Genomic DNA, 72,089 nt, shown 5'->3' on the forward strand with positions numbered 1-72,089 from the left:
ATCCTTCCTGATGAATCTAACTTAATAAGTAGGTAACATTGTCTTGGATAATAATCATTTGACATTCTTAACAATTTACACCAGTACTTTACATATATTTGGTAGTAATCTATATAAAGTCCATGTCTACCGCAGTCGGCTAAAGCTGCAGTACTCGATACATGTTTACCAACACCCAATACATATTTACAAAAATTATCATGAAATCTATCAATAACAGCTCTGTCTTGGAAGCCCCACACCTACGTCCAATATAACAAAAAAATGTTTTATTTTAAGATCAAACAACTTAAATAAGATATTTACAGGAATATTTGGGTATTTATGCTGTTATTGCTTAATAACAAACAAAGCTTCATTGGCTTTTGTAACACGAGTATGTGTACACACTGTTCATGACAACCTAGTAGAAAACATAATACCTAAATAATTATAATAAGTTGATGTCTTTAGCAGCTCTCCATCAAAATACCACTTCTCATAATGTCGTAAAAACTAATAATTTTGTCTTATCCATATTTATCTGTCCGCCCCAAGATTTACAACAGTTTCATAAATATTAATCTTTCTTTGCAAACCAATAACACTGTAATAAAAAGTACATAAATAGTCAGCATACAATAATAGCAATAGTTCCAAATATTCTTCATCTATAAATATACCTCTTACATCTGCATCTTCCATCATAAATTGAAATTATGAAATAAACATTGCAGATAAAAACGGGTTGATAGCACAACCTTGTCTGACTCCATCAAAATAATCAGCAATGGCAGTGTTGGATACGCTTACAGCTTCTTTTATATTTGAATACAGATTTCTCAGTACAGAGAATAATTTACCATGAACATCTTTATTCATTATTAAATACAACCACAGTAATTTCCTATCAACAGAATCAAATGCTTTCTTAAAGTCTACAAAAATACAGTAAAACGTCCGCCACTTTTAGATAAATACGTTTCTACAAGACATTGCAAAGTGAAAATATTATCAGTTGTGCAATCATGTTTCCTAAATCCCCCCTGGGCCTCAGGTATAATGTTAAAGTGATCAGAACAACGTTTAAGACGCATATTTAGAATAGAGGAGAATAATTTCCAAAAACATCCATCAAAGATTTGCCTCTATATTTATTAACATAGTCAAAGCTTCTTTTTCAATGGAGTGGTACAATAAGACTCTTAGCCCATTCGGGTGGAAAATTATCCGTTGACAAAATGTTATTTTACATAACTAACAAATATGGAATTAAAACTGTACTGCAACATCTAAAACAGTACTGGACCATCGCAGCCTTAATACCATCTGGCCCTGCAGCTTTACCCTCCAGCTTTACCCTGCTTCAGATCTCTTATGGATAATTCGATCTCCTCCTGTGTAATGTCACCATTAAGAATATTATTTACATCATCATCAGTACAGAAATCACACAATTGTTCATTATGGTTTTTAATAACATCATCTACCTGCTCAATAATATCCGAGTCCACAAGTTAATCAGTATGGTTTAAAATATTCTTAAAATAATCAAACCATTCTTCTTGGCAAATCTTGCTGGAAACAGGACTACAACTTGTCTTCTTTGTCAATGCACTTATCTTTTTCCAGAATGTTTTCTATCTCCACTATTGTCTACAAGTTCAAGAACACAAGTCTCTTAGTATTCTTATCTTTTCTTCCTGCATAAAGACCTGTAACTATTCCTTAATGTAGAATATTAAGAATGAATCTCTTCAGCACAAGTAACTCTTGTCTAATATATTAAACGTTTTATCCTTCATATCCTCACAGTCTTTATCGTACCAATTTTCGCCAGATGTACGTTTTGATTTTCTAGCTCTAGGAAGTAATCCACACACAATAGAACCATTGTGTACAGCATTGGTCAAAGCTTCAACAGCTAAATCAACATTCAAAGACGACCAATGAATAAATCATCAATCATAATCAACCAAACTAGCGCCACCCTCCTTAAAACAAGTAAATGATCCGTCCTTATCCCCAGCAAATCGACCAGATCCCTCCCGGATTCTTTACACACATCATCTCTGGTACTGCGGGACACGTCAAATGCGTCCGATACGTCTTCTACAGATGTAATGAATCTGTTGTTGTCGTCGATAATAACATCCATCAAATTACCACACCATTCATTGTCGTCGCCAGGAAGAAAAAAATCGCAGTCTGGATGTTCATATAACACAGCAGACAAACTTTTATCTAAGTACTCTATACTCTTATGGATGTTTTGGTCTGTCATTACTGAAGTATTTACAGGATGGATATATACAAAACCAATATGTAAATTATCATAATCATGATCCACTAGATGATATCCTGTACACACAAATCCAAGTCCCAGAAATCAGATCACATATACACAACCTTAAAAGAAACAAATCTCCAGGACATGATGGTATCACAAATGAACACCTGATATTTGGAGGAGAGATGCTTGTAGTAACCCTCAAACACCTATTCAATCAAATACTTGCATCAGAAAAGGCATGATAATACCTATTTATAAAGGCAAAAACGACAAACATGATCCACGTAACTACAGGGGCATAACTCTTACATCGTGTCTATCTAAACTCCTAGAGAAAATCATTGTAAGTAGAATAGAAAAATATACACCCAGTAATCTCCAATCATTCCCCGATGCTTTACAATTTGGTTTCAGAAAGGACAATCATGTCTGTATTCACCGTTTTAGAATGTGTTTATTTTAACCTAGAAAGAGAATCACAAGAGTTTGCTGCATTTTTAGAAAATGAAAAAGTTTTCGATCGTATTTGGCACGACGGTCTTTTTGTTAAATTACATGACCTTGGTGTGAAAGGTAAATTATGGAACTTACTTTCCATAGCTATACAGACAGCTGTGCTTTTATATCCTACAACGGAGAAAGATCTGATGTGTTTCCCATTAAACAAGGTGTTGGGCAAGGTCGAGTTATGTCAGCATGGTTCTTTCTCGTTTTCATAAATGACCTTATATGTGAACTAAGGAAAGCAAACGATGGCCTCTCTGTTTATGGCATCTATATACCCTGTGTGTTATTGGCCGATGACACAACGCTCTTGTCTACAACCCCACGGGGCTTACAGTCTTCCCTTGATTCAGTTCGTTTATATGCCAACAAAATGGAGACTCACCTAACATGCCTCCAAGAGTAAATCGCTTGTATTCTGCAAAACACGCCAGCGTCATAATAAAGTAACCTACAAATTTGGCGATGCAATAATTGACACTTCCGACTCCGTCAAATATGGCGGAATAATCATAAACAGTAATTTATCCTGTAAAAAAAGAATCATGACATGTTGCTCAAAAGCAAGAAAAAGTGTTAATTCACTACGATCACTCGGCCTCAACGACTCAGACCTCCACCCAGTTGCATGTGTCCATGTATGGAAAAGAATGATTTTATCTACAAGCTTTTATGGATGTGAATTGTTACCAGCCTTTTACGGTAACGAACTTGAAATGATTGAATGTACACAACGTTACTTTGCTCGTCATATACAAGGATTTGGTAAAAGACATCCAACCGATTCGTCGATTTCTAACTTGGGAATGTGGTCAATGAATGGCTACATTGATAAATGTAGACTACAATTATTAGGAAGGCTCTGCAATAACGATTGTAACTCAATAACAAAAGACCTATTTTGTGCTCACATTGCTACCAACGCTTTTGTCAATATTAGCCGTCCAGTAAGCTTATGCAACATCCTTCTACATACTGCTAAACATTACCATTTGGATAACTATATAAAGGGATATACTGATAGCGGTTCGTTCCCAACAAAATCGGCTTGGCGAGCTCTTGTAATCAGACGTCTATCAGAGAATGAACAGTACATCTGGAGAGAGAGACTAGCACAGAGACCGGATCTTTCACGATACCATAAAATTCATAAACGGTTACAAATGCATGTTCTTTATAATGTAATGTATCTCTATCCACATCTTAGACAACCCCTGCAACTTTGTATTAAAATCGGATCAAGAGCAAAAGTGTCGAAAGAATGTAACCATTGCAATAGACATTGCTATGACTATGATTGCCATATTATTTTGCACTGTGAAATGTTTATGCCTGACAGAAATAATTTCTTCTCATGCCTAATTGATAAACTTGATGTAGATGTATACGTGAAAATAGATATGCTTGACGATGATGATATGCTTTCTTTCTTTCTCGGTGCAGATGTCCATGACTTGACAAACGAACTTGATTACGATACTTGGCAAAGCATCATACTGTCTTTCTGCCACTTCATATGGAATTTAAAGAAATACCTAATGTATATCTACTAGATACATTACTGCTCTCAAAATGTACATTGTAAATTGTTTATTCATAGCAGTGGTTAATATGATTTCTTTGTATATGGTCAAGTAATTTATTGATGTATTGTAAATAATGTACTTGCCCATGTAAAACCTTCGGAGTCAACTCTTGAGGAAATAAATAAATTCATTCATTCATAGCAATTGGACCCCCCATCCCAAAGTACTATGGCTCTTCCGTGGCTATTGGACCCCCTGACCTAAAATAATTGAACTCCTATAGTGATTATATCCCCATAGCATTTGGGCCCCGTAGTAATTTGACCCCACTGTATTTGGACCCCAGCGCCATTTATACCAGCATAGTGGTTAAAACGCTCGGCAGTGATCAAAGTTAATCCCAAGTTTGCATTCTGCCAAGGCGATGGAACTCTGTGAGTGGTAGGTATTCGTATTATATTATGCAATGGTAGGGTGCAATGTTACACTGTGATTTACAGCAGTGTCCTTCTTCGTTCTCCTGATATAAGGACTTGATTGCACATGTTATATTATCGTATCCGCGCCAACCCTCATCCGCGTGTCTGGGCGGATACGATTATCACGATTGTCGATGATGGTTTGATGGCTCTGTTTGTAAAAGGTACTGCCTAAATTCATTAATCGTGGGTTCGGATCTCCTATTGTAGATGCTTAATACCATTTGTTCCCTAACATCACAGCGATTTCGTTAAAATAAAGACTGTCCATTTTATGTAAAAGAGTGCTAGATAAAATAACACTTTGACCTTGTTAGAACACGAAAATGAGATCAGCTCTGTGCTTAAAAGGACAAATGTACAACCCTATGCGACCCAATTTGCACAAATAGTGTTTTAATTAAAGACAGGGAAATTTAAATATTGTTCCTGGGATATCGATTAAAATAACTAAAACTCCGTTTGCATTCTTTTTATTGAATGCATACTTTTATTAACATTCGAGAACAATACATGTAACTCACAAACCATCGCCATCTCGGTCAATTTTTAAGGCTGTATTTAGCTGTGCAAATCTCGGAAATAATGGACATCCATGTAACCACAACACCGTTTGCATTTTTGTGATTGAATGCATATTTATATGAAAGAAATATGTTACACACAAACCATCTATGCTCGGTCAATTTGAAATCTGTAGTTAGTTGTCCACACCTTCGACACATTTCTTATAATGAAGTCAGCTATTAAGCTAAAAGGTTCAGTAATTTAATTTGAAGTTTTCTTCAAATGAAACCTGATCACACTCCTCACTGTCTTGCAGCAGTCAGGTAGGGAGAACGCCCCAACCCATACCACCGCCTTACAGCAGTCAGGTAGAGAAAACACCCCCACCCACCCAACTGTCTTGCATCAGTCAGGTAGGGAGGACACCACCCACGATGTCTTGCAGCAATCAGGTAGGGAGAACACCCCAACCCGTACCTGCGTCTTACAGCAGTCAGGAAGAGAGAACACGCCTACCCACCCCACTGTCGTACAGCAGTCAGGTAGGGAGGACACCACCCCCACCGTCTTACAGCAGTCAGGTAGGGAGGACACCCCCACCCACCCCACTGTCTTACAGCAGTCAGGTAGGGAGGACACCACCACCCACCCCACTGTCTTGCAGCAGTCAGGTAGGGAGGACACCACCACCCATCCCACTGTCTTGCAGCAGTCAGGTAGGGAGAACACCCCCACCCACCCCACTGTCTTACAGCAGTCAGGTAGGGAGGACACCACCCACGCTGTCTTGCAGCAATCAGGTAGGGAGAACACCCCAACCCGTACCTGCGTCTTACAGCAGTCAGGAAGAGAGAACACACCTACCCACCCCACTATCTTATAGCAGTCATGTAGGGAGGACACCACCCCCACCGTCTTACAGCAGTCAGGTAGGGAGGACACCACCACCCACCTCACTGTCTTACAGCAGTCAGGTAGAGAGAACACCCAAACCCACCCCACTGTCTTACAGCAGTCAGGTAGGGAGGACACCCCCACCCACCCCACTGTCTTGCAGCAGTCAGGTAGGGAGGACACCTCAACCCACCCCACTGTCTTACAGCAGTCAGGTAGGGAGGACACCCCCACCCACCCCACTGTCTTGCAGCAGTCAGGTAGGGAGGACACCACCCCCACCGTCTTACAGCAGTCAGGTAGGGAGGACACCCTCACCCACCCCACTGTCTTGCAGCAGTCAGGTAGGGAACACACCCCAACCCAACCCACTGTCTTACACAAGTCAGGTAGGGAGAACACCCCACCCCAATGTCTTGCGAGGACACCACCACCCATCCCACTGTCTTACAGCAGTCAGGTAGGGAGAACACCCCACCCACCCCACTGTCTTGCAGCAGTCAGGTAGGGAGAACACCCCACCCACCCCACTGTCTTGCAGCAGTCGGGTAGGGAGAACACCACCACCCACCTCACTGTCTTGCAGCAGTCAGGAAGGGAGGACACCCCACCCAACTGTCTTGCGAGGACACCACCACCCATCCCACTGTCTTACAGCAGTCAGGTAGGGAGAACACCCCACCCACCCCACTGTCTTGCAGCAGTCAGGTAGGGAGAACACCACCACCCACCTCACTGTCTTACAGCAGTCAGGTAGGGAGGACACCACCCCCACCGTCTTACAGCAGTCAGGTAGGGAGGAGACCCCCACTCACCTCACTGTCTTACAGCAGTCAGGTAGGGAGAACACCCAAACCCACCCCACTGTCTTACAGCAGTCAGGTAGGGAGGACACCCCCACCCACCCCACTGTCTTGCAGCAGTCAGGTAGGGAGAACACCCTACCCACCCTACTGTCTTGCAGCAGTCAGGTAGGGAGGACACCCCCACCAACCCCACTGTCTTACAGCAGTCAGGTAGGGAGGACACGACCCCCACCGTCTTACAGCAGTCAGGTAGGGAGGGCACCCCCAGCCACCTCACTGTCTTATAGCAGTCAGGTAGAAAGAACACCCAAACCCACCCCACTGTCTTACAGCAGTCAGGTAGAGAGGACACCCCCACCCACCCCACTGTCTTGCAGCAGTCAGGTAGGGATAACACCCTACCAACACCACCGTCTTGCAGCAATCAGGTAGGGAGAACACCCCAACCCGTACCTGCGTCTTACAGCAGTCAGGAAGAGAGAACACCCCTACCCACCCCACTGTCTTACAGCAGTCAGGTAGGGAGGACACCATCCCCACCGTCTTACAGCAGTCAGGTAGGGAGGACACCCTCACCCACCCCACTGTCTTGCAGTAGTCAGGTAGGGAGAACACCCCTTCCCACCCCACTGTCTTACAGCAGTCAGGTAGGGAGGACACCACCCCCACCGTCTTACAGCAGTCAGGTAGGGAGGACACCCCCACCCACCTCACTGTCTTACAGCAGTCAGGAAGAGAGAACACCCAAACCCACCCCTACCTCTTACAGCAGTCAGGTAGGGAGGACACCCCCACCCACCCCACTGTCTTGCGAGGACACCCCCACCCATTCCACTGTCTTACAGCAGTCAGGAAGAGAGAACACCCAAACCCACCCCACTGTCTTACAGCAGTCAGGTAGGGAGAACACCCCACCCACCCCACCGTCTTGCAGCAGTCAGGTAGGGAACACACCCCAACCCACCCCACTGTCTTGCAGCAGTCAGGTAGGGAGAACACATCAACCCACCTCACTGTCTAACAGCAGTCAGGTAGGGAGGACACCCTCACCCACATCACTGTCTTGCAGCAGTCAGGAAGGGAGGACACCACCACCCACCTCACTGTCTTACAGCAGTCAGGTAGGGAGAACAGCTCAACCCACCCCATTGTCTTACAGCAGTCAGGTAGGGAGAACACCCCCACCCACCCCACTGTCTTGCGAGGACACCACCACCCACCCCACTGTCTTACAGCAGTCAGGTAGGGAGAACACCCCACCCACCCCACTGTCTTGCAGCAGTCAGGTAGGGAAAACACCCCAACCCACCCCACTGTCTTACACAAGTCAGGTAGGGAGAACACCCCACCCCACTGTCTTGCGAGGACACCATCACCCATCCCACTGTCTTACAGCAGTCAGGTAGGGAGAACACCCCACCCCACTGTCTTGCGAGGACACCCCCACCCACCCCACTGTCTTACAGCAGTCAGGTAGGGAGGACACCACCCCCACTGTCTTACAGCAGTCAGGTAGGGAGAACACCCCACCCCACTGTCTTGCGAGGACACCCCTACCCACCCCACTGCCTTGCAGCAGTCAGGTAGGGAGGACACCACCCCCACCGTCTTACAGCAGTCAGGTAGGGAGAACACCCCACCCACCCCACTGTCTTGCAGCAGTCAGGTAGGGAACACACCCCAACCCACCCCACTGTCTTACACAAGTCAGGTAGGGAGAACAACCCACCCCACTGTCTTGCGAGGACACCACCACCAACCCCACTGTCTTAAGGCAGTCAGGTAGGGAGAACACCCCACCCACCCCACTGTCTTGCAGCAGTCAGGTAGGGAGAACACCCCAACCGACCCCACTGTCTTACACAAGTCAGGTAGGGAGAACACCCCACCCCACTGTCTTGCGAGGACACCCTCACCCACCTCACTGTCTTGCAGCAGTCAGGTAGGGAGAACACCCCACCCCACTGTCTTTCGAGGACACCCTCACCCACCTCACTGTCTTGCAGCAGTCAGGTAGGGAGAACACCCCAACCCACCCCACTGTCTTACACAAGTCAGGTAGGGAGAACACCCCACCCCACTGTCTTGCGAGGACACCCTCACCCACCTCACTGTCTTGCAGCAGTCAGGTAGGGAGGACACCACCACCCACCTCACTGTCTTACAGCAGTCAGGTAGGGAGGACACCCTCACCCACCTCACTGTCTTGCAGCAGTCAGGTAGGGAGGACACCACCACCCACCTCACTGTCTTACAGCAGTCAGGTAGGGAGAACACCTCAACCCACATCACTGCCTTACAGCAGTCAGGTAGGGAGAACAGCCCTACCCACCCCACTGCCTTACAGCAGTCAGGAAGGGAGGACACCCCCACTGTCTTACAGCAGTCAGGTAGGGAGAACACCCCTACCCACCTCACTGTCTTACAGCAGTCAGGTAGGGAGAACACCCCCACCCACCTCACTGTCTTACAGCAGTCAGGTAGGGAGGACACCACCCCCCACCGTCTTACAGCAGTCAGGTAGGGAGGACACCACCCCCACCGTCTTACAGCAGTCAGGTAGGGAGAACACCCCCACCAACCTCACTGCCTTACAGCAGTCAGGTAGGGAGAACACCCTCACCCATCTCACTGTCTTACAGCAGTCAGGTAGAGAGAACACCCCCACTTGCTATAAACAGTGAGGTTCACTTGTCAGTAACAGAGAATGAATAGCGTTCAAAGTGGAGGAACCCGGTTCATTTTTTCTCAACATGAAAATGAGCATGTTAATCAGGCTCGCTTGTAAATAGTTTGTGAATCTTGTACACTCATCTTCCCGAGTGGAGGACCTCTGACTGGTCAATAGGAGGGCCATCGAAGGGACATAGCTGGTGGCGATATAATCAAGACCATCAATTCCAGCCTTGTTCGGCAATGGTAGAAACTGGACCTTTAACTCCCTTGTCTCATTAAGGTGGGTACACTCTGACAATTTCTGACATAACCGAGTTGGCATGCAAGTCATCTTGCATCTATGAGAGCATCTGTGAATGTGGTCCAGTATGATGACAAATCACCCATTTCAGGAGAAGGAATCCAGTACTTTTGTTTGTGTGTCTGTTGTTTAACGCCGCATTTAGCAATATTCCAGCTATACGATGGCAGTCTGTAAATAATCGAGTCTGGGCCAGACAATCCAGTGTTTGGCATCATGAGCATCGATCCACGCAATTGGGATCGATGACATGCATCAACCAAGTCAACGAGCCTGACCACCCGATCCAGTTAGTCGTCTCTTATGAAAAGCGTAGTCACCTTTTACGGCAAGCATGGGTTGCTGAAGATCTTTTCTACCCCGGATCTTCACGGGTCGAATCCAGTACAAAAAAAAACTGATTCTCACACTCAGCTGCCAGTCCTTCACACAGCAAGTGAAAGTTCCTTTAATCCTGCTATTCGGTGAATGGACTGACTACCCAAGGATGTCATCGAATATCGCAATATCAACGCATCAATAACATATTTATGTTGATACTGTGCAGATAAAAATGTGTGAATATTGATATTAAATAAAATATTAACTGTCACAGAAGCATTTACATTTATTTAGATTACCATGGTTAAGATGGACAGTGAGAAGGCAGAAACTCAAATTAAACATTTGGTCAACATAGCTTACATACAAAATATTTAATATTATCATGAATCAATATATTGTGATACCATCAAGCCAAAACAATCAATCCTAAAATGTTCAAGTTCAAAACTGGTTGCTTATCTTTGAGCATGTTGAGGCACGTGGCCTACAGCAGAGATCGTCCTCATGAGAAATTGTGGTACTGTATTCTAAAGGTGCTCCGAGAAAAGAGGCCTAATGGGTGTTTGGATACAACTGTGAAGTGACATGTATGCGGACTGTACAAAAATAGGTTATTTATCCCCGGTTAGTTTGAATTGTTATAAAAACATTATTTCGTACCTTTTCTGCATACATGTTTACATTCAATAAATCTGACTTTTTATCTAAATTCTGCAATTATTACATTAACAGTTATCGTCTGAAAATGGGGGAAATTGCAGAAAATGAGTCCTAGTGTTTGATGCCATGTATCTCTGTATTAAAAATGGATTGAAGCTCGTTTATTGCATTTTCGTGTTTGTTTTATACTGTAGTTTAAAATACGATAAGATGAAATGGTGATCCTTCACTCGTCATGCTCATAGGCTCCCTTATCTCATGGTTGATCACAAATATTGACTGAACTGAAGATTGTGAACTTTTGTGTTCCATAATGATAGGACAAATTGTGATTTTTCACCAATAAGGTCCCTTATCTCATGGTTGATCCCAAATATTGACTGAACTGAAGATTGTAAACTTTTGTGTTCCATAATGATAGGACAAATTGTGATTTTTCACCAATGAGGTCCCTTATCTCATGGTTGGTCACAAATGTTGACTGAACTGAAGATTGTGAACTTTTGTGCTCCATAATGATAGGACAAATTGTGATTTTTCACCAATGAGGTCCCTTATCTCATGGTTGGTCACAAATGTTGACTGAACTGAAGATTGTGAACTTTTGTGTTCCATAATGATAGGACAAATTGTGATTTTTCACCCATAAGGTCCCTATCTCATGGTTGGTCACAAATATTGACGGATTAATCATGTTAAAACTACAGGCTTAAAAAGTGATGGAGGTAGGGATGTATTTTGGGGATAATCACATTCATCAAGTTGACTAGAATTGTGAAGTACAGCAATGTAAGTCAAAATGTCTACCAGAGCAGTTGTAGCCCTCCAGCAGTCCATCAAGGATTCCTTTCGTCGTGTGCTCGTACACCTCCGCGTTGGTCGTACATGGACCAAACACAAAGTCAAAGGCAAACTTCAAATCTTTATTCGGGGGCACGGGTGGCCCAGTCGTCTAAGGCGCCGCGATTCGCTGTGCAGAGTTGCGTCCCTTGGACACGCCAGAAACCTATGATTGTGGGTTCGAATCCCGGTTCGCCCCAATTATGTTTCTATGTTTGTCAGCATCATACCCGTGCTCGTGGGTTTCACCGAAGTGGTAAACGTCTGAGACCTGCATCACTTCGGGCTTTCCTCCCACATTAAGCTGACACGCCGTGATATAACTGGAATACTGTTAAGCGGCGTTAAACCCAACTCACTCACTCACTCAAATCTTTATTCCGACGTTTCCGGATATCTCTCGGTTGTCTGCGGAATCCGCGGACAGGTGAGTTGCTCTCCTTCGGGTCAAAGGCCAACACATGTTCATTCATGTCCCTCACAACAATTCAAATGGACCGACCTTCTCTGCAGCATTTTATGGCCTAATTCTGACAACAACTTTGCCATTGCTGGACTTTGTAGCGTTACCATGGTTACTTTCTGATCCCGCCATACTTCGGTCACTCCAAGGCTGACCCACTGTCATCTTCTAATGTGTCCTCTATTGACCTTTTTCACACTTTCGCCATCTTGGATCGAAAACGAGGCTTGGAGAGCATAGCTCCATGCAGTGAGAGTCGCATCAGATCATTGGGAATAGACAGCATGTTGTGCATTTCACTGATGGACATTTCAAACAAACAAAAAATGGTATCCTCTGTATATAATACAGAAGATATTTCACATTAAATCATGAGGTCCAACTAAAATATGCCTGTTATACACTGGAATTAGCATTTTGCTGTCAGGATCCCGGAAGTGAATCGAAAGGTGCATTTCGAGATACGTATTTCAGAAATAGATTGTTTTATCATAACCTCGTCGGCATATAGGTACAATGTGACAGTACATTCAATGACAGAAGTTTTCTATTGTAAATAAACCACATAACATGAAACACGTCAGTGTACTTTTGCAAAATTGCTCAGTCAATGCGTGGCTTGGCGAACTCTAGATCAAGATTGAGATCATGTTTATTTCACGCTTCATAGTGGTGTTTGCTGCACAACGCACTATCGTTTTGCAATGAGTCCAGTTGACAAAAGACACTTTTTCTGCTATGATTTTCATTTTAACATATTACAATGTTAATTATGAAAATAATTCGTGTGTCAAAATAAATATTCAGAAGGGGCGATAACCCTATTCAGCGTGTACAATGACAGATGATACTTTACTTGTTCTTCAAACATCACTTACTTAACTGATTATTGCCGATTGAGATTGCACCGTGCACTACAAAAGTAATAATGTGTGAACTGTTTAAAATAAGTTAAAAGGAAACTAAAAATTGATAAATATAAATAATGCATGAAATTGAAGAAATATAAGAATTGATACAACTACAAACTTCTTGAACACCCTCACCTAATCCTGTATGATGAAAGGTAATTGTATATCAAAAGGAAGCTACTAATACATTTATCCTGAATAGTTTGAAAATGTCTTGATCAGATATGAGTACAGATAAAATAACAAAAATAAAAAGAATCAACTTCAATTGGTAATCAAGCCAAGATAAAATATATGTATCGGTACAAATTATGTTGATGGAACAATCTGGATTTCTCATATTTGAAAAAGAAAAAGAAACCAAAATTTTCATATCTTTAATTCTCACAATATAAGTTTTCAAAACTTAACATGGACTGGGTGTCTTTGTCAGACAAAAGCACCTAATTAAATTCCAGGAGAAAATAATTTTATTGCTTGTAAACAAATGGTACAATGTGCTTTTTCAGTGTCCGATAAATATTGGCCATGTTGATTTGTGAGTGAATAAGGCTTTTCAGTTCCTCGTCCTATTTAAGAGAAATGTGACAGGAACCACATTTGTTGATTGAATGAATATGGCTTTTCACTTCCTCGTCCTTTGACAGGATGCACATTGTAACCATTGTGTTACTGTCAGCAGAAAGCTCCTCCAGACATCCGTCACCGGATACTAGTACTTCATTGTGTTGACTCGCTGGCCTGAAATGAATAATTCTATTATATTGTAATAATATTCCTACTTCAATAACTTTTTTTATAAACCTTTTATATTAACTTTGTCAGATCACAAGATGAAATATTATTAAACATATTTTATTGTCCAAAAAGACAAAGGGCAGCACTTATTACCGCCTTCTCCCTATATACAGTTATACATAATATTGCATAATGAAAATGAACAATTTACAGTTGAAGCTTCACATTGTGGAAACATAGTGCGCAATATATATACACTGCTCATATGAAGGATATGTACCATGTGCTGGAAAGTGAAGACAGTGTGCATCTCATACATATCCTAATATTATACATTTTAGTGTTGAATATAGATTTAACAATATTAATGATTAACAGTTTGGAAACAATAATATGCTAGCTACTGAATCTGTTAGTCGTTTCTATAAATTTGTGTACAGACAAGAATATTTTTGTATTCAGGAAAACATCTAAGTTTGAATCACCAAAAAGAATACTATGTAGAGTATTTTGTCCTCCAAGATTGTCGATAGCTGTCAGTAATGTCTCCCTAAAATCATCTTATAAGGTACATTCGAAGAAGAAATGGAATGAATTTTCACAAGGAGCATTCTATACAAGGAGCATGAGATAAATTCATGCTATCATCGTTATTTGACAAGGAAAACAAATTTCTTCTATGAATTTATATTTTTTTATTTTTCTCGTTTTGATTGAATTATAAAAAAATATCAAAATGATAACACCACTTGACGTGATTGAAATAAACTAAAGTTCTAAAGATTGTTAACAATAGTTAAATATTACATCATAACAATATAATTATTGCAAAATGACACAGTAAGCACAACTATATTCTTATGTATAAATTGATATGATTAATAATCAATAATACATGGCAATTGCTTGCACCCAAAAATATCTTTTTGATTTAAAAGTTTCAAAACATGTTTGTGGACATAAAACCAGATGGGATTCACAATTAAACAAAGGGAATAAATTAGTTATGATTGCAATACGCATGGGAATTAAAAATAATTATTTTTATACTTTAAGTTTTTATTAATGTCAATATCAGTTTATGCATTTGAAATATTTGAATACGAACTGTAAAAGAGTTATCTGTTTCTGTAAATTATATAAAGATCACATGTAGATTGAACATTTACTGGACATTATTAGTTGGGTTTTTGTCCATTTCATGACATGATTAAATTGGTACAGTAAAGTAAATATCATTTTGGTAGAAATATTAATTTTTACCAAAATTGCAAATCAAACTGTACTTTACTTTAAATATTAACACACCCTTTCTGTAATAATTCAGTTGAAATATTACACCTCATGCTATCTAATCTGTCAACATTGACAATCAAAATAACAACTGTTCACAATCCCAACAGCACAAGTAGATCTAGAGGTCTAATATTTTATAGGAATGCATTTGAGTCCATTAAAATTTACATCAAATACACAACTGATGCAAACTTCTGATTTGTTACGATTGTAAATTCTCAGTAGGTTACAATTTGATACATTATATCAACATATCAATTTAGTTAGTTTCTGACATATCTAGATATGGTCAAAAGGTCAATATTTCGACTTCAAATACAACCCGCAAAGTTATTTAAACTCACAATAAATAGTTTGGCTTAATGGTGTGTAAGCAATGAATTATTTTTTTAAAGATTTCAGTAGAATTTGTTTTAAGTCTGTTCAGCTACCATAAACTGCACTGGGAGTTACCAGGTGGTCATGGATATTTTAAATTGAAATCACAACAGAACGACTCAAATTTATATCGGTAAGGAGACCAGATAACAGTAGAATAATTTGTCAATAAGAATAATGTTCAATACTTACGATAAATGTACCGGGATGGTTCAATTGTCACAGTTTGTCCCGATTGCATGCCTTGTTGACATCTCAATGTGTTTCATGTGCTATCCAGCCTTCACCTTCTGCTCTCCAAGCCTCGCTTTCAAACCGGAAGTAGCGAAGTGTGAAAAAGGTCAATGGCTGCAATCTAAAGTGGACACTGATGAATACACACATCTCCTATATCCCATTAACGACCATGGGTACACAGACTATACATCAGGGTGCTGTTGTTCAAAACAACCTTAGCACTACGACTGTTGTAAGTCTGTGTTAAGGTATTGGAGTTACGATCACCTTAGCACTACGACTGTCGTAAGTCTGTGTTAAGGTATGGGAGTTACGATCACCTTAGCACTACGACTGTCGTAAGTCTGTGTTAAGGTATGGGAGTTACGATCACCTTAGCACTACGACTGTTGTAAGTCAGTGTTAAGGTATTGGAGTTACGATCACCTTAGCACTACGACTGTTGTAGGTCTGTGTTAAGGTATTGGAGTTACGATCACCTTAGCGCTACGACTGTCGTAAGTCTGTGTTAAGGTATTGGAGTTACGATCACCTTAGCACTACGACTGTCGTAAGTCTGTGTTAAGGTATTGGAGTTACGATCACCTTAGCACTACGACTGTCGTAAGTCTGTGTTAAGGTATGGGAGTTACGATCACCTTAGCACTACGACTGTTGTAAGTCTGTGTTAAGGTATTGGAGTTACGATCACCTTAGCACTACGACTGTCGTAAGTCTGTGTTAAGGTATGGGAGTTACGATCACCTTAGCATTACGACTGTCGTAAGCCCTGTGTTAAGGTATTGGAGTTACGATCACCTTAGCGCTAAGATCACTTTGAACATTGGCACCCAGGGTTGTATCTAGGATTCTTAACTTAGTGCTCCTGACAGGTAAATAAGTGAATTAAGACCAGTTATGGGTGTCTGTCGTTTCATCCATCAATCAGGACCACTGTTCATATGATCATCGATTCATTCCAGGCTCCAACTCCAAGGTAATTATCAAAACGAACAGCACAGTACACCAACACAATACTTGACAGGACCCTCATATTGCCTGCAAGGACCCTTACAATTAATCATTGGGGGTCAAGGACCCCACTTTTGAAAGTTAAGTCTCTGAAAAGGATATATTTTACAGAAAAAAACAGTTGTTATATTCATGGTATCCTAGACTTGCCAAACATAATAGACTTGTACGGGCTGTATTGGATATATTTGTGTCAGGGTCTGGATGACAGACTATATCTATAAGTCAAGGAAAACCCTGTATAAATGTACATGTACTTTTATCAGTAAAGTGTACTGGGAAATTTTATAACAGACTTGGACTTCAGACTCAAGCCACAGTAAAGGATATTCTTTCTAGCTGTTAATAAACATAACACATAGAATGATAGATCTTAAAATTGGACTTAAAGTTAAATGCTTTGGATTGCACAAGGAGTTATAATTCAACTAAATACTATGTAGTTTTAGAATTATCTGCCTGACAATCAGGCAGGTTTAGGAAAATTTCCTGAAGCCTGACAGAAAAGTAACCAGCCACCGGCCTGCAGTTATTTCGGACACTGATTGTGTGGGTATATGAGTATTGGTGAAAATACCAGAACTTAGTTGCTCACACAATAGCTGCTATTCGCTTGGTCGAGTATGTTCAGTCACAGAGGTGGTCGTCAAGTTCTGCTTGATGGGTTCACATACAGAATAAATGATTAAACAGTAAAGGAAGTGTGTAGATGCGGTAATGGAAAGAGTACTACAGTGGGTGGCTGTCTACGAGATGTGTCTGCTGTATACAACCATCAACTTGAAAAGTTAGATAAAGATCGATGCATTTCTACTCCTGCTTTTTAAACCGAGTGGCACACCAAATATAAATGTTATCACCTTACACCTATCAGCTGTTGTTGGATATTTCATTATCATAACATAGGGGACCTAGCTGATGGTGAGACATTGCATAAATTATTGTAATCACATTTATAATCCTTCCCTAATCCTGATGGAATCAAGCCAACAGGGAGGAGCCTTGTCATGGGCACTCAATTCTGGCAAAAACAATGAAAGTTTTTTTAAAGCGTATTGACTTTTTGTAGGATAATTATTGTAAATGTGACATATATCATGACTAGGCTAGTAAGCATGGGTAAAACTTCCGCCCGTATCCCCCTTAAAATTATATATGATTCAAAGGATTGGGCGGCAATGCATACATATTTTGGAGGGTGATACGGGCGGAAGTACATCCGATGACCACAAATATCATGACCACAGTTCTTGTATCACAAAATGTACCATGTAGCCTATACACATACGGATGACTCCAGTCACTGATAGACCTGCATCGTGTCGACTGAATCACGATTTCGTGAAGTTGGCTTATCATTTTCATTGTTATGAACGATCACGATTGTTTTCACAATCACGTGATGGCAATATATACTTCATACAAAGTCGCTAACAACAGGTATACAACTTTAATAACTTACATCATGTATGGTAAACACGTCAACATTTCAGTTTGAAATCCCCACTTTCAATAAAAGAAGCCATTTCATTGGTGGAAAAAATCAGCGCCATCTGTTTGGCATTTTGGAAAAACCCAAGAGTTGCGTCCCTTCGATTTCTCTTTGATCCAATACTTTTCAAGTCTTCGCCATAAAGAGTTCTGTTGTGTGATTTTTCTGCATTTCAAAGGTGTTTGAGAATGCAAAACGTACTGGGAAATTCCCCTATACATTCATGTACACGGTACTGGGGGTTACCGTTATGTTCAATCATGCTATATCATCAAATGACTGTACAGTTGTGTTATGAGTGAGTGAGTAAGTATGATTGTACGCCGCTTTCCAGCAATATCACCAAACATAGGCACTTGTTTTCTGTGAAGACGGTCACCGACTTGCCCTTCAGATAAATGGCAAAGAAACTAGGTAAGAGCAGGTAAACAGGAGTCAGTTCTCTTAAATTTGAGGGTTTGGCAGCCATAGATAGGTCCCATAGGCCGTATATTTGGTGTTGTGCCATTGAGGCTCCCACCCAGTAGTTGATGCATCTGTTGTAATCTGCACGGATTCTGGCCTTGGCTTCACGACACGCCCATTCCATGTTTGTAATGCCGCAACCGACCAATGCAGTTTATCGATGGGAAGCCATCATCCTAACATTGTCGACAAGCCAATAGTCTGCGAGCATTCATCAGTAGTAAATTAGCAGGCAGAAAAACCTTGGACATGATCATTTCCTGGCTAATGGTGCGTGCAAGGCGTCTAGAAGTACATTGTGCTGCGAGCATTCCTCAGTGGTAACTTACTTGGTAGAATAACCTTGGACATGCTCACTGCTTGGCCGACTCGTGAAGATCCGGGTTAGAATAGGTACGCTTGCCGTAATATGCGACTATGCGTGTCGTAGATCGATGCTCATGATATCGACCACTGGATTGTCTGGTCCAGACTCGATTATTTACAGACCGTCGTCATAAAGCTGGAATATTGCTGAGTGTGGCGTTAAACAACAAACAAACAGATCACTGCTTGGCCAATGGTGCGCGCAAGACATCTAGCGATACACTGTTCTGTAAGCATACCTCATTTAAAATGTAGCGGGTACATTGGCTTCCTTCAAATCAACAGACAAATTTGTTAATAGCTTGAACGAGTTGTAATGGAGTGCCAATGCTTTCATATGTGAACTTTGGTGCATCACAATGTAAATTCACTTAATGTTGATACTTTCTTCGGTATCATACCTGGAGGTGACACACACCATGGTTTACAAAGGACAGGTTCGATAGCACCTTGTAGGTGTCAAAAAGCAACACCTCTGTTACGGCAAAACAACGCTTTGGAAAAAGGAAATGGCTCTGGTACACCATTAGCAACCCAATCCACGATCAAGTTATTGGGTCTACCTGTCAAGTTGATCCTTTCATAAACTTTCGTAGACAACGATTCGTGATTAATTTCTGGTTCCTGATTGGCAGTGAAAACAATAACCACGCACAGCCATATCGAAAGTCATTTTGTATTAGCTGTTACATCCCTTTCTTGTGCAGCGAACCAGCGGAGAGCATCAATGTTTTGATAGCGAAAACAATCTTCGTCCTCGACCTCAGCCACGTGGAGCATTAAACACGTCCAAGGTGTCCGCTCAACCGATGCTTTTGTACTGGAACAAAGCTGTTTGTCGATTGTCCAGCCATTAAAGATTTATACTGCTCAGAAAAGTTCAGCCTCATCGTGTAAGCGTCTCATCAAGGCTGTTTTGATCATTAGCAAAGCTTTGTTTGAAGGCGGACTATCCGCGCTGCTTGTCAAGCTTCCAAGAGTGTTTCAACACATCGAGAAGTTGATAGAAAAGAATTAACTGTTAACTTAGCGGTAGCTCGGGGGCGGGACAAATTCGGAACGGCCAGGAGTCCGAACTTGACCACAACGAAGGAAGCGAGCTACAAAAACATGTTTTATATCACTGGAAAGATCTCGAAGAGACGAATCCAAATAATGTGTGTCCCAGTGTTGTCACATGTTCAGAAGCGCACAAATTGGCTCAGAAAATGCATTGCTGCAGACATTTCTGGCAGAATTGGTTTTCTACAGACATTTCTGGCAGAATTTATTAATTCCTGCTGAAATAACTGGGAGATTTTTTTTCTGCAGCAATATCAAGCATCAATCTTTGGAGAGTTTAAATTGAATTCAGCATTTGAAGATATTTATCGTGTTAGTATTATGTTTACCAAATGTATCAAGAAAAGTTGACGTCACTCGAACGAAACAGTGGAACAATTTGTTGGCCTCATAACTTTGTATACTAGACAGATGCAAATCCTGGAACCTTGAGCTTAACCTATAATAATCTAAATTGCTTTAAGGAATTTCAGTGACCATCTTCAATGGCCTTTTTACGACTTTGAAGTGTACAACATTGAAGATGAATGTGATTCTCAAAAAATAAATTTCATAATTATTCCTTGGGGCCAACCAAATATATAATCCCCTGTTAGAATTCAAAGTAACAACCTGCATGAGATATATGGTTCCCTGAAAGTAGGGAAACTACAGACACGGAACAAAAATAAAACACAACCAAGATATTTATGATATAACTGCATTTATTGTTTCATAAATCTCATCAGCATAGAAAGTAACCTCATGAAGTTGGGACGTTTCTCTGCCAACATTACACATTACACATATTCTAAGTAACGCCGACTAACCATAATATTACACATCACATTGCCTATTTCAAAAGAAATGCATTTATTGAAATAACCTTTGATTGTTTTTGCAGTTTTTTATTGCTCTTCTCTTGCCTCTTCAACTTTAGTTGGGAGGGTTGTCGCTTCCCTTGGGGCAGGCATGAAGGGCTTGAAGTCTGATAGCTTGATGGTGGGTGTCCGGATGCCCCCCATCTTTCTAAGGTAGGACATCCACCACAAGTTATCCTCTGCAGACAACCAGGTAGACGACACCCATTGGGTCAAGTCTTTCTCCATGGCCTTACAGGTGTCGTCTACCTTTTGCCTGTCCAGACTGACTGGTGTCAATGCATATGGGTCAACATTGACATCTAATGTTAACATCCTATACTGTTCACTTTTCACTGGCCAATCTGTGTAAAACATGCAGACATCAGATCCATCTATCCGAAACACAAACACATGTGCCTCCTAGTGGCCTTTTGCTGAATCCGAGTCCACAAACAATTGCCTTGTGTCCCAAACCCCTTCTAGTACAGTCGTTGTTGGTCTTGGATTATTTGTACTGGCAAGGACTTGGAGGAGGGCATCACAGGTTGTTACAGGCTTCTGTCTAAGCTCCCTTGCAAATACACTAAACAGTTGACCCACAACTTCATACGTGTGCCCCACCATGAGAAGAAAGTTTCACCTGAAAATAGTATTTACATTAGTATTACCACTATGAAAACAAATCAAATTACAAAATGTACAAAACTTGTTTATTTACAGAATACTGATTTTAGTATTGAGTATATTGAGATAGAAATCAATCTTGTGCATTTTACAAGTTTCAACATGGTATGCAGATTCTTTTATACTTTGGATTAGCAATTGGGCATGAAATATATTTGCTTCAAAACAATTCTAATGTGGTTTAAACAATTTACATAAATTATAAAAATACTAACCACATTTACTTTGAATTGTATAGTATAACCTCAAGGAATAAATACACCCTTTTTTTAAAAGGCTTTTACATTTATATATTTTGAATGTCCAATAATTAAATTATCGTTGTGTTCATGGAAATCCCTGCATTCTGAATAGCTGAATTGGTCACGTGTTATTGCATTCATTTCCCAATGAATGTAAAAAAATAAGCCACGCCCACCTCAGCGCACTACTTTTATTACTGCGGAATGTCGGGGAATCCCAATATTACAGTCGAGGGAATTCCCTTTCTGCTCACGTGTATCGTCATGTACAGGACATTTAGCGACTTTCATGCATATTCATTGTCCAAACTACCCTTTGAAACTGAAGACCGAGAATGAATGAAACAGCAAACGTGCAGGCTCACTCGCCTGTTTTTTTCCCGCTCGCCTCGGTTCAACTTTCATGTCTTCGTGTTTCATTTCTAACTAGCATTTCTCCAACTGTGTTTTACAGTAATCAGGGAAGGAATGTTTGAATCACGCAGTAAATGACCATGTTATTTGAAACAGCCGCCTTCTCTCGGACATATTTCTTCCGGTTCGTTACAGTCTGACTGTTGCAGTTCTTTTCGCCTCCTGCCTTAATTGACAGGTCCAATGAACATTGTTTTAATCCCACTCTCCGTTGATTGGCTACTGTCTGTGTAGGCGTGTCAAGTTATGTGCATAAATTAAACGATCACCTGATTCATGTCACGCCACTGTATGTATTCCTACACCTGGAATGTTTATCAATGTCGTCATTTTTGTCTGTTTTGATATATGCAACTGTTTTGGGTTAAACTATTGTAGATAAAACATGTTTTACGTTGACGAATTTAATTATAAGCATTGACTGTGTATTTTTTTCGGTTCATTGAGGTATGAATCGAAAAACCAATGTGCAAACTTTTGTAAGAATCCGTTTTTCATACCTCAATGAACCGGAAAAAAAACACAGTCAATCCTTAATTAATGTAGTGATACATATATAAGGGTTAGAAATTAATTTATATTCTCACCAGTTCACATAAATGATCTGCTGGCATGTACCTAATGGTAAAACACAAAGAAATGGTACTGGTCCTTCCTGATTTTACCAGTCACCGATTAGAATTTTTTCATAATTTCAAACCCTATATGACAGTGGCTCGTTACCAATCATTGGTCTGATGTTTGAATACTGCCAATTTGCAAGTTTGTATAAATAGTGGGTCGCAGTCTTTCCTATGCCAGAATATTCACTTTTGCATATTATAGGGTCAGTTTTATGTATAAAATATCGAAACAAATGGGGTGTAAAAGTGTTATCCTGTGACATTGTCACATTTGTCACATTGAAAAATCCACTGTCAAAAATCAATAGCATTTGTATGTAAATATAACATACAAAGCACATACCTTTTTGAAGATTTATAACTTGACCAACAATGAAAAAAACAACAAGACCGTCTTGTTCCCTTGTGTTTCCCTTGTAAATTTCCTCTCCAGGGCCCACTTGCACAAAGCGATCTTAGCGCTACAACTATTGTAAGCCTATGTTAAAGTATAGGAGTTAGATCATCTTAGCTCGTAGATCGCTTTGTGCAAGTCGACCTAGGAAAGAGAGATTGGAAGGTTCCTATATTCAAATATCATACAGGAAGACCTCAACACCCCCGACCTCCCCTGAATGTCAAATACTTTAAAGTAGTTTAAGTGAGTGAGTGAGTATGGTTTTACGCCGCTTTTAGCAATATTCCAGCAATATCACGGCGGTAAAGTAGTTTAAGGAAATCTTTTACAAAATATGTGTGCACCAATCCAGTTCGATGGACAATAATTTCTGTCTTATTTCCAGCACTTTTGATATATCACATATAATGTTTAGTTGTTGTTTTTTTCTAGGAATTTCACAACCTTCACCCGAAAGTAAAAGTGAAACAGCCCTTCTTATGCAGTGCAGATAAGAAATTGAGGAAACAGTGCCAGGCGGCAGTTAAACCAACAGAGACATCACGTGTAAAATATCATACTCTATTTTGCATGTGGCTACACATAAGGTTATATACCATAACAATATTCCATGAGTATTTCAATGATCATGTTATGTATTACAATTCTATCGGTGTGATGCATAGTTTTGGACACATGTACACATGGAAAACTATTGCATTATTGGACATGCTAATTAGAAAACCCAAATGAAGCTAGTGTTGCAGTCGGCTTACATATTATTTTTCACATTTTCTCTTGTATTCTTTAAGACATGTAATGCATGTTAAGCTGTATGCATTCGTTGAGTTTGACTGAATATGTTTTGAATCTTCTATTTATGGCTTTTTTCCAGCACCGTTTTAGCGGTCGTTTCAAAGTTCAGCTAGCAGGAGCTACGACGTCAGACAGATGTTATCGTCTAATCCGTGATATCATGGAATTTTTCAGTCTTGGTAAACCTAAGGAGCAAAGGAATGCAAAAGTCAACACATGTCTTTCTTTGGTGACTGCTTCATTTAAAGATGAGGCGTATAGTAAGCTAACAGAATTTAGAAATGGTGATATCTCCAAAGAAGAATTAAACCATCAACTGAAACGGATTAAACAAGAACACAAGGTAAGGGCAGAATCAGATCTTTGTCATCTAAACACTCACTAACTCACTCACTCAAGGAACTTCAACATGAGAATCATTTCTATATTTTTTGGCGATTATTATCATTAGTATGAAAATAAAAACATATATTATATTTGAAGGGAACTAGAAACAATCAGGGGCAGCTGCTGAAAGAACAACTGAAAGAGAAGGACACTTTGATTCAGGAGCTGAGGACACAAGCCAAGTTTTAATACAGGAACTGCATAAAATGGTATGTTGCGTTACTCTGGTGTTTAGTTAGACTTGGTAAATGTACCTTCATTCTTACCCTGTTTGGACTCCGGGATTAGAACTGATCTATGCTGGTCGCTTTAGGTGACTACTTAGTTTGTGTGGTCAGTCTTTGTGACTTTCTTGATTGTGTGTCATCGTACCCCAATCATGCCAATTGGGTGAATTGTTGCTCATAACATCATTCACTAGATTGTCAAGAACAAGCTGGATTATTGCTGAGTGCAGTGTTAAGCAACAACACAAAAATAGGAACAAAAACGTTAATTCTGGAGGTCCTCCCACTTTATCAACAATTTACTCATGTGTTAATTTCAGGAAATGGAGAAATCACAGCAGCTTCAAAGATGTCAGGATCAGGATAAAGCACAGAAGATTCAGGGATTGCAGGAGTTGGAAGAATCACGGGAAATGCAAAGATTGCCTGAGCTGGATGTGAGTATCATTCTTATTTTAGACTCTACATTGTTTACCTTTGTGAAATAAGAAGATTTTTTCTTCTATAGTACTTATAGGCAGGGCTACTCACATTAAATTCAGAATTTGGCATGAATTTGGTGATGCATTACTTACATATACAGATTTAATGACATAATTATCATGAAAAGTAAAAAAAAACAATATGAGAAATAAATGTTCTTATAACAACATGGATATGCATGATTGGCTGGTGGTTATCATAAGGTTATGTTTAACATGCACCTATTTGGAGGAGTTTTACACATAATTTATTATTATCACACACATTGTTTATTTCATGCCTTCCTGGTGAATTTTTTAAATGTTTTTTTTTCACAATATATATAACATCTGAATCAATTTTGTTAGTTGTGTTTGTTCATTATGTATATCATGACAATTCGTTTGTGTCGGATTGTGTTATTTAATGTCACACTTCGCAATATTAAAGCCATTTGAAGAGTGCCTGGTCCGGTGATTGATGTTATGAGCAACAATCCATGTCACCATGCCGTGACAATGTCAAAATAGGTTGCTTTGAACCAATTCTAACCTGAAATTACCCAGTTCAATAGCATAAGAGCCCTGTTATATTTACCGGCGGAGAATCAAGACTGGTTATTCTCCTGCACTGACATGTAATAATCTACCAACAGATGTTCAAAATGGTTATTCTCCTGCTTTGATGTGCCATATTTACCAGCGGATGATCAAGATTGGTTATTCTGCTGCATTGACGTGTTATATTTACCAGCGAATGATCAATACTGGTTATTTCCCTGAATTGACGTGTTATATTTACTGACGGATGATCAAGACTGGGTGTTCTCCCGTATTGATGTGTTATGTTTACTGACGGATGATCAATACTGGGTATTCTCCTGCATTGACGTGTTATAATTTACCAGTGGATGAACAAGATCGGTTATTCTCCTGCACTAACGTGTTATCATTTACCAGCAGATGTTCAGATTGGTTATTCTCATATTTTGACGTGTAATATTTACCAGCGGATGATCAAGACTGGTTATGCTTCTGCATTGAAGTGTTTTATTTACCAGCGGATGATCAAGGCTGGTTATTCTCCTGCTTTGATGTGTTATAATTACCAGAGGGTGATCAAGACAGAGTATTTTCCTGCACTGACATGTTATAATTTACCAACAGATCTTGAAAATGGTTATTCTCTTGCTTTGATGTGCCATATTTACCAAGATGGTGGCAGTCGTGGCAGTCGTGAAGAGCAACCTCCCCGTGGTGAGTGCTGGGTAACGATAATAGCTCTTCCCCCGTGTGGAATCGGTGCAGAATGTTTCCACAGCACCCCGTTGCTGGTCGTAAAAGGCGGCCGAATTGGGCAACCTGTTTGCTGTGAGTTGCGCCCCTGTGTCGGTGGAGGAAGGGGTTCTGGTGGTTGACGGCACTGGAGCCAGGAACAGTGTTCCTTTGCCCAACACAGCACTTTGACCCTCACTTCACCTAGACGGAGGGTAGAATTGGCCCGATTCTATCAATTGTCACATCGAGGATAGCAACAATGTCACTGAGAGGGACGGCACATTGTCAAAGAGAGGAACGCCACATTTAGAGAGAGGAACGCATATCGTCACAGAGAGGAACGCCACATTGTCACAGAGAGGAACGCCACATTGTCACAGAGAGGAACGCCACATTTACAGAGAGAGGAACGCCACATTGTCACTGAGAGAAGCGCCACATTGTCACATCGAGGAATACGACAATGTCACTGAGAGGAACGGCACATTTACACAGAGATGAACGCCACATTGTCAAAGAGAGGAACGCCACATTTAGAGAGAGAGAGAGGAACGCCACAGCCTCTCATAGAGGAACGCCACATTTCGAGAGAGGAACGCCACATTGTCACAGAGAGGAACGCCACATTTACAGAGAGAGGAACGCCACATTGTCACTGAGACGAACGCCACATTGTCACCGAGAGAAGCGCCACATTGTCACATCGAGGAATGCGACAATGTCACTGAGAGGAACGGCACATTTACACAGAGATGAACGCCACATTGTCACAGAGAGGAACGCCACATTTACAGAGAGAGGAACGCCACATTAACAGAGAGAGGAACGCCACATTTACAGAGAGGAACGTCACAATGTTTCAGAGAGGAACGACACATTTACAGAGAGAGGAACGCCACACTGTCTCAGAGAGATGAACGCCACATTGTCACAGAGAGGAACGGTACATTTACAGAGAGAGGAACGCCACATTTACAGAGAGCGGAACGCCACATTTACAGAGTGAGGAACGCAACTTTTACAGAGAGAAGAACGCCACATTTACAGAGTGAGGAACGCCACATTGTCACAGAGAGGAACGCCACATTTACAGAGAGATGAACGCCACATTGTCACAGAGAGGAACGCCACGTTGTCTGAGAGAGAGGAACGCCACATTGTCACAGAGAGGAAAGCCACATTTACAAAGAGAGAAACGCCACATTGCCACAGAGAGGAACGCCACATTGTCACAGAGGAACGACTCATTTTAAATATAATACCGTCTGGATCCGGCCTGAACTTGTTCAGGTGCGACGTAACAGAAATGTGGTGAAGCCGTCCAATGCGACTGAGGGAGGGACACCAAAGTACGCCAGTAACCTCGAATAACACCAATAATTTCATTCCATACATCCTGTAAAATTATCGCATAAATACAACTCCATCCTATAAAATAAAACAATTCTGAAAAAGAATGCATAATATTAAGGCTGCACATAATAACAACCATTATCAACAATACATAAAGTGTCAGATTCGGCAAGGTATTGGCACGCGAGTGTGAACTGATCAGTTGCAGCCAGTTATCAGACAACCGTGACCAGAGTGGTTGTGGAAACATTTCTGGCCTCATCAATATTTCTGTCTAATGTCAACCAGTCTACCAAGGAAAGTGGTCGTTGATGATTATATGTTTACAAGCGAGCACAATGTTGCACTCCGGGACAAGGGCGTGTGAGGAGGTTCAGGTACAGGTTCCCAGCGTGGAGCTCCTGGTTGATGTGAGGTGTGTGAGTGAGTATTACTTGGTTGATGTGACGTGTGTGAGTGAGTATTCCTTGGTTGATGTGAGGTGTGTGAGTGAGTATTACTTGGTTGATGTGACGTGTGTGAGTGAGTATTACTTGGTTGATGTGAGGTGTGTGAGTGAGTATTACTTGGTTGATGTGAGGTGTGTGAGTGATTATTACTTGGTTGATGTGAGGTGTGTGAGTGAGTATTACTTGGTTGATGTGACGTGTGTGAGTGAGTATTACTTGGTTGATGTGAGGTGTGTGAGTGAGTGAGTATTACTTGGTTGATGTGACGTGTGTGAGTGAGTATTACTTGGTTGATGCGACGTGTATGAGTGAGTATTACTTGGTTGATATGAGGTGTGTGAGTGAGTATTACTTGGTTGATGTGAGGTGTGTGAGTGAGTATTACTTGGTTGATGTGACGTGTGTGAGTGAGTATTCCTTGGTTGATGTGAGGTGTGTGAGTGAGTATTACTTGGTTGATGTGACGTGTGTGAGTAAGTATTACTTGGTTGATGTGAGGTGTGTGAGTGAGTATTACTTGGTTGATGTGAGGTGTGTGAGTGAGTTTTACGCCCAGTATTAGTCAGCAGTATTCTCGAGATATTATCCCCAATATTATGATTGACGTTACATCTGTCTATAAGTCAGCTCTGTGACTGACACACAGAGCTGGTGTCAGTTTAGTTTTGTGATACACACTGATTGTTCTCAGAAGAGGCCACTATCATATAACCTGTATATTGTTGAGTGAGGAGTTACACAGCAAACACACTTCTACTTGCCGTTACCATATAGTCTGTATATTGCTGAGTGAGGAGATAAACAACAAACACACTTCTACAGGCCGCTATCATATAGCCGGTATATTGCTGAGTGAGGAGATAAACAACAAACACACTCCTAGTTATATCCTACAGGCCGCTATCATATAGCCGGTATATTGCTGAGTGAGGAGATAAACAACAAACACACTCCTAGTTATATCCTACAGGCCGCTATCATATAGCCGGTATATTGCTGAGTGAGGAGATAAACAACAAACATATTCCTACAGGCCGTTATCATATAGCCGGTATATTGCTGAGTAAGGGGATAAACAACAAACATACTCCTACAGGCCGTAATCATATTTCCGAGTGAGGAGTTAAAACACAAACACACTCCTTCAGGCCGCTATCATATTGCCGGTATATTGCTCAGTGAGGAGATAAACAGTAAACATACTCCTACAGGCCGCTATCATATTGCCGGTATATTGCTGAGTGAGGAGATAAACAACAAACACACTCCTACAGGCCGCTATCATATTGCCGGTATATTGCTGGGTGAGGAGATAAACAACAAACACACTTCTACAGGCCGCTATCATATAGTAAGGAGATAAACAACAAACACACTCCTACAGGCCGCTATCATATTGCCGGTATATTGCTGGTAGAGGAGATAAACAACAAACACACTTCTACAGGCCGCTATCATATAGCCGGTATATTGCTGAGTGAGGAGATAACAACAAACACACTCCTACAGGCCGCTATCATATAGCCGGTATATTGCTGAGTAAGGAGATAAACAACAAACACACTTCTACAGGCCGCTATCATATAGCCGGTATATTGCTGAGTGAGGAGATAAACAACAAACACACTCCTACAGGCCGCTATCATATAGCCGGTATATTGCTGGGTAAGGAGATAAACAACAAACACACTCCTAGTTATATCCTACAGGCCGCTATCATATAGCCGGTATATTGCTGAGTGAGGAGATAAACAACAAACACACTCCTACAGGCCGGTATCATATAGCCGATATATTGCTGAGTGAGGAGATAAACAACAAACACACTCCTACAGGCCGCTATCATATAGCCGGTATATTGCTTGGTAAGGAGATAAACAACAAACACACTCCTAGTTATATCCTACAGGCCGCTATCATATAGCCGGTATATTGCTGAGTGAGGAGATAAACAACAAACACACTCCTACAGGCCGCTATCATATAGCCGGTATATTGCTGAGTGAGGAGATAAACAACAAACACACTCCTAGTTATATCCTACAGGCCGCTATCATATAGCCGGTATATTGCTGGGTGGGGAGATAAACAACAAACACACTCGCGAAAAAGGAACAAACAACCGTGATGCTGCTGGACATTTTGTATTCAATACAACAAACAACATAAAGGCAGAAAACAACATCTAAACAGAAACTTTTTCCTGCAGCAATACCCACTATACATCAAAAGAAAACTGTTTTAACTTATACAAGGTCCACCTGTCGTTCTGATGTCTGATGAGAATTGCTTCGCAATTAACTAAAAGTGATTCTCTTAACTCGTGTGTCGAATGGAAACGAATCATAAACTGCTGTGTAACGTGTCGTGTCGATCCTCGAGCGGTTGGTCAAAACTAAATGTTTCACAAAAACAACACTATCAGGGTTACATGCACTCAACAACACATCACTACCAAGACTACATTCATAATACAGACATTAAGCAGGCATGTTTAAAATAATATGAAGACTATCGGTTTCAATTCAAACCCTGTTTTACATGCATACACTGTTTTGGCTTCCATGTGAATACACCCCTTGCATTCAGAATAAACAATACATAAGTGTAGTAGCCTATTCCGTCCACTTGCTCGCCGGGTCAACTGGTGTGATTGCCTGTATGTGGACACTGTCTCCGTCCCATCATGGCAGTAAATATTCTAGACAGTGTCAAGCATGTCAGGGTTTGAATAAAACTGAAACTGAACAACTAACAGCATGTTCGGATCTGTAAGGCAATGTACACCAAATATATATCTCATGCTATGAACAATTGTTTAATACGTAGAAATACAGGTACTTTCTATTCAACTAAACATGTACTTGTCAGAAAAACTATTACCAATAGAGTAAAGCTTAAAGGTCAAATGCATTCATTTGATTTTAAGTTTACTGGTACGTTAAATACACCATGTGAAGACTGCAGATCGTGTTGTGGTAGCCTGTGACTCTCCATATGCATGTGGTGGTAGCCTGTGACTCCCCATATGCATGTGGTGGTAGCCTGTAACTCCCCATATGCATGTGGTGATAGCCTGTAAATCCCAATATGGATGTGGTGATAGCCCGTGACTCCCCATATGCATGTGGTGGTAGCCTGTGTCTCCCCATGTGTATGTGATGGTAGCCTGTGACTCACGATATGAATGTGGTGGTAGCCTGTGACTCCCCATGTGTAGGTGATGGTGGCCTGTGACTCCCCATGTGCATGTGGTGGTAGCCTGTAAATCCCAATATGGATGTGGTGATAGCCTGTAAATCCCAATATGGATGTGGTGATAGCCTGTGACTCCCCATATGCATGTGGTGGTAGCCTGTGACTCCCCATGTGTAGGTGATGGTGGCCTGTGACTCACGATATGAATGGGGTGGTAGCCTGTGACTCCCAACGTGCATGTGGTGGTAGCCGGTGACTCCCATGTGTATGCTGTGGTATCCTGTGTATCCCCATATGCATGTGGTGGTAGCCTGTGACTCCCCATATGCATGTCGTGGTAGCCTGTAACTCCCCAGATGAATGTGAAGGTAGCCTGTGACTCCCCATATGCATGTTGTGGTAGCCTGTGACCTCCCATATGCATGTAGTGGTAGCCTCTGACTCCCCTTATGAATGTGAAGGTAGCCTGTAACTCCCCATATCCATGTGGTGGTAGCCTGTGTCTCACGATATGAATGTGAAGGTAGCCTGTGACTCCCCATGTGTATGTGAAGGTAGCCTGTGATTCCAGATGTGTATGGGATGGTAGTCTGGAATTCCCCATATGAATGTGAAGGTAGCCTGTGACTCCCCATATGCATGTTGTGGTAGCCTGTGACTCCCCATGTGTATGTGATGGTGGCCTGTGACTCCCAATATGCATGTGGTGGTAACCTGTGTCTCCCAAAATGCATGTGGTGGTAGCCTGTAACTCCCCATATGCATGTCGTGGTAGCCTGTAACTCCCCATCTGAATGTGAAGGTAGCCTGTGACTCCCCATATGCATGTCGTGGTAGCCTGTGACTCCCCATATCCATGTGTTGGTAGCCTATGACTCCCCATATGAATGTGAAGGTAGCCTGTGACTCACCATATGCAAGTGGTTGTAGCCTGTGACTCCCATGTGTATGCTGTGGTAGCCTTTGACCCCCATGTGTATGTTGTGGTAGCCTGTGACTGCCCATGTGTTTGTTGTGGTAGCCTGTGACTCCACATGTGCATGTAATGGTAGCCTGTGACTCTTATCTCTTATCTCCCCTGAATCTGGCTGGCTGGCATTCGTTGGAGCAGATGAAATAATTATGAAATAACTGATCACCAAATTGTTTCCAAAATGCAAAGTTGGTACATGAAGTAGATTGGTATACCTAGAAAGATTGGAGAAGAGAAGATGATCGATCTTGCGACTTACAGAGCCAGGATCGGGCAGTTTACCCACCCTCCAGGGACACGACAGGTGAGACATATCGCAATGGACGCTGAGTACACACCTCACACGTCGTGCTCTGATACACCGCTGCGTGTATCAGTCTGCATGGTCTTGCTTACACTCCACCTCATGCTGTCGGCAATTCTGCTAGCTAACAAACAAGTTCTCTCTAACGCCGTTGAGGATCTTCATCGTTATTTACCACATGAACACGAAAGTGTATGTGACGTCACTATGTTTATCCCTGTGAAAAGTCATGCATGTCGGCCATGTTTTGCGACTTCATTACTCAACTGTGACGGTCTCCGCATCGCAGGATATGAAATGAGACTCCATATACTACTATCTGGTGATGTTGAGACCAACCCAGGGCCTGTTACTATGGAAGATTTGAACAATGTAAAGACTGAGATCAAATCAGATATCCTCGCAGAACTACGGGATTTCCGACAGTCTCTGTTTACCGAGATGAGTGTAATTAAATCACAACTAACCGACCTTAGCAGCAAGTGTTCATCACTTGAGAACTCACTTTCAGAAGTGCGCTCAGAGGTAGAAAGGGTTGGACTTGAACAGGAGACTATCTACAGTGATATAGATGCACTCTATCAGAAAGTTGAACAACTTGAAGACAAGGTATCTAGTCAAGACTCTGATATCGACAGGTTAGAGGCCTTCAGTCGTCGGGATAACGTAGTATTTTATGGCGTGCCTGAAGAAGCTGATGAGACCTTCGAAATGTGCAAGGAGAAAGTTATTACTATGCTCAATGAGCATGTGAAGACAAAGGATTGGCAACGCATCGATATTATACGGGCGCATCGGATAGGGGTCAAACAGCCGCAACCCAATAAACCCCGCCCTCTCATTGGTAAGTTTTCTCTGACGGAGGAGAAGATTATGGTACTGAAGCACAGACATACCTTGAGGAGTGTTGCTATAGGCGTTGCTAACGACCTAACCAAGCACCAGAGACAGACTCTAGCTGATCTGAGGGACAAAGGCCTAGATGCGTACTACAAAAATGGTAGACTGGTCACAAAACCTGGTACCCATGACAACATATCCAGACACGAATCGACACGGAGATATGTACATGCTAAACCAACCACTACTGTTCCTGTTTCCCGGAATGCCCAACCTCTAAGAGCTGTCCACTCCGCCCCCAACAGCAATTCCGAGCACAGTGCTACCGTGGACAGTAGCTAGGGATACGGCCCGGCCCCTACCATCACTTCTGAATTATCAGGTGCAGAACATTCCATTTCCATATCAAACCTCAAAATAGTTACATGGAATATTGAAGGTTTTCTTTCCAAAATAGACGATCTAGACTTTTTAGATTACATAAAAGGCTTCGAAATTATATGTCTAGTTGAAACATTTATTGACTATGCATTATCCATACCTCAGCTGTCAGCTTATGACACATATATTGCAAAAGCTCATAGGCTAGCTAAGGCTGGTAGACTGTCAGGCGGTGTAACGTTGTTGGTTAAGACCCGTATAGACCTGCACTGCCAACAGATTGAATTAGATATACACAATGTCGTATGCATTAAATTTGATAATTTCTCAACTCTTGGCAAAAACCTGTTATTATTTGGAATGTATGTTCCACCCATCGGCTCAACATTCTACGTTGCAGCTGAAAAGGCAACCGCCATTGAATTGGTTGGCCAGTGGTTGATTGAGCATAGTGACTTAGACTGTGAGGTCATCATCTGTGGGGACCTGAATGCCCGTGTAGGCGGGGGAAACAACCCACCAGAGACACGTATTCAACCTGGCCTCAACAATGCAGCATTCCCCGATGAACCACCCGTTCCAGTAGAAAAGAGACAGTCATGTGATAATTTTGTAAACGCTTTTGGTCGTAAGCTACTGGAACTGTGTTTCACTCATGATTTATATATCTTCAACGGCAGGACAACTGGAGACAAAGAGGGTAGTTTCACTTACATAGCAGATCAAGGATGTAGCGTTATCGATTATTTTATAGGTTCAGTTAATGTTCATAAGTGTTGTCAATCCATGTTTGTGGATACAGGAGTTGAGTCAAAACATATGCCTGTATGTCTACATTTGGACATATTTCTCCCTAAAGTATCTACAAGTGATGATTATCTTTCCACCAAAACACACAAATATAAATGGAACCCTCGTAAGCGTGATGTGTTTATAGGAAGTATAACAAATCTATGTCCATCCTTCAACGAGCTCATCGATCTTTTAACTTTTGATTTCAATCTTGCCCTCGAAAAATTTGTTAGTGTTGTTCTTTGTGCCGCTGACTGTATGAAGGTACCTTGTGTTAAAAGTTCACCCCGAAATACGGGGTTTTATAATAGTGAATGCAGACGAGCAAAACGGGAAGCGAGGCGATACATGAGGAAATTCAAAGAGAAGAAATCTAACGAAAATAAGTTAATCTTTTGTAAAATGAGAAACAAGTATAAACATGTTTGCAGAACAGCAAAATCAAACTATCAATTTATGACACGAACAAAACTAAAGCTATCTCTATCTGATTCAACCACATTTTGGAAAGAGTTACGGAGTATATCAGGTCGTAGGGAAACAAAGAATAACATAAGTAAAGAGTGCTGGTTTGATCATTTTACAAACGTTTTTCAGTGTACAGATGTATTAAATGCTGAAGTCGAATGGCAATGTGATGAAGATTTTATACTTGATGAGATTGACCAGTGTATTTTGGAGTCGCCGATTAACGACTCAGAAATCCACAAGGCTATAAATCGTTTAAAGAATGGCAAATCCCCTGGTGTTGATGAAGTGGTCATTGAAATGTTAAAATGTTGTGAAAATGTAATAACTCCTTTCCTACGAAATTTGTTCAATAAGTTATTTGATTCTGGATTATTCCCTCAGAACTGGACGAAAGCTATTATCCTTCCACTACATAAGAAAGGTAACAAAAATAATCCAGATAACTTTAGAGGGATATCTCTATTGTGTACAATTAGTAAGGTTTACACAAGTGTCTTAAACTCTAGACTTACAAACTGGGCTAATATAAGAAGTAAATTACCCGAGACACAAGCAGGCTTTAGACAGGGATATTCTCCTGCTGACCACATATTCACGTTGAATGCAATTGTTAACAAATGTTTATCGAAAAGAAAAGGGAAATTATACGTTGCTTTTGTGGATTTAAAAAAAGCCTTTGATTCAGTAAATCATCTTAAACTATGGGAGTGTCTGCACGATGTAGGCTTGGGTGGAAAGATGATGAGAGCACTTAAGGGAATCTATGCCTCCGTGAAAGCGTGTGTGAGATGTAATGATAACATTTATACAGAATATTTTGATTGTCCTAACGGAGTTAAACAAGGCTGTATATTAAGCCCTCTATTATTTTCCTTTTTCATCAATGAACTGTCAAATGATGTTTCATCACATGGGAAACACGGCGTACAATTATTTCCTGACTTGTTTGAAATATTATTATTATTGTTTGCCGACGATGTTATTCTTGTCTCTGACACAGTAACTGGTTTACAGAACCAACTTAATATTCTTGATAACTTTGCAGTTTCACATGGATTAACGGTTAATTTAGATAAAACGAGTGTTGTTGTATTTAGACGAGGAGGGCGGTTGTCTGTTCATGAGAAATGGTTCTATAAAGGCAAACGTATTTCAACCGCCAACTCCTATAGATATCTTGGGTTTGTATTCTCATATACATCAAAGATGAACCAATGTGTTTCAGATCTAGCATCAAGGGGTAAACGAGCTTTAATGGAAATATTTCGCAATCTACGGAAGATTGGTTTTGTTGACACTTCAGTTTTCTTTAAAATATTCGATACTCAGATTCAACCTATTCTTTTATATGGTGCAGAAATATGGGGTGTAGACAGATTTGAAAAAATAGAACAAGTGCATATTATGGCTTGTAAGAAGTTTCTTAACGTTGGTTTGCAAACCCCAAATGCTATTGTGTATGGGGAATGCGGTCGGTACCCACTACATGTAAATGCTATGTGTCGTTCTGTAAAGTATTGGCTAAAACTGATTGAAATGGACGAAGATAGGATACCAAGAAAATCGTATAATATGCTTGTATATAACGACAAGTGTGGTCGTCATAACTATGCTTCTTCTATTCGTTCCATATTATTTTCTCACGGATTCGGAGTAGTTTGGCTCAGTCAAGCTGTTGGCGACAAACCATCATTCATGAATAGTTTTAAAAACGTTTTGATAAATATGTTCTACCAATCATGGAATAGTACTATCAAGGCTAGTTCTAGGTACACTCTGTATAAAGAATTTAAAAGTCTCCTGGAACCAGAAAAATACCTTTCCATTATTACTGAAATAAAATATCGAAATGTTTTGATAAGGCTTAGAGCTGGGCTACTAAGACTTAAGGTAAACGAAGGTAGATGGGCTGATATTGACTTACGTTTACGACTCTGCCCCATATGTGAAACAAGTATAGAGAATGAATATCATTTTACTTTAGAATGTGAATATTACAACGATATTAGACATCTGTATTTACCAACAACATTTTGCAATAATCCAAATATGCATAAATTTAAAACGCTACTGTCATCTTCGTGTAAACAATTACTTGGAAAACTATGTAAATACCTGTATTACAGCTATGAAAGAAGACGTAATTATGAAAAGCCTGTAAACCTGTAAATTTGTACCTGACATTACCTTTTTTCATGTACCACACTATTTCAAATGTATGTATTGTATATGGGCCAGTGGCCTTGGTACAAATAAAGACTTCTTCTTCTTCTACAGACTCCCCATATGTATGTGATGGTAGTCTGTGATTCCAGATGTGTATGGGGTGGTATTCTGGGATTCCCCATGTGTATGTTGTGGTAGCCTGTGATTCCCCATGTGCATGTGGAGGTAACTAGTGTCTCCCAATGTATATGTAGTGGTAGCCAGTGTCTCCAATTGTGTATGTGTGGTAGCCTGTGACTGCCCATGTGTATGTTGTGGTAGCCTGTGACTGCCCATGTGTATGTTATGGTAGCCTGTGACTCCCAATGTGCATGTGATGGTAGCCTGTGACTCCCCATTTGAAAGTGGAGATAGCCAGTGTCTCCAAATGTATATGTAGTGGTAGACAGTGTATCCCATTGTGTGTGTGTGTGTGTGTGGTAGCCTGCGACTCCCCATGTGTATGTTATGGTAGCCTGTGACTCCCTTTATGTATGTGTGGTAGCCTGTGACTCCCCATGTGCATGTGATGGTAGCCTGTCACTCCAAGTGTATGTTGAGGGAACCGTTGACTCCCCATGTGTATGCTGTGGTAGCCTGTGACTTAAATGTGGATGTTGTGGTAGCCTGTGACTGCCCATGTGTATGTTGTGGTAGCCAGTGTCTCCCAATGTGTATGTGTGGTAGCCTTTGACTCCCCATATCCATGTGGTGGTAGCCTGTGACTGCCCATTTGTATGTTGTGGTAGCCAGTGTCTCCCAATGTGTATGTGTGGTAGCCTGTGACTCCCCATATCCATGTGGTGGTAGCCTGTGACTGCCTATATGTATGTGTGGTAGCCTCTTACTCCCCATATGCATGTGGTGGTAGCCTGTGACTCGCCATATGCATGTTGTGGTAGCCTGTGACTCCCCATATGTATGTAGTGATAGCCTGTCACTCCCCATGTGCATGTGATGGTAGCCGGTGACTCCCATTTGTATACTGTGGTAGCCAGTGACTCCCATGTGTATGTTGTGGTAGCCTGTGACTGCCGATGTGCATGTGGTGGTAGCCAGTGACTCCCATGTGTATGTTGTGGTAGCCTGTGACTCCCCATGTGCATGTGATGGTAGCCTGTGACTCCCGATGTGTATGTTGCGGTAGCCTGTGACTCCCATGTGTATGTTTTGGTAGCCTTTGATTCCCCATGTGCATGTGATGGTAGCCTGTGACTCTCATTTGTATGCCGTTGTAGCCTGTGACTCCCCATGTGTATGTGGTGGTAGCCTGTGATTCCAGATGTGTATGTTGTGGTAGCCTGTGACTCCCCATGTGTATGTGGTGGTAGCCTGTGATTCCAGATGTGTATGTTGTGGTAGCCTTTGACTACCCATGTGTATGTGGTGGTAGTCTGGAATTCTCCATGTGTATGTTGTGGTAGCCTGTGACAACCCATGTGTATGTGGTGGTAGCCTGTGATTCCAGATGTGTATGTTGTGGTAGCCTGTGACTCCCCATGTGTATGTGGTGGTAGACTGTGATTCCAGATGTGTATGTTGTGGAAGCCTGTGACTACCCATGTGTATGTGGTGGTAGTCTGGGATTCTCCATGTGTATGTTGTGGTAGCCTGTGACTACCCATGTGTATGTTGTGGTAGCCTGTGACTCCCCATGTGTATGTTGTGGTAGCCTGTGACTCCCCATGTGTATGTGGTGGTAGCCTGTGATTCCAGATGTGTATGTGGTGGTAGCCTGTGACTCCCCATGTGTATGTTGTGGTAGCCTGTGACTACCCATGTGTATGTGGTGGTAGCCTGTGATTCCAGATGTGTATGTTGTGGTAGCCTGTGACTCCCCATGTGTATGTTGTGGTAGCCTGTGACTCCCCATGTGTATGTTGTGGTAGCCTGTGACTCCCCATGTGTATGTGGTGGTAGCCTGTGACTCCCCATGTGTATGTTGTGGTAGCCTGTGACTCCCCATGTGCATGTGGTGGTAGCCTGTGACTCCCCATGTGTATGTTGTGGTAGCCTGTGCCTCCCCATGTGTATGTTGTGGTAGCCTGTGACTACCCATGTGTATGTGGTGGTAGCCTGTGACTCCCCATGTGTATGTTGTGGTAGCCTGTGACTACCCATGTGTATGTTGTGGTAGCGTGTGACTACCCATGTGTATGTTGTGGTAGCCTGTGACTACCCATGTGTATGTGGTGGTAGCCTGTGACTACCCATGTGCATGTTGTGGTAGCCTGTGACTCCCCATGTGTATGTGGTGGTAGTCTGGGATTCTCCATGTGTATGTTGTGGTAGCCTGTGACTCCCCATGTGTATGTTGTGGTAGCCTGTGACTACCCATGTGTATGTCGTGGTAGCCTGTGACTCCCCATGTGTATGTGGTGGTAGCCTGTGACTCCCCATATGTATGTTGTGGTAGCCTGTGACTACCCATGTGTATGTTGTGGTAGCCTGTGACTCCCCATGTGTATGTGGTGGTAGTCTGGGATTCTCCATGTGTATGTTGTGGTAGCCTGTGACTCCCCATGTGTATGTTGTGGTAGCCTGTGACTCCCCATGTGTATGTTGTGGTAGCCTGTGACTACCCATATGTATGTGGTGGTAGCCTGTGACTCCCCATGTGTATGTTGTGGTAGCCTGTGACTCCCCATGTGTATGTGGTGTTAGCCTGTGACTACCCATGTGTATGTGGAGGTAGCGTGTGACTCCCCATGTGCATGTGGAGGTAGCGTGTGATGATTATAAAGCAACAACATGAGTAGCCAACAGCAGGACTAGATGTTTTAAGAAGACTACATTATTATCACTAAAATGGAGACGCATGTGTATATTTCTATAGTTTGTTTCGGACTTCCCTCATTTGGACTTGAAAATAAATCTAAGCTGAATTGAACTTAACAGATTACAGTCGCAGTTTTCTCAAGTAAAATTGCCGATCGGACTCCTTGGAACTGAAATACGTCAATACTTTTTCTATTATGTCCGATGGTACTTTAAAAAGAATATACCAAATCCCGATTGAAAGATATCACTTCCGTTTAGTACAAATATATGTCATATGCAAAGACCTCGACAGTTCAGTTTCCGACTTTAACGATTCTGCTACGACTGTACCAGAATGCATCTTACTACAGCAGACACTGAGTGATCCATCACGGGATGACTTGTACCAGATTGCATCGTACTACCATATCCCACATCTCCGAACTGCCCCTACGGTCTTCCACCCTCCACACAGGGCCGACACATCCCTCCTCTTTCCACTTCCTCCTTCTCACTCTGCTTCCTCTTCCGCTCCACCTTCTTCCCCTCACTCTTCGTCTTGTCCTCAACACATCTACTTCCTTACTCATTTCCCACCGTCCATCCACCCTAACTCCCACCCTCTCCCCCATACTAACCAAGTCCCTGACACGTCTCCATAACCTACCTCCCCAACCCCTCCACCCCTCACCAACCAACCACGTCCCTGACACGTCTCCATTACCTACCCCCCCCCCCCCCCCCCCCAAACACCTCCACCCCTCCCAAAACAACCATGTCCTTGACATGTCTCCATTACCAACCACGCATTCCATCCCACCCCTCCATCCCTCCCTAACCAACCATGTCCCTGACACGTCTCCATTACCTACCCCCCTCCATCCCTCCACCCCTCCCCAATCAACCATGTCCCTGACGCGTATCCATTACTTACCCGTACAACCTATCATATCCCGGACACGTATCCATAATCTACCACCATCACCCCCCTCCACCCCTCACCAACCAACCATGTCCCTGATACGTCTCCCCTCTCACTCATCCCAAACCCCCACAGTACAAGCGACCTGAACCCCCTATCTTCACATTTACCTATATGACCCACCCTATTCTTATCATAGGAATTTACTTACGACCAGCCACACGTATGAACCTAATTTCAAAACTGCTGCTTTGGTCCATAGTTATTCTGAGTGCGTCTGTGGGAACGCTCAGCACCTGTAAAGAAGACACGTCAGCATGCTTAGAGGGTCCGTACATTGTTGTGTTAAAGGTCGATGTACAGTGATATAAATGCCCGCAGCTTGGACCCTAGGGATCACACGTGATTAAGTTACAGGTCGATGTACAGTGATGTAAATGCCCGCAGCTTGGACCCTAGGGATCACACGTGATTAAGTTACAGGTCGATGTACAGTGATGTAAATGCCCACAGCTTGGACCCTAGGGATCACACGTGATTAAGTTACAGGTCGATGTACAGTGATGTAAACCTCCGCAGCTTGGACCCTAGGGATCACACGTGATTAAGTTACAGGTCGATGTACAGTGATATAAACGCCCGCAGCTTGGACCCTAGGGATCACACGTGATTGAGTTACAGAGGCATGTAAGTAATGTAAACCTCCGCAGCTTTGACCCTAGGGATCACACGTGATTAAGTAACAGGTCGATGTACAGTAATGTAAACCTCCGCAGCTTTGACCCTAGGGATCACACGTGATTAAGTTACAGGTCGATGTACAGTGATGTAAACCTCCGCAGCTTGGACCCTAGGGATCACACATGATTGAGTTACAGGTCGATGTACAGTAATGTAAACACCCGCAGCTTGGACCCTAGGAATCACACGTGATTAAGTTACAGGTCGATGTACAGTGATGTAAAGCTCCGCAGCTTGGACCCTAGGGATCACACATGATTAAGTTACAGGTCGATGTACAGTAATGTAAACCTCCGCAGCTTTGACCCTAGGGATCACATGATTTAGTTACAGGTCGATGTACAGCACTGTAAACCTCCGCAGCTTGGACCCTAGGGATCACACATGATTAAGTTACAGGTCGATGTACAGTAATGTAAACCTCCGCAGCTTTGACCCTAGGGATCACATGATTTAGTTACAGGTCGATGTACAGTAATGTAAACGCCCGCAGATTGGACCCTAGGAATCACACGTGATTAAGTTACAGGTCGCTGTACAGCGATGTAAACGCCCACAGTTTGGACCCTAGGGATCACACGTGATTGAGTTACAGAGGCATGTAAGTAATGTAAACCTCCGCAGCTTTGACCCTAGGGATCACACGTGATTAAGTAACAGGTCGATGTACAGTAATGTAAACCTCCGCAGCTTTGACCCTAGGGATCACACGTGATTAAGTTACAGGTCGATGTACAGTGATGTAAACCTCCGCAGCTTGGACCCTAGGGATCACACATGATTGAGTTACAGGTCGATGTACAGTAATGTAAACACCCGCAGCTTGGACCCTAGGAATCACACGTGATTAAGTTACAGGTCGATGTACAGTGATGTAAAGCTCCGCAGCTTGGACCCTAGGGATCACACATGATTAAGTTACAGGTCGATGTACAGTAATGTAAACCTCCGCAGCTTTGATCCTAGGGATCACATGATTTAGTTACAGGTCGATGTACAGCACTGTAAACCTCCGCAGCTTGGACCCTAGGCATCACACATGATTAAGTTACAGGTCGATGTACAGTAATGTAAACCTCCGCAGCTTTGACCCTAGGGATCACATGATTTAGTTACAGGTCGATGTACAGTAATGTAAACGCCCGCAGATTGGACCCTAGGAATCACACGTGATTAAGTTACAGGTCGCTGTACAGCGATGTAAACGCCCACAGTTTGGACCCTAGGGATCACACGTGATTAAGTTACAGGTCGATGTACAGTGATGTAAGCCTCCGCAGCTTGGACCCTAGGGATCACACGTGATTAAGTTACAGGTCGATGTACAGTGATGTAAACGCCCGCAGCTTGGACCCTAGGGATTACACGTGATTAAGTTACAGGTCGATATGCAGTGATGTAAACCTCCGCAGCTTGGACCCTATAGGGATCACACATGATTAAGTTACAGGTCGATGTACAGTGATGTAAACGCCCGCAGCTTTGACCCTAGGGATCACACGTGATTAAGTTACAGGTCGATGTACAGTGATGTAAACCTCCGCAGCTTGGACCCTAGGGATCACACGTGATTAAGTTACAGGTCGATGTACAGTGATGTAAACCTCCGCAGCTTGGACCCTAGGGATCACACGTGATTAAGTTACAGGTCGATGTACAGTGATGTAAACCTCCGCAGCTTGGACCCTAGGGATCTCACGTGATTAAGTTACAGGGACATGTAAGTAATGTAAACCTCCGCAGCTTGAACCCTAGGGATCACACGTGATAAAGTTACAGGTCGATGTACAGTGATGTAAACCTCCGCAGCTTGGACCCTAGGGATCTCACGTGATTAAGTTACAGGGACATGTAAGTAATGTAAACCTCCGCAGCTTTGACCCTAGGGATCACACATGATTAAGTTACAGGGACATGTAAGTAATGTAAACCTCCGCAGCTTGGACCCTAGACTTGGACTCCACCACAGGCAGATACAAAGTGATAACATGGAATGACGCGAGAATGAGTTGTAGCGTCGATGTCACTTTCCCTCATATCGTATTTATCAAAGCAGACGTCACCAGCATCGTCTCAAGGGAAGACAGAGATCTCACCCCGACAATTACATTTCTAGCCTGAAAAGTATAATTATTTTTCCAATCTTCCATTCTCACTTCACCTTAAAAAATGTTAATACCTCAAGGGCATTGAAAAGTGGTGGCACGTTGCATTTAGATTACTTCAACAAGATATTATTTCTCTATATTTTACCGTACTTATGATTATCCCAAAAGTGCATTGTCTACTCACTCACACCAATCAAAGAAACAGATTAAAACTGTGAACATTTCAACATATAAAACATATGAAACTAACTTGACAATGTGGAATGAACCAACTGGGCGTAGGAGATGCCGCGTCGTTCTTCGTCCATGTTTTTATCCACTTCATGTTGGAATCCCGGAACCAGATGCCATTCGTGAGAGTAGGAAAGGAGGGGTTTATTCGAATCTCTTCAAAGTAAAGAAACTGACGTATCCCTGCCTGTTGACAAGAAAACAGTTTGATACCTTAAATGTGTCTTGGTTGCAGGCTAACCTATATTGCAAGCACACTCTGTAAGTAACCATTTCTGTTGTAAAAGTGTCTGAATGAAATCATATCTGTTGTAAAAGTGTTTGCATGTAACCATCTCTGTTGTAAAAGTGTCTCAGTGCAATCATCTCTGTTGTAAAAATGTTTGCATGTAACCATCCCTGTAGTAAAAGTGTCTCAATGTAATCATCTCTGTAGTAAAAGCGTTTGAATGTAACCATCTCTGTTGTAAAAGTGTCTGAATGAAATCAACTCTGTTGTAAAAGTGTCTCAATGAAATAATCTCTGTTGAAAAAGTGTCTGAATGAAATCATCTCTGTTGTAAAGTGTCGGAATGAAATCACCTCTGTTGTAAAAGTGTCTCAATGTAATCATCTCTGTAGTAAAAGCGTTTGAATGAAACCATCTCTGTTGTAAAAGTGTCTGGATGTAATCTGAATGTAATCATCTCTGTCGTAAAAGCGTCTGAATGTAATCATCTCTGTTGTAAAAGTGTTTGAATGTAACCATCTCTGTTGTAAAAGCGTCTGAATGTAATCATCTCTGTCGTAAAAGCGTCTGAATGTAATCATCTCTGTTGTAAAAGTGTCTGAATGTAACCATCTCTGTTGTAAAAGTGTCTGGATGTAATCTGAATGTTATCATCTCTGTCGTAAAAGTGTCTGAATGTAACCATCTCTGTTGTAAAAGTGTCTGGATGTAATCTGAATGTAATCATCTCTGTCGTAAAAGTGTTTGAATGTAACCATCTCTGTTTTAAAAGTGTTTGGATGTAATCATCTCTGTTGTAAAAGTGTCTGGATGTAATCTGAATGTAATCATCTCTTTCGTAAAAGCGTCTGAATGTAATCATCTCTGTTGTAAAAGTGTCTGAATATAACCATCTCTGTTGTAAAAGTGTCTGGATGTAATCTGAATGTAATAATCTCTGTTGTAAAAGTGTTTGAATGTAACCATCTCTGTTGTAAAAGTGTCTGGATGTAATCATCTCTGTTGTTAAAGTGTCTGAATTTAATCATATCTGTAGTAAAAGTGTTTGAATGTAACCATTTCTGTTGTAATCATCTCTGTTGTAAAAGTGTTTGCATGTAACCATCTCTGTTGTAAAAGTGTCTCAGTGCAATCATCTCTGTTGTAAAAGTGTTTGCATGTAACCATCCCTGTTGTAAAAGTGTCTGAATGAAATCACCTCTGTTGTAAAAGTGTCTGAATGAAATCATCTCTGTTGTAAAAGTGTCTGAATGTAATCATCTCTGTTGTAAAAGTGTTTGAATGTAATCATATCTGTAGTAAAAGTGTCTGAATGTAATCATCTCTGTTGTAAAAGTGTTTCAATGTAACCATCTCTGTTGTAAAAGTGTCTGGATGTAATCTGGATGAAATCATCTCTGTTGTAAAAGTGTCTGTATGTAATCTGGACGAAATCATCTCTGTCGTAAAAGTGTCTTAATGAAATCATCTCTGTTGTAAAAGTGTCAGAATGTAACCATCTCTGTTGTAACCATCTCTGTTGTAACCATCTCTGTTGTAAAAGTGTCTGAATGTAATCATCTCTGTTGTAAAAGTGTCTGAATGTAATCATCACTGTTGTAAAAGTGTCTGAATGTAATCATCTCTGTTGTAAAAGTGTCTGAATGTAAGTATTTGAACTATGATTACTGTGAATAATATTAAAAATCCCAACGTGGAATACAGGTATCGAATCACAGGTGGGTGCCACATATATGACAGTATACACCTGCTGGCCGACAGGTGGGTGCCACATATATAACAGAATACCCATGCTGGCCGACAGGTGGATGCCACATTTATAACAGTATACACCTGCTGGCCGACAGGTGGGTGCCACATATATAACAGTATATTCCTGCTGGCCGACAGGTGGATGCCACATATATAACAGTATACCCCTGCTGGCCGACAGGTGGGTGCCACATATATAACAGTATACCCCTTCTGGCTGACAGGTGGGTGCCACATAAATAACAGTATACCCCTGGCTGTTACTCAATGCGTGTGTCAGGCTTGCTTCAGAACCTTAACTGTTTTTCGGCGGTCCGCACAGTTTCCGTTTCAGTTTATATGTTTTACTGGTGTGAAATGTCCCAGGACTGAGCAACAAGCATATGAAGGTGAAATGTAGATTTGTAATCAAATAGATTTGTACTGCATATTTTGTTGTAGGCACTATACTAACTGAGACATGTTCTGGTTAGATTTCCAATGAAGTTGTCGAGTGACAATACAGTGTGAGCGATAATAATCACCTCAATCCACGGGGCTGCATCATCCGACCTTGGCTTCCAGGGAGAAGCATGCCCGCCAACGACATTCTGTGCTGGATACCTGAAGCATTGCATTCACCTGTCATACAGTGACCCTTACCATATACTAAAGGAGATTTTGTTTATTCATGAATGCTTTCTTTTTGATGTGTAAGGGATTTCCGGTGATGTGATTGGATTTTTTACTGCTCACATGACCCGTTAATTTTTCACCGAACTTCAACAAATAATGTTAACAACGTATAAACCACACAATTTGGGACCGGAACTACTTTTTTGGAAAATCCCCCAGTTGAACAGTTCTCGATTGTCTCCCCTACTTACCACCAAGGAACAAGAAAGTAACACAGTTTTTATAAGACACATGTTTAACATATATGCGTTAAAACAAATGAACATACTAACAAGAATTGTAGTAGCGTTTATCGTCTGCTGTTTTTGATCGCAAACCAACATGGATCTCTACGCACATTTTGAAATAGAAAGGCCTGCTCGGGGACGTACTGGTGAACAACATCCGGAACTGAGCAAAGTTTTGATTCTGCTTCTATAATCAAAGTTTACCCGCTCACGGTACGTCTTCCACTTCAACTTCAATGTCGCGACAACCTCCTGAGTTTCTTGTGTTTCAAGGCCCTCGCAATGAAGGAATTACAAAGCTCGGCCAACCTGACAGTGTACTCCCCATCCCTACACCCCCTTCACCCCCACCCCGTCCCCATCCCACCCCACCCCACCCCACCCCCACCCCTCAGTTTCTGATTTACCAAGACTGAGAGAGTAAATATATACATTTCAACACAATCATGCCGATATTATATGAGTGTTAAAATCGGTAGCTAGCCTGGATATGGGTATCTGTATTTGGTGCAGCAGTATGTGTTGGTGTGCTGCTTGACAGTTCTCACAACCTCCCGATCTGAGGGAACGTTGTTTTATTCTGTGATTGAGGAGAAAGGCTATTGAGTCTCAAGATCTGTGACAATAGCTCCACGACACAGGGCATCAGGTGATCAGGTTCACCACCATAGGTCAACGTCACTGGTAAGGGTGTGGCAATAGTCAAACGTCAGTGGGAAGGATGTGTCAATAGAGCAACGTCACTTGGCTGTATGTGACAATAGCCCGACGTCACTAGGCACGATATGCCAATAGCTCAACGCCAATGGGAAGGGCGTGACAATAGTACAACGACACTTGGCAGGATGTGACAATAGCCCAACGTGACTGGGCATGATGTGACAATATCCAAACATCACTGCGCACGATGTGAAAATAACCCAAAATCACCGGGCAGGATTCGAGAATAACCGAACGTCAGGGGGCACCATGTGACAATAGCCAAACGACACTTGGCACGATGGGAAAATAGCCCAACGTCAGTGGGCAGGATGTGACAATAACCTAACGTCAGTGGGCACGATGTGACAATAGCACAACGACAGAAGGTAGGATGTGACTATAGCCCAAGGTCAGCGGGCAAGTTGTGACAATAGGCTAACATCACTGGGCACGTTGTGACAACGGTCCAACGTCAGTGGGCACGTTGTGACAATAGTCCAACGCTCTAGGAAGGATGTGACTATAGTCCAACGTCAGTGGGCAGGATATGGCAATAGCCCAACGTCACTTGACACGGTGTGACAATAGCCCAACGTGACTTGGCACGGTGTGATAATAGCCAAAGTTCAGTGGGAAGGATGTGACAATAGCTCAACGTCACTGGGCAGGATGTGAAAATAGTCTAGCATCACTGGGCAGGATTCGAGAATAGCCAAACGTCAATCGAAAGGATGTGACAATAGACCAACGACACTTGGCAGGATGTGATTATAGCCCGACATAACTGGGCATGATGAGACTATAGCCCAATATCAGTAGGCACGGTGTGACGATAGCCTAACGTGACTGGGCAGGATGTGACAATATCACATGGATATAATATATCACCTGGATATATTAGTTGCTGTGCATCTGTATTTGGTGCAGCAGTATGTGTTGGTGTGCTGCTTGACAGTTCTCACAACCTCCCGATCTGAGGGAATGTTGTTTTATTCTGTGATTGAGGAGAAAGGCTATTGAGTCTCAAGATCTGTGACAATAACTCCACGACACTTAGCATCAGGTGATCAGGTTCACCACCATAGGTCAACGTCCCTGGTAAGCGTGTGGCAATAGTCAAACGTCAGTGGGAAGGATGTGTCAATAGAGCAACGTCACTTGGCTGTATGTGACAATAGCCCGACGTCACTAGGCACGATGTGCCAATAGCTCAGAGTCAATGGGAAGGGCGTGACAATAGTCCAACGACACTTGGCAGGATGTGACAATAGCCCAACGTGACTGGGCATGACGTGACAATATCCAAACATCACTGCGCACGATGTGAAAATAACCCAAAATCACTGGGCAGGATTCGAAAATAACCGAACGTCAGGGGGCACCATGTGACAATAGCACAACGACAGAAGGCAGGATGTGACAATAGCCCAAGGTCAGCGGGCAAGTTGTGACAACATCACTGAGCACGTTGTGACAATAGTCCAACGTCACTGGGAAGGATGTGACTATAGTCCAACGTCAGTGGGCAGGATGTGACAATAGCTCAACGTCACTTGACACGGTGTGACAATAGCCCAACGTGACTTGGCACGGTGTGATAATATCCCAAGTTCAGTGGGAACGATGTGACAATAGCTCAACGTCACTGGGCAGGATGTGACTATAGCCCAACATCACTTGACACGGTGTGACAATAGCCCAACGTGACTTGGCACGGTGTGACAACAGCCCAACGTGACTTGGCACGGTGTGATAATAGCCCAAGTTCAGTGGGAACGATGTGACAATAGCTCAACGTCACTGGGCAGGATGTGAAAATAGTCTAGCATCACTGGGCAGGATTCGAGAAAAGCCCAACGTCAATTGGAAGGATGTGACAATAGTCCAACGACACTTGGCAGGATGTGACAATATGTGGCACGGTGTGATAATTGCCCAACGTGACTTGGCACTATGTGACATTATCCCAACTGATTGGGCAGGATGTGACAATTGCCCAACGTGCCTAGGCAGGATGTGATAATAGCCCAACGTCACGTGAGATGCCTTTGACAAGAGTCCTACGTGATCGTGTTGAAAAAGAAAACAGTGCAACGTTGCTGTGGACCATGACTAAAGATTCACAGCATTGTGCCGAAAGTGCCAACAGTCTCGCGTGAGCTTGTTTCCAGTGATGAGAAGCCCCCTCACTGTCGTTGTGCCATCGTGTCCGCTGTGACATTAACATTGTGTCTTTGATCCAGTCAAGTTTCACATCTCTCTCTTCAGGTCTCATATCATATATATTGACAGTGTCTTTATCAATACCGACAATATATACAAATCCAAGGGATCATCTACCGACCCAAAGGAAACTTTAAGAATGATTACAGAATTCTTTTTCGACCTACCGACCTCCTTTTTCGCTCTCGAAATTAATAAAATAGAAACATTCCACACCCTCTGCAGATTGTTAATTTTTTGCAAATGGCATTGTTAACGTAATGCAGACATCAGTGTCTATTAATGTGAATGTCGTCAAAGCGTATCAGGTCCCTTGAGCTGCCGTATTGCGGACTCTCTCTGACTGGGCGGCCTCTTGACACGGAGTATGGTGGACTCTCTCTACCTGGGCGCCATCCTGACACGAGGTATGTTGGACTCTCTCTAACTGGGCGCCATCTTGACACGAGGTATGGTGGACTCTCTCTGACTGGGCGGCCTCTTGACACGGAGTATGGTGGACTCTCTCTACCTGGGCGGCATCTTGACACGATTTATGGTGGACTGTCTCTACCTGGGCGCCATCTTGACACAAGGTACGGAGGACTCTCTCTACCTGGGCGCCATCTTGCTACAGAGTATGGTGGACTCTCTCTGACTCGGCGGCCTCCTGACACGAGGCATGGTGGACTTTCTTTACTTGGGCGCCATCTTGACACGAGTTATGGTGGACTTTCTCTACCTGGGCGGCCTCTGGACACTTAGTATGGTGGACTCTCTCTGACTGGGCGCCATCTTGCTACAGAGTATGGTGGACTCTCTCTGACTCGGCGGCCTCCTGACACGAGGCATGGTGGACTTTCTCTACTTGGGCGCCATCTTGACCCGATTTATGGTGGACTTTCTCTACCTGGGCGGCCTCTGGACACTTAGTATGGTGGACTCTCTCTAACTTGGCGGCCTCTTGACACGAGGCATGGTGGACTCTCTCAAACTGGGCGGCCTCTTGGCACGAGTTACGGTGGACTCTCTCTACCTGGGCGGCCTCTTGACACGAGGCATGGTGGACTCTAACTTGGCGGCCTCTTGACACGAGGCATGGTGGACTCTCTCAAACTGGGCGGCCTCTTGACACGAGTTACGGTGGACTCTCTCTACCTGGGCGGCCTCTTGACACGTGGCATGGTGGACTTTCTCTAACTGGGCGCCATCTTGACACGGAGTATGGTAGACCTTCTCAACCTTGGCGGGCTCTTAACACGTGACGTGGTGGACTTTCTCTACCTGGGCGGGTTCTTGACACGGAGTATGGTGGTCTCTCTCTATCAGGAAGCCATCTTGACACGAGGTATGGAGGACTCTCTCTGACTCGGTGCCAACTTGACACGATTTATGGTGGACTTTCTCTACCTGAGCGCCATATTGACACGGAGTATGGTGGACTCTCTCTGTGACTGGACGGCTTCCTGACACGAGGCATGGTGGACTTTCTCTAACTGGGCGCCATCTTGACACGATTTATCGTGGACTCTCTCTACCTGGGCGCCATCTTGGCACGATTTATGGTCGACTTTCTCTACCTGTGCGCAATCTTGACACGATGTATGGTGGACTTTCTCTACATTGGTGGTCTCTTGACACAGAGTATGGTGGACTAACTCTCTGACTGGACGGCTTCCTGACACGAGGTATGGTGGACTATCTCTACCTATCTACCTGGGCGCCATCTTGACACGATTTATGGTTCACTTTCTCTACCTGTGCGCAATCTTGACACGAGATATGGCGGACTTTCTCTACATGGGTGGTTTCTTGACACAGAGTATGGTGGCCTCACTCTACTTTGGTGCCATCTTGACACGATTTATGGTGGACTTTCTCTACCTGTGCGCCTTCCTGACACGAGGTATGGTGGACTATCTCTACCTCTCTACCTGGGCGCCATCTTGACACGATTTATGGTTCACTTTCTCTACCTGTGCGCAATCTTGACACGAGATATGGTGGACTTTCTCTACATGGGTGGTTTCTTGACACAGAGTATGGTGGACTCACTCTACTTTGGTGCCATCTTGACACGATTTATGGTGGACTTTCTCTACCTGTGCGCCTTCCTGACATGAGGTATGGTGGACTATCTCTACCTCTCTACCTGGGCGCCATCTTGACACGATGTATGGTGGACTTTCTCTACCTCTCTACCTGGGCGCCATCTTGACACGAGGTATGGTGGACTCTCGCTACATGGGTGGTCTCTTGACACGGAGTATAATGGACTCTCTCTGACTGGGTGTCCTCTTGACACGAGGTATGGTGGATTCTCTCCACTCTACCTGGGCGGCCTCTTGACACGGAGTATGGTGGACTCTCTCTACCTGGGCGTCCTCTTGAAAACGAGTTATGATGGACTCTCGCTACATGGGCGGCCTCTTGACATGAGGTATTGTGGACTCTCTCTACCAGGGCGGCCTCCTGACACGAGGTATAGTGGACTCCCTCTCAACCAGGGCAGTCCCTTGAAACGGGGTGTGGTGGCCTCGCCCTATTTGTTCAAAGTAAAGATTTCTGCAAGCTTGGTTCCAAGACTCCTGATCAGAAACGCTCCAGGTTCATTTTCGCTTGATGGGTTATATCCATTAATACGTTTGGGAGACACAGGTCTTCTGTCACCAATACAATTCATGCATTGAACCTTTTCACCAGTATTAGCACCGCCTGATTGCCACTTGTTCCCAAACGTGAAGAAAGACTGTCTGGCGACACCAGTGGGATCCAGGCCACCCCGAGCTTCGTTGTCAGAAGTCTGTGGACCTCGGGGGGATTATGTTGAACAATAATTAACCAGACATCCCTAGTTTTTGGTATGACATCAGATAGTATCTGGGTTTGTAAACGGTCTATGTGCGATTCTGCGAAGATGCATGCGTGTGTCTGTGTGGGCGTTCGAGTATGTATATGATCATGGGCGTGGTACTTGCATGTATGTGCATATGTGAGTACGTGCGTTAGTGTCTGAGTGCATGTGTGTATGCAAGGAGTATGTGTGTGTGTGTGTGTGTGTGTGTGTGCGTGCGTGCGTACGCGTGTCTGTGCGGGTATTCGTATGTATGTCTCTGACTGAGCACGTGCGTGGGTCATTGGAAACTCGAAACTTGAGATTACGCATTTAGATTCGAGTAAATCCTCCAAAACTATGGATGAATCCATGTGATCGGAGTATTTTCAAATGTTGATATTAAGTTATTTACACTAGAAATTTACGATATACGATATTCTAATCTAGCAGGGCTAACAAACACGTACCCATCCGCTTCTGATGAAGCGTTGATCGCCTCTTGTAACTGCACGTCAATCAGGCCTATGGAAGAACCAGGAACAGATACAAGACATTACACACATTTCAAAGTTGAGCATCTTCCCCAGGCAAGGGAGCCAACTGACTACAAACGTCCAGTTTCAATCGTTGCCGGCCAGGGTGGAATCTGTACGTTTGTAGTCAGTGACTATTAACCCCCTGGCCTCAATAAGCATGCTCAGAACATATATCAATATGTATCATTCAATAGGTTCAATAAAAGCGAGTTGGTTAAAATGCATACACAACTACCCCGCGTGCAGCTGCGTTGTTACGAGTTGTATACATATTTGTTTGTTACGTCACACCTACGTGTTTGTTTGGGACGTGACAAAAAGTATGTGTTTGCTACGTGATTCATACATACTTGTTTGTTACGTGACACCTACGCGAAGAAGGGGCACGAAATTGGTGCCCATGGGGATGCCTACTTCTTCCCTTCATGTTTCACCCTAACATTTTACACAAATGTAAAAAAGTAACATCTGTCCAGTTACAATAATTAAATTTAGTTTAGAACAATCTGTCCAGTTACAATAATGATATATGGTGAATAATAACTTGTTCATTCACAATAATTATAATTCGTGAAGAACAATCTTTATTGTTCGCCCTTCGACCTGGAATCGTGTCCACCATAACTGTTGTTAATACCAATGCAACTGTCACTGTTTTGTTTTGAAGAACCATGTGTTTATTCACAAGAGTCATAACTGTTTGTTTAAATAAATTGTATTGCAAAAATTGAAATTAGGTACAAGTGAATATGGTACGAGGCCTCCTCTCATAGATGTACTCAATACTAGTACTGTAAGTTATGCAATGAAATTGTGAATGACATTGGCTTTGTCACCGTTCAATATCAAAATGTATCTCGGAGATATTCTCGCCGTCTTCCAACAATAACACGGATACAGATAAACGTCTCTGCAACCCGTTTTAAACAGATCAATACTTTGGTCATGTATTGGCGTTAAAAATAATAAAATAGGTTTCACTCCAACCTACTTATCAGGATTTGTATTGTATTGTTTCAGCCTCGGTGTAAAGTCTGCTTCAGTCAACTTCAAACACGTGAAAGTTTTCTGTTCAAATTGACAATGCAGCTTATAAGGTTCACGGAATAAACGAACCGACACCACGTATGTCACAAATGTTGAACACCAGAACGCTACATGTCAGTCATGTTATCCCATCAATTTGAATCTATGAGGTGCAGTAATCGAGATTTCTCACCTGGGGTGTCGTAAAACACATATCCGGGTCCAGAGACCAGCAGCCAGTCTCTGGGGCGAGACAAGGGACAGATACAGTCTTGGGTGTCCTGGTTGTAGAATGGCGTACTCACAATGTCTTTGTTACAGAACGACAAACACTTCAGCAGACTCGTCGCAGTGCCACGTCGTCTTATCGTTTTGTCAATCTTCTTCCCTTGATAGTCGGCATCTAAAAGTTGGAATTCATGCACATTACATCTTGCCTCAGTTATGCCCCTGTCAGTGGCTATACAGATGTACAGAGCAGTTGTCCACACTGTCCAGTATCGGGCCAACATGTCCATAGGAAGTTCAAGCTGGTTTCTCGACTGAAAGGCACTTCGGCTACATGCAATGCTCTGTCCAAGTTGTGTGAATCACGGGCGTCAAGACTCGTCTCCAAGATACACTTGGATGTGCTGAATGGCCAGTTGTTATCTTGGACACACCCAGGTTCCTTGCCAGCACGGCTGATGATGGATACATATTTAATGTCTTTCAGAGATTAGCTGCTTACGACTCTTACACTGATAGTTGACGTCAGCCTATATTGATCAAACGTTGTTCAGTCACTGCCATGCTGTATTCATCTGCGACAATACTATTTATTATAATTTGTTTATCAAGTGGTAATGATTTTTTTTTATTCACAGATTAAAATAAAAAAATGCAGCAAAGGGTGTTTGGGTGATCCTGGCACAGTCAGGCTGGTTAGGCTCGTCATCAGCTCAGGGCCCTTGCCCCCCTCTACACGCAGCCCAATGGGACTTCTCTTGGGGAGCGCTGCCTCGTCACACACACCCAGAATGAAAAGACTCCCTATCACTGCAGCCTTCTGCATTACCAAGAAAGTCGGAAGGTCTGTATTCCTGACAGCAAACCCGGGTACTCACCCATACAGACATGATGTTGTGAATACTCGAATTTGGACAATCAATAAAATTAGACGTAATCAATTCGGATTGTAAAATGCGTCCGATTTTATGACCGCTTCTCTGCACACTTATAAAGCAGCACAGTCGCACTACTTCCGTTTGACCACCAATATAGCTGAAATCATCTCAACAGACGTGATGGATTTTTTATTTTAAAATCGGTAATTTGTCCGATGTCAATAGTCCGGACTTGGCAGAATTCAGTGATGATGAGTTTAACTCTATCCTCGCCAACCAAAACATTTCAGAAGAATTAAGCCGAGCAAATTTAGCATAATACAACTTGGTGAATATATATAAATCGAACAAAAATATTGTCTGCTTAAATGTGTAAGCCTATTTTATGAATACATCACATTTTCAAATATCTTTGTAAATATTTCATAATCAGGTAATAAAAGTACATAATCATTTTTCACCTCACTTATTATCAGAATTCACAGAAAGCTCTATCCCAGAAAATGAACAACCAACATCTGCACCAACAATGCCGATGAAGGAAGAAACAACAATAATCGGTGTTGACAAAATGAACTTGGGTAGGACGACTAAAACTGATAAAACAGATAAACGTCTAGACTGATTGAAAAAGCGAAAACAACAGATTACAATGATTACCCGAGTTTCGTTTACAATTTCCTTAGGAGGCCTGTCACGAACCAACTGAATTAAATAGCCTCCAGTCTAGATCTATATTCATATTTTATAAAATTATCTCCTGAAACAATATTTTCTCCAAAACAAATTAATAAATTATTCCCACAGACACAATACAATATTTGCCAATCTGACACAACATCCAATAAGTTTGAAACACTTCCTAAAGAAGAATTGGCGTCGCACCTAAAACACATTTAAGCGGAAATTCGTACTGCTGCCGGACAATTCCACGCCAAGTCTTCTTTTGTCAGCAACTTGCTACTAGAGATGCAATCGTGACATTTCGGGACAGCCTCATTATAATTATTATGTAAAGATTAAATGTTTGGATGATCCTGGCAGTCTGGCATCATCAGCTCAGGGCCTTGCCCCCTCTACACGCTGCCCAGGGCCTCGCCCCCTCTACACGCTGCCCAGACAGTGAATTGGACTTCTCCCAGGAAGCGCTGCCTAGTGAAACCCACTCAGAACTTTGCAGAGAATGTGAAGACTCCCCAACACTGCAGCCTTCTGCATTACCCAGATTGTCAGAAGGGCTGTATTCCTGGTAGAAAAACCGACTACTCTCCCAATGTCACTCAACAGATTGGGAGATACCAAACCTAAGGCACCAAGGACAAAAGGGGAGTCGGACAACTTTGTATATGGGATACAGGCGTGACATTTAGAAAGCCAGGTCCGCATTATAAATAGAAGTAGTAGTAGTAGTAGTAGTAGTAGCAGCAGCAGCCGCAGCAGGAGTAGTAGTAGTAGAAGAAGAAGAATTAGTAGTAGCAGTACAATTAACATTGGCTCTTTGTTGAAGGTGTTACATAGTTATGAAAGGTAGCATGTTGTCCCATTGCTGGAGAAGAGGTGATATACACAGGTGGCATGGAGACTCATTGCTGGAGAAGAGGTGATATACACAGGTGGCATGGAGACTCACTGCTGGAGAAGAGGTGATATACACAGGTGGCATTGAGACTCACTGCTGGAGAAGAGGTGATATACACAGGTGGCATTGATACTCACTGCTGGAGAAGAGGTGATATACACAGGTGGCATTGAGACTCACTGCTGGAGGAGAGGTTATGTGTAGGCATCATATTGTCTCACTGCTGGAGAAGAGGTGATATACACAGGTGGCATGGAGACTCACTGCTGGAGAAGAGGTGATATACACAGGTGGCATTGAGACTCATTGCTGGAGGAGAGGTTATGTGTAGGCATCATATTGTCTCACTGGTGGAGAAGAGGTGATATACACAGGTGGCATGGAGACTCATTGCTGGAGAAGAGGTGATATACACAGGTGGCATGGAGACTCACTGCTGGAGAAGAGTGATATACACAGGTGGCATTGAGACTCACTGCTGGAGGAGAGGTTATGTGTAGGCATCATATTGTCTCACTGCTGGAGAAGAGGTGATATACACAGGTGGCATGGAGACTCATTGCTGGAGAAGAGGTGATATACACAGGTGGCATGGAGACTCACTGCTGGAGAAGAGGTGATATACACAGGTGGCATGGAGACTCATTGCTAGAGGAGAGATATAATTATATTCAGGTAACATCTCCTGATCGCCTCGGAGTCTAGGTCTTCGACTGGGTGAGATATTCGTTGTTGAACCGTGAAATGGTACCTCAGTTGGCTTGCACCTTACAACCGGCATCAGTCCGAACTAGTTGAAGCAGACACCCACCAATTGCTATTCCAAACTCAAATAGTTAGAAAAATGATCTTAGGTTATAAATGTAATCACACCCTCCTGTTATTTGATACCAAATGTATGAACACTTACCTCGACGTTTTTAAATTTGATCGACTCGTGTTTATAAATTTGGTATCAAAAGACGCTCCGTGAGAATTCTGACTGACTGGTACGACATTGTCGACTCGCGTGAACGTACACTGTCAATCATTGCAAAAATCCTAAAATTCAAATGACTCACAAAATTAATATTGGCGACACAGGCGGTCATGGTCAAAAGTCGTCACGTGGCTTCGTGTGTCACAACAACTTCTTACCACACCAGATTGATGTTTGATTTAATAGGGTTGTTTGAGGGATATTATCATTCTAAGGACAGATTATAACCAATTTAGCTACTGTGAAGGTGACGCTTAGTACACGATCTTCAGCATTTTCACTCTGTCTGTTCAACTATACAGGCATCTCGGTATTCTGCAAATTAAAATTGATTAGGTTATGAACAAATTAAGCTTGAATTTTACGCCTAAATAATATCAGGAAGTCATAACACATCCATGTCTTTAAAAGTCCGAATTGTTTTGCTCAAAGACACATGCATTGCATTGATGACAATTTATCTTGTAGGCTTTCATTTCACACAAAATATCATCATTCAGTAAATAAGGTTCCCATGGCATGTAACGAAGTTCATGTGATTCTAGTTAAGAAGAACACACGGACACACAATTCTAATGTAGTTTAAAACAATTTACATAAATTATAAAAATATGAACCACATGTGATTTCAGCATTTACTTTGAATTGTATAGTATAGCCTCAAGGAATAAATACACCCTTTTTTCAAAGGCTTTTACATTTATATATTTTGAATGTCCATTAATGTAGTGATGCATATATAAGGGTTAGAAATTAATTTCTTTTCTCACCAGTTCACATAAATGATCTACTGCCATGTACCTAATGGTAAAACACAATGATATGGTACTGGTCCTTCCTGATTTTACCAGTCACCGATTAGAAAATTTCATAATTTCAAACCCTGTATGACAGTGGCTCGTTTCCAATCATTGGTCTGATGTTTGAATACTGCCAATTTGCAAGTTGTATAAATAGTTGGTCGCAGTCTTTCCTATGCAAGAACATTGCATATTATAGGGTCAGTTTTATGTATAAAATCTCGAAACAAATGGGGTGTAAAAGTGTTATCCTGTGACATTGTCACATTTGTCACATTGAAAAATCCACTGTCGAAAATCAAAAGCATTTGTATGTAAATATAACATACAAAGCACATACCTTTTTGAAGATTTATTACTTGACCAACAATGAAAAAAACAACAAGACCGTCTTGTTCCCTTGTGTTTCCCTTGTGTATTTCCTCTCCAGGGCCCACTTGCACAAAGCGATCTTAGCACTACAACTAATGTAAGCCTATGTTAAAGTATGGGAGTTAGATCATCTTAGCTCTAAGATTGCTTTGTGCAAGTCGACCTAGGAAAGAGAGATTGGAAGGTTCCTATATTCAAATATCATACAGAAAGACCTCAACACCCCCGACCTCCCCTGAATGTCAAATACTGTAAAGTAGTTTAAGAAAATCTTTTGCAAAATATGTGGGCACCAATCCAGTTCGATGGACTATAATTTCTGTCTTATTTCCAGCACTTTTGATATATCACATATAATGTTTCGTTGTTTTTTTTCTAGGTATTTCACAACCTTCACCCGAAAGTTAAAGTGAAACAGCCCTTCTTATGCAGTGCAGATAAGAAATTGAGGAAACAGTGCCAGGCGGCAGTGAAACCAACAGAGACATCACGTGTAAAATATCATACTCTATTTTGCATGTGGCTACACATAAGGTTAAATACCATAACAATATTCCATGAGTATTTCAATGATCATGTTATGTATTACAATTCTATCGGTGCGATGCATAGTTTTGGACACATGTACACATGGAAAACTATTGCATTATTGGACATGCTAATTAGAAAACCCAAATGAAGCTAGTGTAGCAGTTGGCTTACATATTATTTTTCACATTTTCTCTTGTATTCTTTAAGACATGTAATGCATGTTAAGATGTATGCATTCGTTGATTTTTACTGAATATGTTTTGAATCTTCTATTTGTTGCCTTTTTCCAGCACCGTTTTGGTGGTCGTTTCAAAGTTCAGCTAGCAGTAGCTACGACGTCAGATGGATGTTATCGTCTCATCCTTGATATCATGGAATTATTCAGCCTTGGTAAACTTAAGGAGCAGAGGAATACAAAAGTCAACACATGTCTTTTCTTGGTGACTGCTTCATTTAAAGATGAGGCAACCCTTTATAGTAAGCTAACAGAATTTAGAAATGGGGCTATATATCTCTAAAGAAGAATTCAACCATCAACTGAAACAGATTAAACAAGAAAACAAGGTAAGGGCAGAAACAGATCTTTGTCATTTAAACACTCTCACTCACTAACTCACTCACTCAAGGAACTTCAACATGAGAATCATTTCTATATTTTTTTGGTGATAATTATCATGAGTATGAAAATGAAAATGTATATTATATTTGAAGGGAACTAGAAACAATCAGGAGGCAGCTGCTGATGTATTAGTGCTGAAAGAACAACTGAAAGAGAAGGACACTTTGATTCAGGAGCTGAGGACACAGAACCAAGTTCTAATACAGGAACTGCATAAAATGGTATGTTGCGTTACTCTGGTGTTTAGTTAGACTTGGTAAATGTACCTTCATTCTTACCCTGTTTGGACTCCAGGCTTGTTTGGACTGATCTATGCTGGTCGATTTGGGTGACTACTTAGTTTGTGTGGTCAGACTGTGTGACTTTGTTGATTGTGTGTCATCGTATCCCAATCATGCCAGTAGGGTGAATTGTTGCTCATAACATCAATCACTAGATTGTCAAGAACAAGCTGGATTATTGCTGAGTGCAGTGTTAAGCAACAACACAAAAATAGGAACAAAAACGTTAATTCTGGAGGTCCTCCAACTTTATCAACAATTTACTCATGTGTTAATTTCAGGAAATGGAGAAATCACAGCAGCGTCAAAGATGTCAGGATCAGGATAAAGCACAGAAGATTCAGGGATTGCAGGAGTTGGAAGAATCACGGGAAATGCAAAGATTGCCTGAGCTGGATGTGAGTATCATTCTTATTTTAGACTCTACATTGTTTACCTATGTAAAATAAAAGAAGACATTTTTCTTCTATAGTATTTATAGGCAGGGCTACTCACATTAAATTTAGAGGCAAGCATTAATTTGGTGATGCATTACTTACAGATACAGATTTAATGACATAATTATCATGAAAAGTAAAATACAACAATATAATAAATATATGTTCTTATAACAACATGGATATGCATGATTGGCTGGTGGTTATCATAAGATCATTTTTAACATGCACCTATTTGAAGGAGTTTTACACATAATTTATTATTATCACACACATTGTTTATTTCATGCTTTCCTGGTAAATTTTTTTAATGATTTTTTTCACTATATATAACATCTCAGTCAATTGTTGTAGTGGTGTTTGTTCATTATGTATATCAGGACAATTCGTTTGTGTCGGATTGTGTTATTTAATGTCACACTTCGCAATATTAAAGCCATTTGAAGACTGCCTGGTCCGGTGATTGATGTTATGAGCAACAATCCATGCCACCATGCCGTGACAATGTCAACATAGGTTGCTTTGGACCAATTCTCACCTGAAATTACCAAGTTCAGTAGCATAAGAGCCCTGTTATATTTACCAGCGAATGATCAAGATTGGTTATTCTGCTGCATTGACGTGTTATAATTTACCAGCGAATGATCAAGATTGGTTATTCCGCTGCATTGACATGTTATATTTACTGACGGATGACCAAGACTGGGTATTCTCCTGCATTGACGTGTTATATTTACTGACAGATGATCAAGACTGGTTATTCTCCTGCATTGACATGTTATATTTACTGACAGATGATCAAGACTGGGTATTCTGCTGCATTGACGTGTTATATTTACCAGGGGATGATCAAGACTGGGTATTCTCCTGCATTGACATGTTATATTTACTGACGGATGATCAAGACTGGGTATTCTGCTGCATTGACGTGTTATATTTACCAGGGGATGATCAAGATCAGTTATTCTCCTGCATTGACGTGTTATAATTTACCAGCGAATGATCAAGACTGGATATTTTCCTGTATCGACGTGTTATATTTACCAGCGTATGATCAAGACTGGGTATTCTCCCGTATTGATGTGATATATTTACCAGCGGAAGATCAAGACTGCTTATTCTCCTGCACTGACGTGTTATATTAACAAAAAGATAATCAAGACTGGTTATTCTCCTGCATTGACGTGTTATAATTTACCAGCAGATGTTCAGATTGGTTATTTTCCTACTTTGACGTGTCATATTTACCAGCTGATGATCAAGACTGGTTATTCTCCTGCACTGACGTGTTATAATTGACCAGCAGATGTTCAGATTGGTTATTCTCCTACTTTGACGTGTCATATTTACCAGCGGATAATCAAGACTGGTTATTCTCCTGCACTGACATGTTATGTTTTACCAACAGATGTTCCAAATGGTTACTCTCCTGCTTTGATGTGCCATATTTACCAGCGGATGATCAAGGTTGGTGGCAGTCGTGAAGAGCAACCTCCCCGTGGTGAGTGCTTGGTAACGCTAATAGCTCTTCTCCCATGTCGAATCGGGGCAGAATGTTTCCACAGCACCCTATTGCTGGTCGTAAAAGCGGCCGAATTCGGCAACCTGTTTGCCGTGAGTTGCGCCCCTGTGTCGGTGGAGGAAGGGAATCTGGTGGTTGAGGGCACTGGAGCCAGGAACAGTGTTCCTTTGCCCAACACACCACTTTGACCCTCACTTCACCTAGACGGGTGGTAGAATTGGCCCGATTCTATCAATCGGCTGGTCACGCCATGCCCTGTGCATGGAAAAATGTCACCTCAGACATATCCTCTACAACCGTTTTTTTATGATATATGTTCATATACTTATGCATATGTAAATATTGCCTAGAGTCCTATGCCAGAAGGCGGTAGCTCATGGGCCATATCTCCAATGTTCTGTCATGTGCCGAACCAGCTGGACATTTCTTTTGATAGACAAATGTAGCTATTCGCGTTGTATTTGCTGGAGTATACCACCCCTGTAGCCCTGGTGTTGCAACCTGGCTTCCACTGCAATATTGTCCTTGTTGACACTCGATGGCGGGTACGGAGCTGAACATTATTAATTTACCATGGCTACCAACACTCACTCTGGTTCAAAGACTAATAAACGTAGACATCTTTCTCTGTTTTCTGATGATGAAGTATCTCCAACAATTCTAGATTCTTGGCCAAGATTCTTGGTCATCGAAAGTGCGGATGGAAGTCCACTGAAATTAAATCCCTTTGCTATCTCTAAGGGCATCTCAGATGTCTGTGGAGAGGTGAAGAACGTCACATGGCTTCGTTCTGGTTCACTACTTGTGGAATGTGCAAAGAGGCAGCAATCCGTTTACCTGTTAGGATTAAAGCAGTTTGTTAACACTCCGGTTGCGGGCACAGAGCACAGAACACTGAACTCTTGCAGAGGTATCGTCCGAGACCGTGCTCCTTGTCTGGCATATATGACAGAGGAAGAAATTGTGAATAAATTGAAACAACAAGGAGTTACTGCTGTGAAACGTTTCACAAGAAAACAAGACACTGACATTTTCAAAACAAATACATATCTTTTACATTTGGACTTACGTCATTACCTAAATCTATTAAAGCTGGTTACTTCAATATCGGAGTGGAGGTATATGTACCCACTTCAAATGCCAAGACTTTGGACACGGTGCCAAATCATGCACTCGTAAAACAGTATGTTCCCGTTGCAGTGGGCCTCACGAGAGCACCGAGTGCACAAGATATATCAAATGCTCCAACTGCAATGGTGAACATATGGCATCATCCAAATCCTGCCCCAAGTTTGAACTAGAATCAAAGATTCTTAAAATCAATATTACCAATAACATCTCTTACCATGAAGCCAAAATACTTATACCCACACAGTCTCCAGTTCCTTCCAATCGAACATATTCTGCTGCTGTTTCTACCTCTGCTTCAGCTCCTGTTACAAAAGTTTCCACCTCATGCCAGACAGCCATCACTTGGGTGAAAAATGAGCAGATGATAGTTGATGAACTCACTCAAACCTCTCACAATGCGCACAATTTAATCACATCATCTTCACAGACAGTAGATCCAGACTTAGTGACAACGTCTAATCCAATAGTAAAACCAGACCCAAATCCAGCAACAGTCAGTGGTGATGCCCATCTGTCTTAAAGTGATAAAAAACAACTGCGAAGGGCAAAGGCTCTCCAGCATTTATAGGTACATTCTATCTTGTCAACACCTGTGACGGTTCATAATGCTTTTGGACCTCTTGATATGGAGGTCACTCCCTCACAGCCAGTTCATGGCGGTGGACATCCTTCCGTTCAAGATCCCTGGTTGAACCACCATAAACAGCTCTCTTAATTTAATACAATGGAATTGCAGAGGACTTAGGACCAATTTTAGTGATCTACAATTATTGTCGCAAGATTTTAAACTATCAGCTTTTAGTTTACAAGAGACATACTTGAAGAATACAGATACATTTGATATTCGTCGGTAAATTCTTACCATTCGTTTTCAACTGAAGGTGTTAAAGCCACTGGTGGTGCTTCTATTTTGGTGAGGCAGGGTGTCATCCATACCCCTGTTCCTCTTAAATGCAACCTTCAAGCTGTTGCAGTTCGTCTTTCTTTGCACATAACCTTTACACTTTGCTCTTTATATATTTTACCATCTTCCTCATCAGCAGTCTGATCTTCAGAAGTTGTTTGACCAGCCCCCTAGACCATGTATCATCATGGGTGACTTAAATGCACATAACCCTTTGTGGGGTAGTGCTGATACCAACACTACGGGGGAGATCCTTGAAGACTTCCTTTCAAATAATGATTTATGTCTATTTAATGATGGATCCTCCACCTATTTACATCCGGCTACGGGCACTCTTTCTGCACTTGATCTATTATTTTCAGATCCAAATATTTATCATGAATTTGAATGGTCAGTTCATAATGACCTATGTGGAAGTGATCACTTCCCTACAATACTTTCAGCTGTTTACCCGACTGTTGATCCACAAGCGCCAAGGTGGAATTTTCATAATGCAGACTGGTCATTATTTCACTCACTTTGTACTGACAAATTGAAATCTGATGTTTTTATCAATGTCCTTGATCCTCTTCAGTTGTTCTCAGACCAACTGAATACAATAGCTAATGTATCTATTCCTAAGTCCTCAGTTCGCCAACACATTCGCAAAATGATGATTGAAAACAGGCTAGGAAGTGTAGAAAGAAGGCAGAGAAATATTTTCGCCGGCATCCTACAGTTCATAATGTAAATAATGTGAAAATAAATAGTGCCAAGGCCCGTCGTACTTTTAAACAAAATCGTCGTCAGTCTTGGAAAAACTTTGCAACTTTGACATTGCAAATAAGTTGGGTGAAACTTTAGCTAAGAACTCTTCATCATCCAATTATAATCCTCAGTTTCAGAAATATCAACTTCAACAAGAAAAGAAGAAAATTAATTTAATTCAGATAATGGTGAGGATTACAATGTAGTATTTTCACTACATGAGCTCAATACCGCTCTAGGGCAAGCTCATGATACCGCAACAGGAGCTGATAACATCCACTATCATCCACAAACACTTACACATTTCATGTCTTGAAACACTTTTAAATATCTTTGATAATATTTGGACAACAGGCCACTTCCCTCCTTCTTGGCAAAATGCCATTGTTGTTTCAACACCAAAACGTGGCCGGGATCATAGCAATCCATCTAACTATCGACCTATTTCGTTAACTAGCTGTGTTTGTAAAACCATGGAACGCATGGTTAATAATCGACTTGTGTGGTTTTTAGAAACCAATGATCTTATTACAAATATCGAATGTGGTTTCCGCAAAAATCGGAGTACTATTGACCATCTGGTTCGTTTTGAATCATTTATTAAAAATTCCATTGTAAATTACCAGCATGCTGTATCGATCTTTTTCGATCTTGAAAAGGCTTACGATACAACATGGAAATATGGTATTTTAAAAGATTAACATGACTTTGGTTTACGAGGCCGTTTGCCTCATTTTATATCGCAGTTTTTAACTGACAGACAATTTCAAGTTTGTGTCGGATCAACCCTGTCTGATCATTATAATCAGGACCAGCGGGTTCCGCAGGGCAGTATGTTGTCTGTCACATTGTTTAGTAAAAAAATAAATAGTCTATCAAAAGTATAAAATGACTCAACCAATGGGTCATTGTTTGTGGATGATTTTAATATTTCATGCCGTGGTAAAAATATGCGTACTATTGAAGGCAAAGTACAGTTGTGTCTTAATAAAATTCATAAATGGTCACTTGAGAATGGCTTTAAATTTTCACAATCCAAGACCAATTGTATACATTTCTGTCGAAAATACAAACCTCATAAAGACCCTGAACTCTTCTTAGATGGCACTCCAATTAAGATTGTAAAAGAAGCCAAATATTTAGGATTGATTTTCGACCATCATTTAACTGTTTTGCCACATATTAAATATCTGAAGACAAAATGCCTGAAGGCCCTAGATTTGTTAAAAGTCGTCTCAAATTCAAAGTGGGGAGGGGATCAGAAAACCCTTCTCCACTTATATCGATCATTGATCCGTTCTAAATTAGACTATGGCTCCATTGTGTATGCTGGAGCTTGCAAGAGCAATTTAAAAAGCTGGATTCAATCCACCATCAAGGACGACGATTATGTCTTGGTGCTTTCGAACTTCTCTGCTTGACAGCCTGTACGTGGAGGCTGATGAACCTTCTTTAAAACACCGCCGTATTAAATTGTCTCTTCAATTCATGCAATATAGTACTAAATTACGTTCGAACCCCTCTAATCCTGCTTATGACTCCGTTTTCTACCCCCTCTATGAAAATCTATTTCAGAAGAAACCGAAGCTGATCCCTCCACTTGGAATCCGGCTCAAATCCCATATAACTAATGCAAATCTAGATCTGGATCTTATCTCCCCTTCCCAGCTTTTGTCTACTCCTCCCTGGCAGTTGGTGAGGCCAGAAGAAGACATTTCATTGACACGCTTTCTAAAATCTGACACAAATCAACTTGTATATCAACAGGAATATTTACAACTGAGAAACAAATATGACACTCACCGTTCAATTTTTACTGATGGGTCCAAGGAGGGTGGCAAAGTATCAAGTGCCACTGTCGTTGGATCCAAAATTATATCATCTAGAATACAAGACAATAGCTCTATTTTCACTGCTGAGGCCAATGCTATCCTTACAGCCTTGATATATATTGATATGAAAACAGTTTATCATTTTTTTCGGATTCTATTTCTTGTCTTCAAGCATTAACTAATGTATCTTCAACTCATCCAATTATTTCACATATTTTAGAACTATACAGTGATCTTTCAACTGGTCAATGCGACATCGTCTTTTGTTGGTTGCCGAGCCATGTGGGCATAGCTGGAAATACAATGGCCGATGCTGCTGTAAAGGCGGCGCTCAACAAGTCTGTGACACCACTTCTGATACCATATAGTGATTTGAAACCTGCAATTAGATCTTACATCCGTGATCGAATGCAAAAGAAGTGGGACACCCAAGTAGACAATAAATTACATGAAATTAAACCCAATATTGGTTACACCTCCTTAGGTTGTCAGTCCACATTTGATGAGGTTATGCGACGATATCGTATTGGTCACAGCAGCTATACTCATGATTATCTATTGAAAGGTGAGGATTCTCCGTTTTGCATCCCTTGTGATGAAAGAATCACAGTCAAGCATGTCCTGCTTGACCGTATCAATTTTTCCATTACAAGGGATCAATATTTCAGTGTCAAAACAGTTAAGGACCTTTTTAACAATGTTAATTCACATTTAATCATTAACTTTTGAAAAGATATAGAACTAATTCTCAAATTTTGATATGTATTTTATGAATCGATAGTGTACGATTATTAACAGAGATTGTTCGTGGCTATGCCCTCGACGGGGGTTGAAGTAGCGTAAAATTATTGTCCCCCTGAGAGGGTATGTAAGGCCACCTCATACAAAGTATATTTATATCTACCTCTATTTTAACTGCAGAATATTTATTGATTTTTAATCTGTGGCTAAACTTGCAAGAATCACCAGTAACTTGGGTAAAGGTGTTAATCCTGCTGGGGAACCATGCAGGTAGCAGAGGTACCGTAAGTCACCTTGGTCCCTAGTATGGTGACCTTAACCTTGTTGCTGGTGATCTATAGCCCCATTTTTATATTGTGTCGTATCCAAATAATCAAATAGTTTTAATGTTCTACAACTAGTTTTAAGTCAATCTGTGATATATTGCTAGTTATTACACTGTCCTTCGTCGACAGTTTTTATTAATATTGTCTAACTCGTTCAAGTCACATTATGGCTGAAATATTGCCGACATGACTTTAATTAAACTTACTCACTCACTCACTCAAGATTGGTTATTCTGCTGCATTGACGTGTTATATTTACCAGCGAATGATCAATACTGGTTATTCTCCTGCATTGACGTGTTATAATTTACAACCGGATGATCAAGATCGGTTATTCTCCTGCATTGACGTGTTATATATACTGACGGATGATCAAGACTGGGTATTCTCCTGTATCAATGTGTTATATTTACCAGCGTATGATCAAGACTGGGTATTCTCCTGCATTGATGTGTTATATTTTACTGACGGATGATCAAGACTGGTTATTCTCCTGCACTGACATGTTATAATTTACCAGCAGATGTTCAAATTGGTAATTCTCCTGCATTGACGTGTTATATTTACCAGCGGATGATCAAGACTGGTTATTCTCCTGCATTGACGTCTTATATTTACCAACCGATGATCAAGACTGGATATTCTCCTGCACCGACATGTTACATTTACCAGCGGATGATCAAGACTGGATATTCTCCTGCATTGACGTGTCATATTTACCAACCGATGATCAAGACTGGATATTCTCCTGCACCGACATGCTACATTTACCAGCGGATGATCAAGACTGGTTATTCTCCTGTATTGACGTTCTATATTTACCTGCAGATGATCAAGACTGGATATTCTCCTCCACCGACATGTTACATTTACCAGTGGATGATCAAGACTGGTTATTCTCCTGCATTGACGTGTCATATTTACCAACCGATGATCAAGACTGGATATTCTCCTGCACCGACATGCTACATTTACCAGCGGATGATCAAGACTGGTTATTCTCCTGTATTGACGATCTATATTTACCAGCAGATGATCAAGACTGGTTATTCTCCTGTATTGACGTTCTATATTTACCAGCGGATGATCAAGACTGGTTATTCTCCTGCACGGATGTGTTATAATTTACCAGCGGATGATCAAGACTGGATATTCTCCTGCATTGACGTGTCATATTTACCAACCGATGATCAAGACTGGATATTCTCCTGCACCGACATGTTACATTTACCAGCGGATGATCAAGACTTGTTATTCTCCTGCATTGACGTGTCATATTTACCAACCGATGATCAAGACTGGATATTCTCCTGCACCGACATGTTACATTTACCAGCGGATGATCAAACCTGGTTATTCTCCTGTATTGACGATCTATATTTACCAGCAGATGATCAAGACTGGTTATTCTCCTGTATTGACGTTCTATATTTACCAGCGGATGATCAAGACTGGTTATTCTCCTGCACCAACGTGTTATAATTTACTAGCGGATGATCAAGGCTGGATATTTTCCTGTATCGACGTGTTATAATTTACAACTGCATGATCAAGATCGGTTATTCTCCAGCATTGACGTGTTATAATTTACCACCGGATGATCAAGATCGGTTATTCTCCTGCATTGATGTGTTATATTTACTGACGGATGATCAAGACTGGATATTCTCCTGCACCGACGTGTTACATTTACCAGCGGATGATCAAGACTGGTTATTCTCCTGCATTGACGTCTTATATTTACCAGCAGATGATCAAGACTGGATATTCTCCTGCACCGACATGTTACATTTACCAGCGGATGATCAAGACTGGATATTCTCCTGCAATGACGTGTCATATTTACCAACCGATGATCAAGACTGGATATTCTCCTGCACCGACATGTTACATTTACCAGCGGATGATCAAGACTGGTTATTCTCCTGCATTGACGTGTCATATTTACCAACCGATGATCAAGACTGGTTATTCTCCTGCACAGATGTGTTACATTTACCAACGGATGATCAAGACTGGATATTCTCCTGCATTGACGTGTCATATTTACCAACCGATGATCAAAACTGGTTATTCTCCTGCACCGATGTGTTACATTTACCAACGAATGATCAAAACTGGTTATTCTCCTGCACCGACGTGTTACATTTACCAACGGATGATCAAGACTGGTTATTCCCCTGCACCGACGTATTACATTTACCAACCGATGATCAAGACTGGATATTCTCCTGTATTGACGTGTTATATTTACAAGCGGATGATCAAGACTGGGGTTTTCCTGTATTGACGTGTCATATTTACAAGCTGATGTTTGAGACCGGTTATTCTTCCGAACTGACGTATAATATATATCTCGGGAGGTGATCAGGACTTGGTATTTTCCTGTATTGACGTGTTATATTTACGAGAAGACTATGCTTGTTCGCAAGACCCACTGCCACTGACATGATTCTAGTTAGTTACAGGAGCATTGAAACTTCTAGAACATTTTCTAGACCTAAAACACCTTTTGCACATTCTGTTACTCTTGTTTGTTAACATAAAAGGTCAGTTATTAGAGCAACATTTTATCTTGTTCCAACACAACTTCTATAAATGTTCGATGCAGCTTTGCACACTGAACGCGGATTTAATGTCCGCAGGTTTAATGCAATTGGGTTTACAGTAGGCAGATTTACTGTACGGGGACTTGCTGTACGCAGATTGCCTTTCCTAGGAGTTACTGTACATGGATATACCATAGGCAGATGTACTCTAAAAGGATATACTGTATGTATATTAACTGACATGGATATGCAAGGGGTATATTTACTGTACATGTACTGTAGGCACATTTACTGTACATCGATACTAGTATACTATAGGTATATTTTCTCTACACGGATAAACAGTAGGTATATTTACTGTATATGGATATATTATAGGTATATTTACAGTACATGGATATACCGTAGGCAGATTTACTCTACACGGATATACTATAGGTATATTTCCTGTACAGGGATACAGTATAGGCAGATTTACTATACGTGGATATACCAAGGGCAGATATACTGTACATGGATATACCAAGAGCGAATTTACTGTACACGGATATACTATAGGCAGATTTACTGTACATGGATATACTATAGGCAGATTTACTGTACATGGATATACTATAGGCAGGTATACTGGACATGGATATACCATGGGCAGATTAACTGTTCATGGATATACTATAGGCAGGTATACTGGACATGGATATACCATGGGCAGATTTACTGTACATGGATATACTAAGGGGCACATTTACTGTACATGGATATACCATGAGCAGATTTACTGTACATGGATATACTATATGCAGATTTACTGTACATGGATATACTATAGGCAGTTTTACTGTACATATATATACCAAGGGCAGATTTACTGAACATGGATATACTATAGGCAGATTTACTGTACAGGGATATACCATAGGCAGATTTACTGTACATTGATTTACCATGGGCAGATCTACTGTACGGGGAATTATTGTCCGTGGATTTACTGTACGCGGATTTACGCGACGTTTGCACATCGGATTGCATGTGTATTCCTTTAAAGTACCCATGAAAACTAAATGGAGGTGTTGTGTGGAAATGTGTTGCATCGTGATGGGGCTGTCATGTATAAAATTCTGATCTTGCTCTTTGACTCGCGTATTTGTCCACATTCACCTTA

General features: G+C 41.8%; 1 protein-coding gene across 1 annotated transcript; it reads right to left on the reverse strand.

Annotated features, from left to right (window-relative positions):
- Positions 1-41,365: 41,365 nt before the first annotated feature.
- LOC124114897 lies at positions 41,366-55,136 on the reverse strand. The gene is made up of 5 exons (XM_048392092.1): positions 54,665-55,136; positions 53,377-53,431; positions 46,792-46,870; positions 44,306-44,473; positions 41,366-41,502 (listed from the first exon to the last, which is right to left on the reverse strand). Exons 1-5 carry the CDS (start codon positions 54,987-54,989, stop codon positions 41,410-41,412), a joined length of 720 nt encoding a protein of 239 aa, XP_048248049.1. The 5' UTR covers positions 54,990-55,136; the 3' UTR covers positions 41,366-41,409.
- Positions 55,137-72,089: the final 16,953 nt, after the last annotated feature.

The sequence above is a fragment of the Haliotis rufescens genome, unplaced genomic scaffold, assembly GCF_023055435.1.
Source record: "Haliotis rufescens isolate VD_foot unplaced genomic scaffold, xgHalRufe1.0.p SCAF_109, whole genome shotgun sequence".
In the NCBI taxonomy this organism is placed as follows: domain Eukaryota; kingdom Metazoa; phylum Mollusca; class Gastropoda; order Lepetellida; family Haliotidae; genus Haliotis; species Haliotis rufescens.

Excerpts from the sequence above, each read along its gene's own strand:
- LOC124114897 (XM_048392092.1), bottom strand. The coding sequence starts at position 54,989 with ATGGACATGTTGGCCCGATACTGGACAGTGTGGACAACTGCTCTGTAC. Across the intron at positions 53,432-54,664 it reads TGTGTTTTACGACACCCCAG|GCCTGATTGACGTGCAGTTA; the intron begins GTGAGAAATCTC and ends GTTCTTCCATAG. Across the intron at positions 46,871-53,376 it reads GCTTCATCAGAAGCGGATGG|GTATCCAGCACAGAATGTCG; the intron begins GTACGTGTTTGT and ends GCAATGCTTCAG.